The sequence below is a fragment of the Euprymna scolopes genome, chromosome 46 (genome assembly GCF_053919585.1).
Source record: "Euprymna scolopes isolate OS-2025 chromosome 46, ASM5391958v1, whole genome shotgun sequence".
NCBI lineage: Eukaryota > Metazoa > Mollusca > Cephalopoda > Sepiida > Sepiolidae > Euprymna > Euprymna scolopes.
The window spans coordinates 68,815,730-68,887,818 of record NC_136527.1 but is presented as its reverse complement, the minus strand read 5'-3'; the positions used below and the strand labels follow the sequence as shown (position 1 = coordinate 68,887,818).

General features: G+C 32.4%; 2 long non-coding RNA genes across 2 annotated transcripts; both read right to left on the bottom strand.

Annotated features, from left to right (window-relative positions):
* Positions 1-11,953: 11,953 nt before the first annotated feature.
* LOC145270523 (uncharacterized) lies at positions 11,954-27,531 on the bottom strand. The gene is made up of 2 exons (XR_013865417.1): positions 27,383-27,531; positions 11,954-16,563 (listed from the first exon to the last, which is right to left on the bottom strand). It is a non-coding gene; the product is annotated as an uncharacterized LOC145270523 (long non-coding RNA).
* A 12,550-nt stretch (positions 27,532-40,081) lies between these two features.
* On the bottom strand, positions 40,082-48,765 carry LOC145270798 (uncharacterized). The gene is made up of 3 exons (XR_013865568.1): positions 48,615-48,765; positions 48,025-48,318; positions 40,082-42,420 (listed from the first exon to the last, which is right to left on the bottom strand). It is a non-coding gene; the product is annotated as an uncharacterized LOC145270798 (long non-coding RNA).
* Positions 48,766-72,089: the final 23,324 nt, after the last annotated feature.

The following is a 72,089-nucleotide window of genomic DNA, read 5'->3' as shown; positions in this document are numbered from 1 at the left end:
TAGCAAAGAAAAAAGAAACCGACAGTAATTTCTATGATAAACAATGAACAATTTTAAAATGTACAAAAATATGTAAAATATTAATTTAGCAAAGAAAAAAGAAACCGAAAGTAATTTATTTGATAAACAATAAACAATTTAAAAATGTACAAAAATATGCAAAATAATATCTTTAAAAAAAGAAACTAAAAGCAATTTATTTGATAAATTATTTGACAAATTTAAATATACTTTTAAAACGTACAAAATATGCAAAATATTTATTAAGCAAAGAATAAAGAAACAAAAATTAATCTATTTAATAAATAAAATACACTTTTAGAGTGTATAAAATATACAAAATAATATCTTACAAAGCCATATTCCTGTGAAGTATGTGACTCTAGGTGTATCAGAAATTTCGTGAAAATAGTGAATAATTCCACCCCATCTTTCCAAGCTTATAACTCCTTGAAAAATGTAATTCAAGCCCTAATTTTTTTTCAATTAAAGGAGCAAGGACCAAGGTTTCATTAAAAAAAAAAAAACAATGTGTTTTTTTAAAAGGTTTTAAACTTCGGACTTTACAGGTAAATTTCTAAAATACGGGTTTTTTTTTTGTTTTAAATTTGAATATATTATTTATTGACCTTTTCTCTTCATTTTGTGATAATAAGACTTTGAAACAAATTATTTACTTTTTAATAGAAACTTGAAAATGGGGGGAAGCGTGAATTTAAAAATAAACGTTTGTCTAAAATATTATATTCGGTTTATTGGAAAGAACATAAAATTTCACATTGACCCTGAAAATATCGTAAAAATAGAATCAATAGAAAAATTTTGATAGATTTTTAAAGTTTAAAAATTGAAAAATATTGAGTTCGGAAAATTCATTACTGTTTTAAAAAAATATTTCTATTACTTTTAAAACAATTTTAATAGTTTATTTTGGAAGTAAAATCAATAAAGAAAATAAATAACCCACTTTTAACAGAGAAATTACGAGATTTTTATATTGTATTCGCAGTTTCGTGTTAGGGGTGTCAAAAATTCCTACAAAAATTCTGATACTGCTAATCATGCGATTATATTTTAATTTAAACTATACACATTGTTTAACAAATAAAATTATGAAAAAATGCAAGATGAAGTCTGTAACTTTTGGGTACTTATCCATTTTTTTGTTCCGTGCTGAAATAATAATATTATTTTAAAAGCCATTTTTTACATAACTATTCTCTATTCAGCCTTACAATTACAATCTTTTTATAATAATAATAATAATAACAATAATAATAATAATAACAATAATAATAATAAAAATAATAATATAATAATAACAATAATAATAATAATAATAATAAAATAATAATAAAAATAATAATAATAATATAACAATAATAATAATAATAATAATAAAAATAATAATAATATAATAATAATAATAAAAAAAATAATAATACTAAAACCCTGAAATCTTAGAGAGATATAAATCATACCAGTCGTTATAGGTGTCACGGGGCTTATGAAGAAGAACCTGGAGTCCTATATAACTAATGACTCTACTGAACCAAGTACAAAAGAGATCCAGACAATTGCACTTAAAGGAACAACGAGGATACTAAAAAGAACTCTCGGTTGGTTTCAATAAAAAGCAGGACAATGTTGGCAGCAGATTTGGCTGCTCCGTTCCCAGCGTTACAATCTTCAAAGGAAGAAAATTTTTAAAAAAGCAAAAACGAGAGAGAAGCCATATTGTGGAGTATGTGGCTTTTTTTACAGCTGCGAGGATTGTTGAGAAATGAATTGAAAATTGGTTGGTGTGTGCTGGCATAAAAGTGACCGTGGGAGACAACTAGACAGATCGTTTGTAGTGAACTACGAGGCGGTGTTGTTATCGCGTGCAAAGTTTAGGTAAGTTTAGAGGTGATTGGTTCTGTAACGAACCAACAAAGTTGTGCAGAGTGGGGTTTGCTTCGTCTTCGACTTTGAGCTGTTTTTGTCCTCACTAAACACTGTGCTTGTTACCGAGAACTGAGACTTTTCAGAATGTCGGTCATAAAGTTATTTTAATCGAACTGTTCAGCAATTAAATTGTGAGGAGTGGGTTTCCTTTTTTCTTCCTTTACGAAAGCCCGGACTTTTATGTCCTGTTGCCTTCACTAGAAACTGTCCATACCGAAAATTGAGACATTGCAGAATGTCTACCTTAAAGTTATTTTATCGAATTGTTCAGCAACTGAATTGTTTTGACCAACCAGTTTTGGAGCTGAGAAGTCTATCTCTTCTGGTGTTGGGTGGTGCTAAGCCGTTACTTTCCTATTGTTTGTTCCTGATTTTAACGTCTATCCTGCATGTTTAAATTCTTTAAAAAATATACATTAGATGTTATTTAAAAATATTAATTTCTACCGATCGTAAAAAATAAAAATAAAATTATTGTATTAGACGTATATTCGTTTTCTGTTTAAACCTTAGAATGTCGTTTTTTTACATTTATTAATCTTGATGAAACAATAATCTTTCTATTCGTATTAGTAGTAGTATTATTATTAGTAGTAGTAATAATAATAATTTCGAAATTTATAATTTAATAATCATAATCTTTTATTGAATTAACCGGAAATTGATTTTTTGTAAATTCTTGCTTTTCGCATGAAACATGATTTTAAAAACAATCATTATGAAACAAACACAAAAACAAATGAAATTAAAATACAATTATATAGGCAGATGTGCCGTTTATAGTTGTATAAATATCTTTGAAGTAAACAGAAGTTTGTTTGTATTAGAAAGGTTTCACAAACTTTAAATGGGTAAAATTTAATCACAATATTATTTCACATGTGAGGATGTGATTAAAATATTAAATTAATTAGGTTGTTTTACAAATAAATAAGAAATAATGAAAGATGAAGTTTTCAAAGAATAAAATGTTTTATTTTATAATTTATTATTTAAAAAAATTGAACAATACAAAGTAAAATTTTTGGTACTTTAGTATTTTTGATATTGTGCTGAAATTATAATGTTATTATTCTGAAAGCCATTCTTAACCTAGGGAGAGGAGTGTTTCTAAGTATTCTATGCTTCCACCTTACAAGTGAATAAAATAAATATCGTGAAACTTGAATTTAACCTGAAAAAACTATTTACAAATAGTATGGTATCGAGAATTCATAAGTACTAAAGTTTGGTTGAATGTAATCTACTTATTAAACTTTAAATGGGTAAAATTTATTCGCGTTATTATTGAAAATGTAATCATGCGTCATTTTAATTTAAACTATACACGTTGTTTAACAAATAAAATAATAAAAAAAAATGCGAGATGAAGTTCGTAATTTTTGGGTACTTATGTATTTTTTTGTTCCGTGCTGAAATAATAATATTATTTTAAAAGCCATTTTTTACATAGGTGGGTGTTTTGTAACTATTCTGTATTCAGCCTTACAATTACAATCTTTTAATAATAATGATAATAATAATAATGATAATGATAATAATAATAATGATGATAATAATGATAATAATGATGATAATACTACTACTGCTATTAATAATGATAATAATAATGATAATAATAATAAAAATAATAATGATAATAATGATAATAAAAATACTACTAATAATAATAATACTAATAATAATAATGATAATTATAATAATAATACTAATAATAATGATAATAATAATACTACTAATAATAATAATGACAATAATAATAACAATAATGATAATAATAATAATGATATTAATAATAAAAAAATAATAATGATAATAATAATAATGATAATAATAATAATAATAATAATATCCTAAAAGAGAATGTTCGATGTTTACGAGAAAAAGAAAAGAGCACAGAGTGAGATAACTCATCGTTTATATATTTTTCAATCGGCTCCGATGTTTTGCACGTGTAATTGGGTTTTTGTTTATTTTAAACTAGAAATGAATGCATTTTTAAGTGTGTTTACCCACACACACTGTATTCAGACAACCTCGTAGTGGCCTCGTTGTGACATGGTTAAAGAATAAGAGACAACGAAATAAAGGTTCATTTTATATTCAAAAGCAACTTTGTCATCCACGTTAGTAGCGTGTACAGCAGAGAAACGGATTAGTAGATACCCCCTTGTTGGATTGGTTTTTGGAAGAAAACCAAAAAAGCTTAGCGAAATAAAATAAAGGTTATTTTATGTGTGTCAGTTGTAATTCAGAAAATTCAAAGTAGTGACGATTTTGTAACATGTCCGTCCGTGACAGCTGCTTATAAAATCCGGTTTTTTTGTGTCAACACGAGACTTGATGCTGTGTTATCATTTGTTTTGAAGAATTGTAAAACATTCCTTTAAATTTGAACAATTTCTGTGGAAACTGAAGTTGTTAAGTTTCTCGTTACTGAACACTGTATTCAGACAACATCGTAGTGGCATCTTGTGACATGGTTAAAGAATAAGAGACAACGAAATAAAGGTTCATTCTATATTCAAAAGCAACTTTATGAAAAACAAATAAAAGTCAAGTGTTAAGAGTTTTCATACACAAAGAAAATTTTTTATATGGAGCTGTTGCGAAAGAAACGTTTTCCTTTGTTTTGTTTGCTTCAAGGAAACGTATCCGATTGAAACGTGTTATCATTTTCCATGATACTATGGGAAGGATTTCTAGTGAAATATGTTTCCGCTAAAATGTTTTCAGCTTTGTTTATGCAACACGTGTCTTTGAACATATTTCAGCTTTTTAGTTTCAAGTGTCTAGCTATGATATTTTGTTTTTTTTTTGGGGGGGGGGGGAAACGTCCTGTGTAAGAATAGTGTTCTACAGAATTCTCAAGTGATGAATAAGCGACATCGGATGATTGCTTTTGCCTTTAATAAACTGTAGAAGGTTTCATATTCCGAAATATAGAATAGGTTTCATATTCCGAAATACAGAATAGGTTTTGTATTCCGAAACATAGAAAAGGTTTCGTATTCCGAAATATAGAATAGGTTTCATATTCCGAAATATAGAATAGGTTTCATATTCCGAAATATAGAATAGGTTTCGTATTCCGAAATATAGAATATGTGACAACAAAATGGAGTTTCATTTTATATTCAAAAGCAACTTTATTTGTTATCTTCACTAGTAGCGTGTTCAAGAGAGAAACTGGTTAATAGGTGGAAGTGTTCTTGTGTACAGATATATTTAATATTTTGCTGGCTTGTTGAGGAGACAATAATTCCGTTTGCATTTGTTTATAGCTAGTAGTCGTCGGGATGAAGGCGGTTGGTTAAAGGAGAAAGAAAGAGCAAAGTAACATTACAAGCGTATGCTGTATTTTCAAAGCACTAGCAATATTACATACCTAATGTGCTACAACAAGTCATATCTTTTTTTTATTTTGGGGCCAATTTTTAAAAGAATTAGAATCATGGAAAAAGTATAAAATAAGCAATCAAATGATGTTACTTTATATTTCTTTTATGCGTTCGATGTTTTTGTGCTCCAAGTTAAAAATGAAAAAAAAACGGTAAAAATGACGACAGCAAAAAGGGAAACTGGTTTTTCAATGTTCACATTTCATACGTTACGTTTGGATACATATACGCAGGGTCAAATTTGATTCGATATTGCTAACATTATACAGGCTATATAAGCATAGAAGTCTCTTACTATTGGAATTTGATTTATATTTCTACAACCACAAGAAACAAAGTTACGATCGAGCAAATTTGCTGAAGAATATTTATGGTGAGCTACGGTGTTCACTCTTTCGCTGGCGGAAGTTCAAGTGCCCCGAGACGTTTTCTGCGCAAGCGGCTAGAGACGCCTTTTTTTTTTTTTACTGAATTGCTTTGGAGGTTCAATGTTTTGATTTTCTGACCAATCAGAGAGTTTTCCGGGCTGTCGGAAATTCGGTATCTGGGAGCCGATGAGAATCTTTAAAAGAGCTCTGTATTTTCCAAAAAAGACCAGTTAACAAAAATTCAGAGATAGTGTTGGAAGGCATATATCACTACTGTCTGCAACTCAAGTCAACTAATCAGACAATGTAGGCGAACACACAGACACAGAAACAGTAACTAACTTTTGCATTCCCCTTTTTTTATCGTATGCTCACTTGAAATTAAATTTATGAAAATAATTATTTTAAAACTTCTCACATTTTTAATGAACCTTCCAGAGTGATTAATTAACTCTACTCACAAACTTTCAGTGAAAATTATTTTATATAGTTGAGTGAGGAAGTTTTCTTTACGATTTACAGACCCGTGAACTAATCACGGCTCTTGAATTATCAACTCAAACTTCCTCGAAATCTCAAACTAATTTCCCCCTTTTGTGCACTCATAAACGAACTATTATTTTCAATGAAAATATTTCTTAAAATGTAACAAATCTTTTTTCTTTTATAAATTGAGAAAAAAAACGGAAAAGGCCAAATATTTCAAAATTGATTCGATAAATCGGTACATATCATCCATTTGCATGTAGATAATAGTTTCATAATTATTTTTATGTATAATATGTAAACATTTGATAATTATTAATTGTGCGGAAATTTATTTAGAATGTTATCTTTTATAGAAATTCAAACCCGCTTAACGGGGTAAAAAGCCTTGCTATGCGCTCAGCTGACTAAAGTAAGCGCATTAACGAGTTTCATTGTATTCTCTTGAAAATAAAAAATAAACTTTTTTTCTGCTTTCAAAACGAAAGCACTAAAATCAGTTTCATTTTATTCTGAGTTTGTCAATTAAAAAAATATGTTCAAGTTTTTCAAATTTGATTTCCAAAACAATACGATTTTGTTGTTTTTACGCTTTTAGTACACATGTACTTAAGGTAGATTTTTTTTAGTGATAAACAAAACAGAAAAACACAAAAAACAAATAAAAGGTACTTGTGCACCTATGCTATAATGCTGAAATAATAACGTTATTATTTAGAAATCCATTCTTAACATGAGAAAGGAAGGGTGTTTTGTTAATTTTATTTTTATTTCGGACTATTAGTCTCATCTTTATTGGTTGTTGTTTGTTTGTTTTTATTGGTTCACAACGTTTCGGCCAACTTCCTCTGGCCTTCGTCAGGTGGTAACCGCGACGGATAGGAACTTCGAATCTCCTAACTGCATTCTCAGCCATCACTGCCATCCGTAGTTGTCGTAGTCTCACCACATTTTTGACCAATTACCTCTGGCATGCAGTTGATAGAGACGTTGAATCTCTACGGTTCCAGATGAACATTGTCTGAAGATAGCGGTTTCAATCCCACCCAAAGCGTGCCAGAGGTAATTGGTCAAAAATGTGGTGAGACTACGACAACTACGGATGGCAGTGATGGCTGAGAATGCAGTTAGGAGATTCGAAGTTCCTATCCGTCGCGGTTACCACCTGACGAAGGCCAGAGGAAGTTGGCCGAAACGTTGTGAACCAATAAAAAGAAGGGTGTTTTGTTAACTATTCTGTACTTTCACCTAACAATTAAATAAAAAATATCATGAAACTTGATTCTATTTTTAACTCATCATCAAGACCATTTCTTGGAATCTGTAAAACAACCCCGTTTTTTAACTGAGGATATCTAAATAATAATAATAATAATAATAATAATGATAATTATTATTATTATTATTATTATTATTATTATTATTATTAAGCGGTTCGATAAAGAATTTATTGTGATGCATTTTGTAAATTTTTACCTTGTTTCCACTTTAACATTTTTCTTTAAAATGACTACCTTTTACTGTTTTCAAGTATGCTGAAAACAAATATTGCATTTAAATTTTCCGCAAATAAGTAGCTTTCCAGATATTAAGCAATGTAATTTCTTATGTTATTGCTGGTGGCCATCTTGTTACATGCATTTGCACATAGTTTTTCTGAGTTATGTTTGCATGCTCCTGCGTACCAAGATGGCCACCAGCGATAACATAATAAATGGCATTGCTTAATATCCGGAAACTACTAATTTGCAGAAAATTTAAATGTGATATTCGTTTACAGTATACCCTAAAACCTATAAAAGCAATAATTTTAAATGTTAAGGAGGAAATAAGGTTAAAAAATTACCGCTTTATTTCTTTGTTTACATTGTTGAATTTTCAGTAAAACAACAGAATATATATTACGAAAATTACCATCAACTGGTTAATATACAGTTGTTGCTTATCAGGATTCCTGGTATCCTGGTACTTTGAAAGCTACATCGAGGATTCGTGTAGAGTACGATTTATGGTTGTATCTCAGAAAATAAAGGTATATTGTGGGCCAGATAGAGAGGGTTTACAAAATTGAAAATTGGACTGGTCCCAAAATGCATAAAATCTGGTAGACTATGGAAATTTTTATCTTTTACAGAAATTCAAAATCTATATGAAAATTTTTCTTTGATTTATTTCTGAGATTAATTCATATCTACTCTATATTTTTTCGTTGAGGGGAGTAGTAAATATCGGCCATGAATACTCTTTAGGCATTCAATGGCTACACCCAAGATTAAGCTCTTCTTTGATGAGGAGGCAGGAAAATTCCTGCTCTCAAAGAGCTATATTTAAATACCACTATAATACTTATTTTTGTTCATGAATAGACACCCACCGTATAATACCATGCACCAGTCTAAAAAAAAGAAATGTGTACATCTGAATTCATAATTCATGACTTATGGTAAATAGATACATCATATTTGACTGCATAATCAGAAAAAGCACACAATGTTACATAAGAGTGCCAAGTTTCATGAGAATAGCTCGAAAAATAAAATAAATACCGAATTTCTTAAAATGTTGAGGCCCGTAAATTAGCCCACTTTTTCTAAAGAAAAATGTCCATGGAAAGGCATAAATGTTGGCACTTAAAATTCTCATAACTTTTAAACTACTGATGGTATTTGCATAATTCAAACGGTTTTAAGCATCTTGTACATAACTGTTTTCATGCAAGTTGATAAAATAACAATTATCTAATAAGAAAAAAATCAACTCGTAATGCTAAGTCTTCAGTGTATTTACATGTTGTAGTAGGTGTGTGCGTGTGTGTGTAGGTGTATCGATGAGAGCAGTTCTGCAGCATGATAAAGAAAGTTCGTGTAGGCACCGCACATGGAAATAAGTGTTGTAGTAGGTGTATTTCAAATCTCGAGCCGCAATAATTTACTCCTGCCTGTGATTGTAGTAAGTTTCGGCTGCTACAGTACTTTCATTTCCAGGTAACAAATTCTGGAGGTGAAAAACATAAAAGAATCCCTGATGGATGTTTCAAATTGTTCAAACAAATTCTACGGAAAAATATTTTACAAGGTTTTATATTTCAAAATGGCAACGCCTAGAAAGAAGACCAACATGTACCAAAGTATTGATAGCTTGGAATGTAAATTTATCAGTTTTTGTCAACATCTACTTGGAATATTTGAAAATGAAATATACTATTACTATATTGTCCAATTTCTACCGTACACTCTTTAACCCTTATCCTCGAGTGGCCTCTTGATCTTGATAAGTGGTGATGTCTATGTAAAAAAAGTATGTGTTAAAATCGATGAGAATAACGTAAATAAAGTGTAAATGGTGGAATTTAGAGTCGGTGTCAATTTCGAAAACGTCTGCCATATTTGCATCTCATAAGTTTTGACTGTTGATCGAACAATATTTTTTATTAATTCAAAACATGGTTCTCCTTACCCTTTTGTCTCCTAATTTTTCGTCTACTAAAATTGTAGCCACGTGGAGCGACAATAAAATAAACCATTCATTCAAGTGCCGTTTGTTATGGATTTTGCTGAATACGATATTAAAAATCACTTTCTCGATACTTATGCACTTATGTTACCGGATGATTTAAATTTGTAATTTATAATAAAGAAAATAATGTTATTTTCAGTTGCGTGCACTCATGTTACCGAACAGGCAGTAACTAATCTGTACTTTCACCTAACGATTTGATAAAAAAGATATTATTTGTTTGTGTTTGTTTTTATTTTTATCTGTGACTTCTCTGCAATATATCCCCATGAGTTTTCTTAATAAAGTAATCCATACGGTTTTAACAACAGAAAATTCAAGTTTTATAATTTCTGAATTGCTAGGTGAAAGTACAGAATAGTTACGGCGCAACTGAAAATATTAGTTTCTGATTCCAAATTTAAACCATTGTGAATTTAATCAGACGGTCCTTATTATGCATACGCTTCTTTTTTATTACATTCTTAGGGGAGAGCACAGCATATTTACAAGAAACCATCCCCATGTTATGAATGGCTTGCAAAATAATGTTAATAATTAAGCACGTTAACCAAAATTATTTTTATTTATAATTGTAAACGTTAAATAATGAGTTTTGTTTATGTTTAACAAAACAATATATACGTAAGTTCGAAAACAGGAGCATATTTTGTTTTTAAAATTTTGAAAGAGATATTGTTTACATAATACAGTGAAGAAAGAAAGCAACTTCCTAAGTTCAAATAGGTTCTAGGACCGTGTTGAGCAAACGAAAAAAGTATGCTTAAGGGTGTGGCCAATGAATTGAAAAAAAATTCCCCAAAATAAAGTTACCAGCAGTTCCAAGACTAGAACACAGAACGATAAGTTGTAGACGACGCCAATCAAAAATAAACAATCGTATGACACTTTGTAACGCGTGAATGAACTAAATAGCACTGTAACATGACTGATCTCTTCCTCCCTCCCACTCTCTGTATCTCTTTATCTCTACCTGACCCTCTCTCATAGTGAGTGGAATTAGAAGTAGTTTCACGGGTGTCCGTTGATGTTGAATAAATGTAATAGCATCGTTAATGATTCGATTTAATATCGGAATAGTACAGAAATAAAAAAAGTTAATGTATTAATCAGTAAATATTGAATGTAGTGTGGAAGGTTCGTATATGAGTGAATATGATATGGAGGAAAATGGCGGCGTCTTTTTAGTTGTTGAACTGTTCGTTTAATAGCATAATTTGAGAATGGCTACTGATCAACCAATAAGATGGGCCGGATTTAGGTATGGGAGAAAACTGACAGCGAGAGTTAGTTTGAGTGGATGTCTTGCAGTAATATATGTTTTTTAAAATTATTTTTAAGGCATTTTCAAAACGAAATATTTACATGTCAAATCGCGCCTATATTTTTGTTCTCGCATAACGCTCAGCATTAAATTGTTTTTGAACCGAAATAACGATGGAAACTGAGTACAACAACCAATCACTTTTCCATATGAGTAGAAGAGTAAATTCTTTTGCCTTTGATAATGTTTGTCATGTACTTGCATTTTTTTTTACTGTTTTTCGAATCCAAGTTCATTGTAAAACAAACCCGTTATTCTTTATATTCTATCTCTTTTATAAAATAAAACAGTATTTTGTATATATATATATATATATATATATATATATATATATTTTTATTTTTAAGTTATTTTCAAACTTTAAATAATGAGATTTCAAATCGCGGCCATTTTTCTTATTTTCACGTTGCGCTTGATACTATATATTTTTGGAACCGAATAAACGTTTTAGAGGGATTAAACAACTAAAAGCTTTTCTAGATAATTAGAAGAGTAAATCATTTTGATTTGATAACATTTGCTATATATTTGGATTTTCCACCACTTTTTCCTGTGGATTGTAAAACAAACATGTGATGCTTTTTATTGTATTTTTTGTCATAAAATAAAATTCTAATTTACTTTGAAATTTGAAAATTTTATTGAAATTCAATGTTTCAATTGCTGGTAGCCATGTTGCCTGAAAAATAGATTAAAAAAAAACTTTATTACTTTTTGCAAGTGTTTTTAGATTATGTTAATAAAAACGTTGGAAAGAAGCATTTTTAAAAATTATATCTTCCCCAATTACGTTCATAAAAATCTATTTTCAATCAATAATTCTTGGAGTATTTTTTACAATAGAAAAGAGAACAAGAAAACTGGTAAATAAAACCGGAATATATAACTAATAAATCTGGCGGTAATATTTATTTTATGTTTCTAACAATATATTGTTCAATGTTCTATTTTTGAGTTGTTATTGAGACTTCAAAGATTTGATCGTTACATGGTCATGATTCTTGTATACTCGACATTACTCGTTTTCCGAACTGAATAAACGCTTTAAAAGATGTTAAAACACTTAAAACTCATCAAAATATTTTGCCTTTCGTAAAAGATGTGTTATATATTTGTTTCTTTTCCACTTTTTCGGTTTATTGTCCATAGTAATAAATGATCCGTCTTTGTATTATTCTATTAATAAAAAATTATTATATATATTTGGCAGGGGATAGTCTCTTTTAAAAACTCTGGAACGGTCATAAAATTCATTTTCAATCGATATTCAATAATGGCCATTTCTCCTACACAACAAGACATGCTTTTTTTCCTGTGGCCGTTTTTCCATGGAGCTTTCTTTTTTTTAAAACTTAATTTAATTCTCTATAACAGACACATGCAATCTTTTTTCTTTATGTTTCAATGAGTATTTTTATCTGTAAATTTGTGAAACTTAAATTTAACCTGAAAAAATATTTACAAATAGCATTGTATCAAAAATGCGTAAACACCAATTTTACAATATTGTTCTCAGTTATATGATGGCAGAGCACGATACTATCTGCCATTGTATGCAGCTGAGAACTATATCTACTGTACAATTAAACCAAAACTTTTAAAATGTATCAATTTATATTCTTATTTTTCTAAATTAATATTTAGTATATTTCGTACTTTGGAAAAGTGTATTTTAATTTACCAAATGAATTGGTTTTTGTTTCTATTTTCTTGGAAAGTTATTATTTATCAAATAAATTGGTTTTTTTTCTTTTTTCTTTGGAAAGTTATTATTTGTCAAATACATTGCTTTCGGTTTCTTTTTTTCCTAAAATATTATTTTGCATATTGTTGTACGTTTTACAACTGTTTCTTGTTTCTTTGCTAAATTAAAAAGTGTATTTTAATTTATCAAATTTGTTTTTCCTTTCTTTTTCTTTGCTAAATTAATATTTTCCACATTTAGTACTTTTTAGAAGTGTATTTTACTTTATCAAATAATTTATCAAATAGTTCTTTGCATTTTATTTGCTAAGTAAATATTTTGCATATTTTGTACATTTTAAAAATGTATTGTTATTTATCAAATAATTTGTTTCTTGTTTCTTTGCTAAATTAATATTTTGAAAATTTTGTACTTTTAAAAGTATTTTACTTTATGAAATAATTTATATTTTTTGTTTCTTTTTCTTTGTTAAGGTATTATTTTGCATATTTTTGTAATTTTAAACAGTGTATTTTTATTTATAAAATACATTTCTTTGCTAAGTTTATATATTTCATATTTTTGTACGTTTTAAAATTGTATTTTAATTTAGTAAATAGAGGATAAACTGAGCAAATTAAAGAAAAAGGAACCAAAAATAGACATTCTTCTTCGAGGTTCTCTCCTTTTGATATCTTCTGTTACTACGTTGTTTTGGGTGAGCTGGTCTTCAACTGTATTCCGGTCGATCATATCAGAAATCTGTAATACTCTTGTTGTAATAACGTTAATAAAATGTTCTACTACATTCCCAATATTCTGCGTCTGAGTTGGGTTATTGATGCTCAGCAGTCACTCAAGCAAAGGACCTGGATGTTGAATGGTCCTGTCTGTTGAAAAACCACTTCTTCCTAGGTTGTTAAATAATTTTTGTTTTGTAGTCAAGTAAATTCATTTATATAATTTTAGAATTTTTTTCTATCAGTAAATAATGATCTGATGTCATATCAGAAAGAGTTTTAAAGGTTATGTTAATTTCCTATTATAAAAAAGTTTTTAAAATAGTTTTCATTTTTATATTATTTTCAAATGATTAAAGTTTTTAATTAATATCGTAAAATTGTTACTGGTCTGGTATGTCAACTCAAATCTTTTTCTCTTAAATAGGTTTTTCCATCATGAATCAACATTTTTTTATTGCAATTGCAGCATACTTCAAGACATTTTTCTTTCTATGCAACACATTTCATATGAACTACAAGATATTATATACCAGTTGAATTAAATAAATCAAATTAGTATAAGATTTTTTAAATACACACCACAAAAATAAATTGATTTTCATGCAACACATTTCATATGAACTACAAGATATTATATAGCAGTTGAATTAAATAAATCAAATTAGTATAAGATTTTTTAAATACACACCACAAAAATAAATTGATTTTCATGCAACACATTTCATATGAACTACAAGATATTATATAGCAGTTGAATTAAATAAATCAAATTAGTATAAGATTTTTTAAATACACACCACAAAAATAAATTGATTTTCATGTGATGCCAATTCATTTCTGTGTTCACATGTGTTGCAAGATTTTCTGTGAAATTGTAAATGAACGAAATACTGTATGAGAATATAGTTATTCATTAGCACAATCTGCCAACATTGCCCTGCGTTTTATTGAAACCAACCGAGGGCTCTTTTTCATATCCTCCCAGTTTCCTTGAGTGCAATTGTCTGGAAATCTATTGAACTTGGTTCACCAGGAATATTAGTAAGGTAGGAATAACGGCTCTTGTTCATAAGCCCTGTGCCACCTAAAATAACTGGTATGATTGATATCTCCTTAAGATTCCAGTTTCTTTTCATATCATACATGAGACCTTATGATTTGGGTCTGTTTCTCTCTTTTAGCTCTGTTCAGATCGCCATCATTAGGGTCATTCACTTGAACCGAGGTTGCCAGTCTTTCTGACTTATTCCATATAAATATGTCCAGTTTCACAGCAGCATTTTTAAAGTAGGTGACTGTATGAATTACATGGCCGTAATGTATGGTATATAAGTCAATTCCAACTGTTCTTTCAGGTTGATGTTCCCAGGAATTGCTGCTACACTGGATGTTTTATTTTTTACAGATGGTCAAATGGGGGTACTTACATACCCCATCAAGCCTCGCTGTATAATAGCATTCCCCTAAAAGAACGTTGCAACTTGATATCAGATGACTCACACTATCTAATTCTGTATGGCAGAACCTGCATTTGTTGTCATTACTGATAACTGCCATCTTCTTGAATGCATTGGTCCTTTGTCTATGTACTCCTGAGAGAGTTCTGCCAAAAATACTTTGAACGCTAATGTTGGTCCCATTCTTTAAGGTTCATCCCTATCATTCTCCAGTGTGCTTTTTCATATGTTGCAACATATTGTGTTTAACTGTAAAAGAAGTACCACATACTTCACAAGAGTAAGGTTTTTCTCCAGTATGCATTCGGAAATGTTGCACCATATGTTGCTTCCTTGTAAATGAAGAACCACATATCTCACAAAAATGAGGTCGCTCTCCAGTATGTGTTCGCACATGCAGCAACAAACTAGATTTTTGTGTAAATGAGAATCCACATATTTCACAAGAATATGGTTTCTCTCCAGTATGTGTCCGCATATGTCGAATCCTACCTTGTTTACTTGTAAAAGAGGAGCCACATACTACACAAGAATATGGTTTCTCTCCAGTATGTGTTTGCGTATGTCGCAATAGATGTTCCTTCCGTGTAAAAGAAGAGCCACATATTTCACAAGAATATGGTTTCTCTCCAGTATGTTTTCTCACATGTTTTATCCTTTCTTGTTTACTTGCAAAAGAAGAGCCACATACTTCACAAGAATATGGTTTCTCTCCAGTATGTGTTCGCATATGTCGCAATAGATATGCCTTCTGTGTAAAACAAGAGCTACATACTTTACAAGAATATGGCTTCTCTCCAGTATGTGTTTGCATATGTCGCAACAGATGTGCCTTCCTTGTAAAACAATAGCCACATACTTCACAAGAATATGGCTTCTCTCCAGTATGTATTCGCATATGTTGCAACATATGTGCCTTCTGTGTAAAACAAGAGCCACATACTACACAAGAATATGGCTTTTCTCCAGTATGTGTTCGCATATGTTGCAACACATGTGCCTTCTGTGTAAAACAAGAGCCACATACTACACAAGAATATGGTTTCTCTCTAGTATGTGTTCGCATATGTTGCACCATATGGTCTTTCAGTGTAAAACAAGAGCCACATACTTTACAACAATATGATATGTCTCTAGTATGTGTTTGCATGTTGCAGCATACGTTGCTTCTCTATATTTTACTTCAGTGTGCATTTGTATGGGCTGGAACATATGTGATTTCCATATAAACGACTAACTGCATATACTACAAGAGTATAAATATCACTTTGGCTTAGTATGAGGGTTATATTTCAGTTTATGTAACTCAATAAACATAATAACAAATAAACAATCAGTAGTATTTTTTTTCAAAAAGTTTGCATGCCTCATATTTTGTATTCATTAAATGGTACATAACTGTATTAGTCATATGCACATGTGTAAATTTGCACACATACCTACATTAATCATATGAAGTTAAAAAGTATTCAATCTAGGTTGTGATAGAATAAGATTATGAATAGAAGAAATACTTTACTAGTAAACATGAAATTGTTTTTTCAATATATTATCAGAAAATGTTCAAATTTCTCTCATTTCCGGTTTTTAACTTTAATCCATTGTCGTTTGTTTTCTTGTGTTGTTTACTTGATATTCTGCAAAATTAAAAACAAAAGATAAATTTCAAAAAGATATATTAATTTTATACATTTTTGCAAACAGAATTATTTTTATGGCGTTAAGGTACAGACAGTTATTCATAAAAGATAAATTAGAAATAAGTTTCACTATAGTATGCTAAAAGCAAACATTGGAATTTTCATAATACACCGATATTTGTCTATTTGTAATTTAATCCCGTTGAGTTAAAAAGAAACTGATTTAAATATGAATATAAATATGGTCCCATGGAAGCTTTCGGAGTTTTATTTTTCACTTAATAAATGTTTCCTCAAGAAAATAATCAACAATATAATCTCCAAATCAGTTTTTATTTTGAACATTTTTCATCTTACCCTGTAAGGCCCAATGGGTATACTAGTACTATTTAAAAAACCACGCAGGTAGTTAAATGCAAAAACAACCCTTAAAAGTTGTAAATTAATTAATATTAAATAATGAAATGGGGATAGACCGAATTTTCTAAAAGGGAAAAGTCGCAAAAAAGGAAACAAAATTATATTAATGGCGGGGGGATTGGGTGAAAGAGTCAATGTCAACTCAGGGCTGTAACTCGGTTCTGAAAATGCGGGATCGATTTACATGAATGCTGTATGTAAAACTAGACCCGCCTCCAAATATCTAAATATTGATTCTTTTTTCAATTTATTTTATAATCTGGTAGCTTAGTCTTTAATAATTAGCAGAAATAGTTGATAAGAGACGAAAACGAAAACAATTTAAATGTGGTGGCAATTGTCCAGGTGCACCTACATATTTTTTTTAAAAGATTTTCTGTACCCAAGTTGTGTTTGATTCGAACTAGATTTTTAAAAAAGTAAATCTTTTGTATCCACAATTATTTATTCACGATTATTTTAATTTGTATTATTCATTGCAAGTTGGAATAATTTTCAGACCAAAATCAAAAGCAAAGCAAATGTTTTTCTAATGCAAAAATACCTGATCACTTTACATAGTAAAAACATATTTAGGTTTTTTATGACTAATCAAATGTAGTTTACCTCCTAAAAAACATAAAAATCTAGATTTTGCTTCAACAGTCTTTAAAGATAATATCAGAAAGGCATTGTTTTCCAAATAATTAAATTTTAACATTTTAGTGTAAAGGATCACATTCCTATATAAATTCCATGTGACTGTAGACCCCACTTCTTGGGGACGTAGCGAGACATGTATTCATTAGCATTTTTAACGTTTGGGAGTGTAGCTGGGGGCAGAAGTGGGAATAGGTTTCTGAAATGTTTTTGACTCCTGATGGAAGGTATGAGACAAATGATTTCGACGATCGTTTTTATAACCACAAGTCATGGTGAGCAAACAATGAAAAGCTTCTAAAGTTACTATAAAAATTGTCGAATTTTGGATAGAATCAGTTCGCCACCATCTTTGTTACTGGCAATTATTCTTAGGATCTGATCAGAACTACACTACTTCTATGGTCGCCATCTTTGTTACTGACAATTACACTCAGGATCTGAACTACACTGCTTCTACGCCACCATCTTTGTTACTGGCAATTACACTCAGGATCTGACCTACACTGCTTCTACGCCACCATCTTTGTTACTGGCAATTACACTCAGGATCTGAACTACACTGCTTCTACACCACCATCTTTGTTACTGGCAATTACACTCAGGATCTGACCTACACTGCTTCTACGCCACCATCTTTGTTACTGGCAATTACACTCAGGATCTAAACTACACTGCTTCCACACCACCATCTTTGTTACTGGCAATTATACTCAGGATCGTACTACACTCTGTTCAACATAATGTCTCAACACTAAACAGTAGGGTAAAGTCATACATAGAACCACTTCAAAACGTATGTTACGAGGACTTTTAATTATTTTTAAGATTTGCTTTTAAAATGTTTCATCATTAAATAATAATTATTATTTCCTGGTACTTTTAAGGCTGTTGACACACAAAAAAATAGGGTGAACCTGTATAATTCACACTGCCTCTTTGTATTTTGTGTGAAAATGTTTCATCATTAAATATTAATTATTATTTCCTGTTATTTTAAGGTATTTAACACACAAAAAAACTAGGGTGGACCTGTATAATGCACAATCCCTCTTTGTATTTTGTGTAAAAATGTTTCATCATTAAATATTAATTATTATTTTCTTGTATTTTAAGGTATTTAACACACAAAAAAACTAGGCTGGATCTGTATAATGCACAATCCCTCTTTGTATTTTTTTATTCGTTTTTTTCTTTTTATATAAAGGATTTTTGATTTAATCTAAAGGCAATGATGTTAAGACCTTTATTATCCAATGTATTCTGTATTGTTTTTACTGATCACCATCTTTGTTTTCATGTGCGCATTCATTCAACTTTTTGTGTGCACATGGAAAACTGTCTATTGTTTTCACTCGTCGCTCTGTTTGTTCTTGCATGCATGTGAATTGATTTTTGCACTTTTATACATTAATTCTGTATACTCGCACTTATTATTATTATTATTATTATTATTATAATCTCGTGACATTTGCAACACATTGACAAATCCTTTCCAATGCATTCAATACATCTGTTAATTATTTACCATTGCTCTTAGTTCAACAAATAAACTGTCTATTGTTTTCACTGGTCTCAACATTTGTTCTTGCATGCATATGAATTGATTTTTGCACGTTTATACATTAATTCTGTATACTCACTTGCACTTTTATACAGTTATTTTGTATACTCATGATTCCATAACTATCTATAAAATATACTGACTCAACAGGTCCCAATGCATTCAATAAATCTGTCAATTACTTACCATTGCTTTTAGTTCAACACATAAATGTATATATAAATGTATAAATGTATATGTAAATATTTGAAATCACGTAAAATTGGAGATACTGCTTATCGGGTTATTAAGGAGTACATATGCTAAATGGGCACAAGAGCTATGAGTTCATCAGAGCACATTCATCTAACATATAACATAGGCACAGAGATAAAATATGGCAACGATACGACAGACATTGGAGCTTGGTTGAGTGCAAGACTGTGCTGTTGGGCCTTGTTAAAGAGGGTAAGACTAGTAGTAGATACACCAACACAGACATCATGGGTAAGTGTTGTGGCATGCACTGCAGGTTAGTTGGGCCAGCTGTTGCACCATGAAAATTGGCCATAGTGTTCAATGTCATCCAGTCGATTGTGTATAAGTGAAGAGCGTAGGAAAGAGAATACATCTTTGTCGATCGTCAGAATGTATGTCAAAAAAGCATGACTCCTGACCCTACATACAAACTTTAGTGCATGTGGAGAGATATTAGGCTTTGATTAGGTTGAGCAGTTTGAAAGCATGCCATCAACATGTATGACCTTCCAAATGGTTCCACAGTCTACAGAGTCAAGTGCAACAATGAAAATGAAGCGGACAATAGTTTTTTTACTTGTTGCTCCAGTTATTCTCAGTTTTTTTTGGAGAGTGAAAATTTGGTCAGTATATCTTAAGCCTTTTTCGAAATATGCATTGGTTTTGACTTATATGTGCGCCCGTTTGTCTATGAAACCGGTCTAACAGAACAGTAGAAAGGATTTTTTCACTGATATCAATAAGGTTAACACGGTGATAATTACAGCAACAGCGTTTATCACCTTCCTTGTAAAAGGAAAGCTCGTCATAGCTTTTCAGTTTTCCAGACAAGGGTGAAATTTTAGTGGAGGGTTGGGACTAATACTTCTGAAAGTTTCAGATTAAAAAACATTTTCCCCAGTTACCTTATTGTTTGTAAGATTTTTATGGTGTCAAGGATTTCATCAGAAATTGGAGTCAAGACACAAATGTTGAAACAATATGCTATTCAAATGTGAATGATGTGGAAACAATACTCTATGCGAAGGTGAATGATGGCTTTGTAGAAATATACGATACTCTCAAATGTAATTTTTATCATGGTAGAATGATCCCAACTATTTTCCAGCAGTCTTTGCAATATCCTACATATATTTGCTCGATTTTATGTTGCTTCTGACTCTAAAGCCAATGATTTTAAATGAGGAGGCTTCAGGCAGGGTGTTATTTTCCATGACAATCAGTTGTTGAGAAAGTTTCTTGTAATTGCTTACGGAAAGAAGCCTCGGTAGCATTAACTATTACCAGTGTCAAAATTTACTAAAACGTCCTTTGCTAAATTTTCTTTTAATTGTAATTGTAATTAATACCTCTCCAATAAAATTGTGTCCAAAAGCAATTGCTTTTGGACACAATTTTATTGGAGAGGTATTTCATGAATATCAGGAACAATAAAGGTCAACAGATCGACCCTTGAGGCACACACACATTGCTATCATGTTTTTTAGACATACTACCATCGAGAACAACTTTGATTCTTCTCTTTCCTAAAACATATCTGACTACATAAAATATACATCCAGTAATGCCGTATAATTTAATTTATATTAGAAGCCATTTAAACCAGACTTTGTCAAAGGCTTTGCCTTCATCAAGGGTAATGCCATAGTTTCCCTGCCTTATCCAGTGCATGGTATGTTGGTTTAGTAATGACAATTAAAATATCCGCAGTACAACAGGCTAAGCTAAATCCATATTATTAAGTAGCAAGGAGTTTATCATTTATAAAGTTGTAAACTAGTCCTTAATTTGTTAAGAAAGATTGAAAGGAGAATCATTTGTTAACAATGCAAACATGGAAAGGAGAATGATGAAACGATTATTTAGTAGGTCAGTTCTTTTGCCAGAAATCTTGAATACTGGCATCATTGAAGAAATTTTCCAATCCTCAGGACATGATTGTTGATTAGGATTCAATTATCAGGGAAGAAGAAGTTTTAAAGAGTTTGAAGAATATGATTAATCTTAACTAAGCATTTCTTTACTAGTGTAGTAGGGATTAGATCAGGTCCACGAACCTGTGAGTTGTCTAATTTGTTTTGATATCACATGCATAAGAAGGAGTGATTCTAAGATCAACAAATGTTGTTTCTATTAGAAATTATTACTATTTAGGAGAAAATGGTTTGTGGGATTGGTATTTTCTGAACATGGTGCAAAATACAATTACATTTTTTGATGATGATGTAGAAAAACATGTCTTCATTTTAATGTTAAATAAACAATAAGAAAAAGATGTTGACTGGGAATTAAAAAATCTGCGTCAAAACCCTTATTTTACATCAACTCATAATTTAGAGATTGCAATCAACCTCTTAAACAATCATTAAATTCAATTAATAAAATGTTTATGAGTTTTAATTTCAAAACACATTTCTTTCTTTGTACATGAGTTGGAAATTATATTTTATAAACAGAACATTAGATTTAAATAAAAGAGGATGATTAGAGTTATCACTCATTTTCAGCTAACCTGTTTTTTTCTACACATCGGTATGAGGTTTTTCTTTACAGTAACATATAACATCAAACTGAATTCACTTTGTAAAAACTAAAATGAATTTTTATCTAAAAAATAAACAGGTTTGAAAGCCAAGTTAAATAACGGTAAAAGGTAAATAAAACAATATTTGTGTTAAATTGATATTTTGGCTTTTCTTTGCGAATGCAAAGGAAAGGAAAATAGAATGATAAAAATGGTTTCTAAGTAAAATAATATTTGCCAGGGATATGTGCTGCATCGTTTTTAATATCAAAATCGTTTTCAAAAGACTTGCAAAGAAAATAAATAAAAAAAAATTCCTGATAAGAAAGAATCCTATAAGTATGTACGTGCAAAATGAATGGTAAATACCCTAAAATGTATAAACCTCTCCCTTCAGTTAAAAATACAACAAAATTCTGGAAATCAACTGATTTTAATGAAATTTACAGTATTTAATAGTTATCACAAAATATAACGAACCCAATATTTTTATTATAACCTTAATGAAAACGTATTATTTTATGTAAACAAAAATGCCCTAATTAATTTTTTTAATTTAAAGTAAAAAAATCAAATAAATTTATTTTTCCTTTTATAAAAACAAAGCATCATAGATGTTAACAATAAAAATAAAAAAATATACACATTTCAACTACATTACAAAAAACCGTTAATGAAATGAATATAACCCGAAAAAATATAATGTCTAAAACTAATGATATTATTATTGCTTTCAGCATTGTTTATTCAATATTTACAGCAAAAATATAATAAAAATCGCAAAAAATGTATTTCTTCTAATCTTAATAGTGATAGTTTCCGGGAAAATTGAAAAATTTGGTATTATAATATTCATTTTTTTAAAAAATGAACGTATAAACATCAGCAATTTATTTTAATATATAATTTTTAAAATAAAAATAAATTAAAAAAATTGAGATCGTGTTCCGGGTCATTTTTAAAAAATCATTTTAAAAATTCTATAAATTCCACTGACGATTGATTTTAAGAAGTTCGGGTGGACAGAACGGCGAAGAAGTAAAGATTTATGATTTAATTATTAAATAATCATTATATTTCAAATTTGAATCATATTTAATCATTAATAAATAATTTTTTTCGTTTATTTTTAATAAATAATAAATTTAAAATAAATCGGGTATTGTAATTGCTAAAATTGACTATTTGAACATTTTACAAACGTTTTATTTCAAAATCTAAGGAAAAACATTAGTAAACAAACGTCCTTAATAATCATTAAACCACGTTTTTTGAGAAAAATAAAGAATTGTTTTCTTGTGTACATTCAAAAATATTCTAATTAAAGAAATCAATTAACTGTAATTATTGCATCCGTACTTTAGTGAAAATTAGCGTTATTTGCATTTATAAATGGTAAATATCAAGATATGCTACAACAGAACACCGACCACTCTAATTTGTTTTTTTATAGGTAATTTAGGTCGTTGACAACGAATCTGATAGTCAAACTTGGGGCAAATTTACCGTTTGCATGGTATTAACCCCTGAACCCTCGAACACGTGACCAGTGTTACAATTTAGCGGTTTTCCTGCTAGATCTGGAGATTTTGTTTACAATCTAACGGGAAATTCTAGAAAATCTGGAGGTATTTGGCACCCAGACACCCGCATTAGATTGCTTGAAAATACTTTAAAACATAAAATAAACTCATTCATGTAAGTAAAAAAAAAGTAGCATTTATTGCCTTTGGTAACAATTATTTATTGATTATTTGTTTTGTTTTTCACCTTTTTTTCGACTAACCATTCTTAAATCTCACTATAAAATCGATTTTTCCAAATACATTTTAGGTGGGGGGGGCATTCCAATCTCCCCGAAGGGGTTTGTATTACTGTACACGGGTTTGTATTACTGTACACATAGATTCGAAAAAGTTGTCAAAAAACAAATATATAACAAATAAATGTTATCAAAGGCAAGATAAGTTACTTTTCTGCCAAACTGGCTAGCGATTTTCTGGACATTTCTTTCTCCTGATCTCGCGTTTTTTTTTTAAATCTCAGTTGACAACATTGCATCACTAAAAGAACACCACAGGCTTAATATAAACAGAATGTGTTTACAATATCGGTAAATTTTCAATGGGTTTATTGATAATGTAACCATGTGATTGAACTTAAATTAACCACACCTGGTCGCAAAATGAATGCCGACGCTCAAAGTGTATACATTTTGATTCCTCTCTTTACTTAAAAATTCACCAAAAATCAGGAAATTAACGAATTTTAATGAAAATTGCAGTATTTTTCAAATAATGATCGCAGAATATAATGAACTAATTATTTTTACTTAACTCTTGGTGAAAATGTTTTATTTTGTTTAAACAAAAAATACCTTTACTAAAGTTAGGGTTTTCAGTAGTAAATAAAAAACGCAAGAATTTATTTTTGCTTTTTTTAAAGCATTGTAATTTGTAACAATAAAAAATAATTTTTACAGTAACATTACGAAAAAAGCCCCTAAAGTCCGTATTAATATATTCGATATAACTCGAAGAAAAATGAATTATCGGATACTATTCAGGAAATTAAAGATTCAATTAGATTCCTATTTCAGTCACCTAAATTATTTAGGGTGAAGAGTTTAGGAATTTATAGCCAAACCTAAATATTTTTTTTTGGTAAATATCCAGATACGCTACTACAGAACACCGACCACTCTAATTTGTTTGGGAGGGGATGTGATGTTGGGGCGGGCGCACGCCAACATCACATCCGCCCCCCCCCCCCCGGTCGCGCCCCCAATGTACAAAGTAAAATCTTCGGAAGATGTTAAATGGTGTTCCAATTGGTAAATGTTGGTGCGTTACTTACGGAAAATTTGAAAATTCGATGTTCCAGGTAAAAAAAAACCCAGATAAATTAACCCCCCCCCTACTCCAACTTGGTGTGCTTTCCTTTTCTCATTTTATTTCTTTTTCAGCTAATTTTAAATTTTCCACCCAAAAAGTGCTATAATGTATTTTAAAAAATTAGAAAATTCTATGTCCTCGAAAAAAAAATCCCCTCCCCCAACATAGTTTGCTTGGTGAAGCCGTCGTTTATGCTACAGCGTGCATGTGCGTAGCATAAACGGATGCTGCAAAATGGTGGAAAGAAGTGCGTGGGTCCAGGGGTAAATACCATGCAAACGGTAAATTTTCCCCAAGTTTGACTATCAGATTCGTTGTCAGCGACCTCAATTACCTATAAAAAAACAAATTAGAGTGGTCGGTGTTCTGTAGTAGCGTATCTGGATATTTACCTTTTTTTTTCTTGCTTAAAAAATAGCATAAATACAGTAAGTTAGGTAAACTGACTTTTTCGTTTAAAAATGGAATTATTTCCCTTTCGTTATTAACTTTAAAAAAAAATTTTTTTTTGTTTTTAATAAATATTTTGTGGGGTTTGTATTACTGTACACATAGATTCGAAAAAGTTGTCCAAAAAGAAATATATAACAAATAAATGTTATCAAAGGCAAGATAAGTTACTTTTCTACCAAACTGGATATATTTTTCGTGTTTTTATTCAATGTAACATGTTTATTCAGCTCGAAAACCATACAGTGTTTACCGATGTATTGGAACATTCAAGATGGCGTCTTATTCTCTCTTTAACACAGTAAGTGTGGGAAAAAATGTTATAAATAAAAAACCGGATAAAATACTGTTAAAAACTCGCTCAATATATGTTACCGTGACATAGGTTGACATATATTCGGTGGGTTTTTAATAGTATTTTGTCTAGTTTATTATTTATAACACCTTTTTCCATACTTACGATGTTAAAGAGGGTGTGAGACGCCATCTTGAATTTTCGAATACATCGGTAAACACTGTATGTTTTTCGAGCTGAATAAATATGTTACATTGAATAAAAACATAAAAAATATATCCAGTTTGGCAGAAAAGTAACTTATCTTGCCTTTGATAACATTTATTTGTTATATATTTGTTTTTTTGACAGCTTTTTCGAATCTATGTGTACAGTAATACAAACACCCATTTTGTGTTTTATATACATAAAGTACAATTGTTTAATGTTACTGTTTTGATTATATTCGTTTGGGGGGGCACAATTAAAAAATTAAGAAAGATTAAAATGAAGCGAAATTTAAGTTTCCGTTCCATTTTTACAACAACCGTAAAACAGTGCATACTCAGCAAGTTTTATCGTAATTTATAAGCATATTGAAACACTAAATCAACATTTTATTTATTTTTTTGCATAATTAATGATGGAAGTATTTTTCTGTTTATTTTCTTAACATCTGTTAAAAAAATAAATAATTTGTACATTCTCTTGAAAAAAAGAATCAAATTTTTCTCTACTTTCACATGTGTTCCATTTTAACAAACTGAGCCACAGCAACGTGTGGCCGGGTACAGCTAGTATATATATATAGACAAAAAAAAGGTTCCCCAATTTGTTGTACTTTTTTTAAATTTTAAGTCATTAAAAAATATCAGTCCATAATTTTTTGATTGGTATGCCATGTGAGAAGGCAGTTTGCTTGGTGAAGCAAGCTGCCGTTTATGCTACAGTGTGCGCACGTAGCGTAAACGGAAGCTGCAAAATGGTGGAAAGTAGTTCGTGGGTTCAGGGGTTAATACCATGCAAATGGTAATTTGCCCCAAGTTTGACTATCAGATTCGTTGTCAGCGACCTCAATTACCTATATAAAAAAAAAAATTAGAGTGGTCGGTGTTCTGAGCGTATCTGGATATTTACTTTATACATTATTGTCGGCATTTTTTAATGGAATTTTTATTTAAAAAAGGTGGTGCTTATGCAATTATGTTACCACGCCATTAAAAAAAAATAGAATTTTCAATCTAAATTCAAGTTTTATTTTTTTTTTTTATTTATTTAATTGCAAGGAGAAAGTCCAGAATTACTACAAAACATCCTCTTTAATCCATGTTAAGAATGGATTTCTAAATAATTTCAGCACGGCATGTTCATAAGTGCCAAAAAGGTACATTTTCTTTATTTCGGGATCTTATGAGTTTAATTTACGAATTATTGTGGAAATAATTTCTTTCCAAAGATTCTTTTAATTAAACTTAATCGGAATTGAAATTAAAAAAAAAAAAAAAAATTTCAATATTTTTTATTGTTTTTATTGTTTACACGTAAAGAGATTTTAGAGATTAACTTCGATCTGATTTTTTTTTTAAACAAAAACTATTTTTGAAAAATGTAGACATAAACTAAAAAATAAGTCATCATGCACCTAAAAAATTCAGACGTAAACTAAAAAAACATATCATAAGCCTCATTTAAGAAGCATTTTCTTTGTCCATTTTGTCCATACCTATCTATAATATTATCAATCTTTGTTTATATGCAAACATTTCTATGTTAAAACCATTATTAAAATCAAACGAAAACATTTCAATACTTACTTTTTGTTTGGCAATCTGCTTTCAACAAAGAAATGATTATAAGATGTGTTAATTAAAACGAGACGAGTTTGACGGATGGAGGTTGGTATTTCAAATGACGACCGGAAAAGCAAGTTCGCAGAAAATTAAAATAAGTTCGCAGAAAAAAAAATTTTCATTTATTGTAATTTCAAGTCTTGTTTTTTTTTTAATAACAAATTTATTAAATATAAAGAATATTTTTCTATTGTTAAAAATGCATTAATATTTTTTTCCAAATAATAATAAATCTCCTTATTTTTAATGTACCAAAAATACAACCTTTTGTAATATGAGTGAGGGGGAAAAAAAAGAAAAGATTTGCTGTGAGTTTGGGTGAGAAGAAAAAAAAATCGGTATTATTATACGTGACAGCGTTAGGGTTAGGGTTAGGGTTAGGGTTAGGGTTAATTCGCTGTCACGGTGTTTGTATAATAATACCAAAAAATCAAGAAGGTAAATATTGCATCAATGTTAAATACTGTTTTTAATGTAAGAAGAAAATCAATGAATGATAATTTATATTAAAAAAGGAAATTGTTGGCAAGGTCAATGGGGATAAAATGTAAATAGAAATGAAATGAACAAAACAATGAAATTAATGCCCGTTTTTTAAATTTACATTAGGAAATTAAAAATGGGGCAAAACAGAAGAATAGGTGACTCGAACCTGTGCCACGTGAAATTCTCGCTTCGATGTAAAAATGTTCCGCTTACAAAACTGGACTTCCTGTTTTAATTTAAAATAAATAAACATAAAATAATAAATAAAATGCTACTGTTTTACTGTTTATTTTTTTGTTGTAATAATACGGTGTTTTTTAGGTAATCTGGAAGAAAGAGAAAGCCTGCACCTCCGTTTACTGTCCACCCAGTTATGGAAGCACAAATGTATATTCTGCACTTTCACCAAAGAATTCAATAAATAAAAGATAAGAAAGAATTTAACTTGAAAATCTGATCTAATGGTGCTTATGCACTTATTGTATCGCGCTATTTTTTAATTGTAGTTTAAAGTAAGTTTTTTCAAATATTTTTTTTCAAATATATATATATATATATATATATATATATATATATGTATATGTATACTCGCGGAAAAGGTAAAATAATTGCAGAAAAATTACGAAAAAGGTGGGGCATAAAAAAGATAAAAGAAAAAAACGCTGATTTTTTTTTTATTATAATAGCGTAAAAAATATTCGCGAAAAAACAGTTGTACCCATAAATATGTCTAAAAGAAAAATATAGCAAAAACATTTAGTTTATGCTTGCAAAAAAAAAAAAAAAAACGTAAAAAAAAATGCAAATGTTTGAAAATAAACAAGCAACAAAACGTAAATGTTTGCAAAAAAATAAAACTTAAATATGTTTGCAAAAAAAAAACTTAAATATGGGTGAAAAAAAAAATAAAACTTAAATATGTTTGCAAAAAAAAACCCGTAAATATGGGTGAAAAAAATAAAACTTAAATATGTTTGCAAAAAAAAAACGTAAATATGGGTGAAAAAAAAATAAAACTTAAATATGTTTGCAAAAAAAAACGTAAATATGGGTGAAAAAAAAAACTTAAATATGTTTGCAAAAAAAAAACGTAAATATGGGTGAAAAAAAAATAAAACTTAAATATGTTTGCAAAAAAAACGTAAATATGGGTGAAAAAAAAATAAAACTTAAATATGTTTGCAAAAAAAAAACGTAACTATGGGTGAAAAAAAAAAAAAACTTAAATATGCTTGCAAAAAAAAAAAACGTAAATATGGGTGAAAAAAAAATTAAAACTTAAGTATGTTTGCAAAAAAACCCCAAAAAGAACATGTTTAAAATTAAAATATGACAAACACAAACACATTTATTTTTATTTCAAGGGTGTCATTATATACATTTTGTGCTTCCGTAACTGGGGGGGGGGACAGACAGTAACGCCACCTATACTCAAACGGAGGAAACAGGCTCTCTCTTTCTTCCAGATTACCGGTTTTTAAATAGTTTGAATATGTTTTTAGTATTATAAAAATATATTACTTTATTAAATATTTATTGATTTTTTATATATTTTTAGAGAATGCATTTTTTCTATTACTGGCTCACAAGGTGTAAGGTTTTGAAGGGTTTAGTATAAGAACAGAACAAAAAGAGAAATATGAAATACGACAGGATTTATTGACTCACTCTTACAGCCCGCGTGGGGCTCGATTACATTACATTTTTTTGTCTCTCGTTCCAAAAGAGTTCAATAAGAGGAAAGAGGGTTAACAGTCCAAGGGACGTAATTCCGATTATTCCACACAAGGAGCTTTCACACAAGTCATCAAAGATCTCTCCTTAAAAACAACCTGTGATCTACCCTGGAAGCTTAGTGGCAACGAATCTCCTCAGATATCAAATACTCTCCACCTCTTTCAAACTTTACAAATAAATTTGCGTTATCACAACAACTGCTTACCATTGATTTCTTGCTGGTAGTGGCCATTGGTCTCCACTTAAATATGAGCGGCAATAAGCCTCCCCAAGGTCCCAGTGTAATGTGCATCCAGTAGACAAGCGCCCGCGTGTTTGTGTGTTGTGTGGGTGTTTAAGAGAGACGGACGAAAAGGAAAGACTTACCTCGGGGCCGGCTCGGCGTCGCCGACCGAAAATAGAGAAAGAAAGATCAAGATGGTGACCGCCGTCTTTTGTAAAGGATGATATCTCGCAAAGTCACATGAATTCTCGCAATATGCAAATTTAGCCAGCCTGCAATGGCCATAAAAGCGGGTGATTGAAAGACGTTGGGAGAGCGATGATTGACTTGGTCGGGAATCGTGTTGCTGTTGCTTCTCATGCCGTGTGGGTGTGAGCATATCTTACCGTTGTTGGGACCGTTCTGAGTAACCGATTGTTGGGTCCGTTCTGAGTAACCGTTTGTGTCTGTCTAGGTACCTTGCTAGTTGGATTCTGTGAAGAACTGGTGTTTACTGGTTATTGAATTGCTTTACGTTGCTGCAACATTATACATCTACAGAGGGCGCAGTACTTTTAAAGGATTTTCCTTAAACATCTACAGAGGGCACAGTAATTTTAAAGGACTTTCCTTACACATTTTCTACACCCAGTTCTCTTGGTACTTGTCCATCGGAGGTCTGGCATTGGCCTTTCCATCCTCCTTCACCCTTCTCGACTAATTGTCACCACTCCTTTCGGGAGAGCAATGGATGGGATGGGTGAGGAGATACAGATATGCAGTTTCAATGTTCTTGGTTCCATGTAATGCTTCTTTGTGTTTTGCCTCTGCAGCAGTTTGTCTGGCCCACACATGTGGTTCATGTGTATTAGTTTCCGCATTCAAGGATTTTCCGTAATATTTCAGTTGTTTTCAGTATCATTATTTGTTGCATCTTTGCAGCCAGTCCTCTGATTCCAATTTCTCCCATTCTTTTTTCAAAGTTTTTCATAATTCTTCCTAGTGCTACTAATGTTATAATTATTATCTTGATTTTCTTCATCATCCATATCCGTTTCAGCTCCCTGGCTAGCTCTGTGTATTTTCACTCTTTCTCTTTTTCTTTGATATTCACCCTGCGGTCAGTCTACGATTTGATACGACTCTTCTTTTTTTTTTAATTATTACGACATCCAGTCTTCTTGCTTGGATGGGTTTATCCGTTTGTATGTTCATGCCCCATAGGATATTGTGGTTCTTGTTTTCAAGTACTGTTGCAAGCTTATGATTTTACCATTTCTCTGTATGTTTGAGATGCAGTTATTTGCATAATTCTCAGTGTACTGCCTTCCTCACTTGGTCATGCCTTTTCTTGTATTTCTTTTGGGTCAGTTTGCTGCATTCACTTACTATATGGTTTATCATTCCGTCTCTTTGTCCACAGAGTCTGCATTAGCTGTTTTATTGTGTTTTGTCGATCTTTGCTTTGATGTGGTTTGTTCATATCGAAATATCTTGTGCTGCAGTTGTCATGGATTCAGTTTCTTGGTTTATGTGCCCTTTTCACATCCATGTCCAGGTTTTTGTCATTATTCTCATCTTTTCTCCTTCTCATAAAACTTCGATGTAGTTGTTTTTCTTCCCATTTTTCTTTTCTAGTTTTATCCTTTGTCTCTGTTTTCTGTTTTGTTGATTTTTCAGTGTCTGTTACTGCCATAATTATCCTTTCATTATTTTGCATTTTGTATTTTTCTAGTTCTTTTTTGTGTCATTAACACAGTCTTCTATACAAACCAGTCCTCTCCTGCCGTCTGCCTTTTCACATATTATTATTATTATTATTATTATTATTATTATTATTATTATTATTATTATTATTTCACTTACTAGAAGTTATCACCAAAGATTGCTCACTGAGAAAGAACGGTGGTTTTCCCTTGAACCTAGGTGACAGCAAGTCTCTTCAGATCTCCAGTAATCATCACCTCTTTCCACAGTCTTTCTGCATTCTAGCTCAAGTAATTTTCCAAATCTTTTATGTATGTGTGTGTCTGTGTGTGTGCTTTCTCCACAATCTTCTACATTTATTAGTCCTCTTACCCCTTCGTTTCTTTTTAAATAGAGTCAGTCGGTATCATCTTTTGGACGTAATGCATTGTTCATTGTCTTTAGTTTCCTGGTCCTTTAATCAAGATGTCTTAGTTCCTCTTTAGGTCCAGCCTATGAATGGTCTAAAGTATTTTATTAGCGATACTGCCCTGGTGTTTATTCCTAAAATTTGATTCTTACTGTATAGTTTTGTTCCTCTTTAGGTCCAGCCTTTCTCCTTCATTCCTGAAGATTTGATAGTGTCTGCTTTCAGGACACCCAAATATTTGCAAGTGTCATCTTCTCCAAGCACCCCCGTCTCCTTTTAGTTAGGCAGTTCAATACCTCTGATGTTTCTAGTTTTCTCTTTTTCTTCTCCGGTAGCGCACATATTTCCTCCCAAATTTCATTCCAATATCCCGACCAAATATTCTGGCTGCGTTTATCAGCGTTTATAGATTCTTTTTGGTTTTTATTTTGCAAACAGCTTCAGGTCATCCATATACATGAGGTAGTTTATTCGTTGTTCTGTGCCTGTAAACTTATAACCGGCATTATATTTTCTAAGTATCTAGTAAGGTGGTATCATAGTTAAGCCAAACAGAAATTTTGATAGCGAATCTCCTTGGAAAATGTTTGTATTCTTATTTCATTCAGTTGTTTTCCTGCAGCTGTCAATTCCAATTTCCATTTTTTTTTACATGGGTGTAACCACTTATCAAGGCCCAGGGGCCACTCGAGGATAAGGGTTGATAGGTTGATGTTATTTTTCCTGCTTTTAGCATCTTTCAAAATATTTTGTTCTATGTATAATAAGTCGTGTGTCCCTCTTTTTCTTTTCGGCATTCTTTTTATTCTTCGGGCAGTAGTCCATGAGTGCTAAGAGAGGAGTATATCTGTTCACTCAGTTGTGCTGTTAAAATTTTCCACATTATCGGTAAGCATGTTATTGGCCTGTAATTGCTTGGTGTCATCCCATTTACAGCGTATTCTCCTTATTTTTTTATTACTATTATCATTATTATTATCGGTATTCCATTTACAGCGTATTCTTCTTTTATTACTATTATCATTATTAAAATTATTATTATTGTCATTATTACTTTCATTATTATTATTATTATTATCGGTATTATTACTATTACTAATGTCATTATTACTTTCATTGTTATTATTATTATTATTATTATTGGTATTATAATTATTATTATTATTGTTATTATAATGAAGACACTAATTAGGAAGGACCCTGCAAAGCATGTTATTGGACTGTAATTGCTTGGTGTCATTCCATTTACAGTGTATTATTATGATTATTATTATTATTATTATTATTATTATTATTATTATTATTATTATAACGATTATTGGTGTCATTATTACTTACATTATTATTATCATTACTTTCATTCTTATCGGCATTATTATGATTATTATTATCATTATTACCGGTATTATTATTATTATTATTATTATTATTATTATTATTATTATTATCATTATTATTATTATTATAACGATGACACTAATCCTGCAAAAGGGAACAGATGCCAGCAATTATAGGTCAATTACATGTCTACCAGTAATAATGAAACTGTTAACTGGAATCTTTGCAGAAAAAAATTTTATGGACATCTCGTGAGTAATAGTGTTTTCTCTGATGAGCAGAAAGGGTGTCGGAAAGGCTCGAGGGGTTCCAAGAAGCAATTACTGATTGATAAGGCAGTAATGCAGAATGCAAAGAAAAAGAAGAGGAATCTGAGTGCAGCATGGATCGATTACAGAAAGGCTTACGACATGGTTCCTCATTTATGGATCCGTGAAACACTATTGATGATGAATGTTGCTAGGAATGTGGTAGGGCTTTTGGAGACAAGTATGGCTCAATGGAAAACGGTGCTGAAAGCAAACAGAGAGGTGCAGGGGCAGGTTGGCATTAAACGTGGAATATTCTCAGTATTTCTCAGTACCCTGGGACAGGAATGTGAGAGAGAATGAGAACGAGAATGCAAATGGGGCAATTATGTTCCATTTTCCTTGGAGATAACATAAATTTACTTCATAAAGTCTTGAAAATGTGATTGTGATTTTAATGTTTCAATTGCTGGTTGTTCAGTGGAAGCATGCCCCCCCTCCCATAAAAAATTAAACTACTGTTGTTGTTGGTGGTGGTTTCAGAAGACACCCCATCTTATGGGGGGTGGAGCTGTCCAAGTATTTGCCCCAAGTTCGATCTTGATATATGTTGTCAGCAAAGACTATTAAAAAATGAGGGTGGCAGTGCCTGCAGAGAAGTACACTTTTTTTTATTGCATGTACGTACGACATTGAATTGCAGTGCATAATGCTTGTCATTATATCTTGAAAACTATTTGTAGCTAATGTAATAAAGGGACTATTTGTATTTTAGCGGCGTAAATTATTTGACAGAAAAGGAACATAAAAGAAATAGTGTAAATGTAGTCAGATACAAACTGACTGAACAGTAATGAAAATCACAATTTATTTGGAGGTACATCAGGCAAATGTGTTTAATATAAAAATATACAGTTTTTATGATTTGGAAAGTGATATATATATATATATATATATATATATATATATATATATATATATATATATATATATATATATATATATATCATCCGAATCTAGGTTTGGTGCCACAATGATATATGGGGCTACTACAACTCTCTTTTATTAAGAGATTTGGTGGACGTTTATGAACCCCCCCCCCGTAAAATATAAAAATATACAGTTTTTATAATTTGGAAAGTGATATTATATAAAGTGATATTATATAAAGAAATATATATATATATATATATTTCTTTATATATATTGCTTAAACACCCCAATATCGTACATATATATATATATATATATATATATACATATATATATATATATATATATATATATATATATATATATATATATATATATATATATATATACGATATTGGGGTGTTTAAGCAATATATATAAAGAAAGGAAAAGATAAAAATGATTAAAAAAATGTATTTTATGACTTTTATCATTGTGGATCATTTTTCACTTATAACGTATTACTAAATTGAACACGTACTTTGTGACCATCACTGAGAAAAATATTGCAGCTAAATTTTTGTCGGTGATGGTCACAAAGTATGTGTTAAAATCGATGAGAATAACGTGAATAAAGTGTAAATTGTGGAATTTAGAGTCGGTGTCAATTTCGAAAACGTCTGCCATATTTGCATCTCATAAGTTTTGACTTTCGATCGAACAATATTTTTTATTAATTCAAATCATCGTTCTCCTTACTCTTTTGTCTCCCAATTTTTCGTCTGTTAAAATTGTAATCACCTGATTACGGTTTAGCGACAATAAAATAAATCATTCATTCAAGTGCCGTCTTTTATGGATTTATTTAACTGAATACGATATTAAAAATCACTTTCTGGGTACTTATGCACTTATGTTACCGGATGAGTTATATTTGTAATTTATAATAAAGAAAATACTGTTATTTTCAGTTGCGTGCACTCATGTTACCGAACAGGCAGTAATTAATTTGTACTTTCACCTAACGATTTGATAAAAAAGATATTATTTTTTTGTGTTTGTTTTTATGTTTATCTGTGACTTCTCTGCAATATATCCCCAGGAGTTTTCTTAATAAACTAATCCATACGGTTTTAACAACAGAAAATTCAAGTTTCATAATTTCTTTGTGTTTACTGAATTGTTAGGTGAAATTACAGATTAGTTACGACGCAACTGAAAATATTTATTTTCTGATTACAAATTTAAATCCTTGTGAATTTGATCAAACGGTCCTTATTATGCATAAGTTTCTTTTTTATTACATTCTTAGGCGAGAGCACAGAATACTTACAAGATACCCTCCCCATGTTATGAATCGCTTGCGAAATAATGTTAATAGTCAAGCACGGTAACCATAATGATTTTTAAACGTTAAATAATAAACAGTTTTTTATGTTTAACAAAACAATATATACGTAAGTTTGAAAACAGGAGTATATTTTGTTTTTTATAATTCTGAAAGAAATATTGTTTATATAGTGAAGAAAGAAAGCAACTCCCTAAGTTACAAATAGCATCTAGGACCGTGTCGAGCAAACGATAAAAGTAAACAGAAAAAAAAAAAGTTACCGGCAGCTTGAAGAGTCAAATACAGAAAGATAAGTTGTAGACGGTGGGAATCAAAAATAAACAATCGTACTGAATGCGCCACAATAAATTATTGCATTAATCAGTCTGGAAACAAACCTTATAACGCGTGAATGACCTAAATAGCATTGTAACATGGCTGATCTCTCCCCCCCCACTCTCTGTATCTCTTCATCTCTAACTGTCCCTCCCTCACAGTGGGTGGAATTAGAAGTAGTTTCACATAGCTGTTTATGATTTCGGCTGTCCGTTGATGTTGAATAAATGTAATAACATCCTTAATGATTCGATTTAATATTGGAATAGTACAGAAATAAAAAGTTAATGTATATAACTAGTAAATATTGAATGTAGTGTGGAAGTGAATAGATATGGAGGAAAATTGCGGTGTCTTTTAATTGTCGAACTGTTTATTTTAATAGTGGAATAGCGAATAGCATAATTTTAGAATGGTCACTGGTCAACCAACAATCTGGGCCGGGTGTAGGGAAGGGAGAAACAGACAATGTGAGATATTCTGAGTGGTTGTCTTACAGTATTTTGTTATTTTAAAAATTATTTTTAAGGTATTTTGAAAACTAAATATTTACATGTCAAATTGCGGCTATATTTTTGTTCTCATGTAACGGCATTACATGAGAACAAAAATATAGCCGCAATTTGTACATTGTAACGCTCGACATTATATTGTTTTCGAACCGAAAAAACGTAGGGGAGTGAGTAAAACAACCACACACTTTTCAATATAAGTAGAAGAGTAACTTTTCTTGCCTTTGGTAACATTTATTTGTTATATAGGTGGAAGTGTTGCGTTGTCTATCATAAAAGGTGACGAATCATAAAGGGAATCGTGTGTGATCGTCTATTCAGAGTTAATGTCATGTGATCGTCTAGTGGTTCTGTCTAGTTGTTCATATGCCGTTGTGTGTGCGTGTGTGTGTGGTACATGTATTTTTCTGCGTCTTGGATGTTGGTCCATCTGGAAATCTCTCGTCTTGGAGGGGAGACTGGTACTTGTTTTAGACGAATATTTATTCACTCCAAAACGATGAATTCGTTTTATAGTTTATTTTACTTTCCAGATGTCTCGCAGAAGAAGGAAAGTGAATCTCTGGCTTGTGTTGTTCTGTTCTACACACATCAGCGTTCCATCCCTCCAGTGAAGAAGAGGAGACAACGGTGAGGCCGCTCGTCCTCTCTAAGTCTAAACCAAATCTCTATGATTCAGCTAACCTGATCACATGACTCACACACAATTCGATCAGCTGATCATGACTTCCGGTCAATGTGTCTCAATATATATTCTCTAACAGAAGAGTAACTTTTCTTGCCTTTGATAGCATTTGTCATATACTTAAATTTTGGACTATACTTTTCGAATCTCAGTTGATTGTAAAACAAACCCGTTATTCTTTATGTTGTATTTCTTTCATAAAATAAAACGGTATTTTGTATTTTTTTTATTTTTAAGTTATTTTTAAACTTTAAATAATTAGATGTCAAATCGCGGCTATTTTTCTTATTTTCACGTTACGCTTGATACTATATATTTTTGGAACCGAATAAACGTTTTAGAGTGATTAAAACCACTAAAAACTTTTCTAGATAATTAGAAGAGTACATTATCTTGATTTGATAACATTTATTTGTTATATATTTGGATTTCCAAGCACTTTTTCCTAGAGATTGTAAAACAAACTCGTTATTTTTTTATATTATATTTTGTGTAATAAAATAAAATTCTAATTTACTTTATGAAATTTGAAAATTTTATTAAAAATCAATGTTTCAATTGCTGGTAGTCATGTTTCCTGAAAAATAGATTTAAATAAAACTTTATTACTTTTTGTAAGTCAAGTGTTCTAACAACACTCTTGTTTTATCTCTCTAATCATTATATTAATAAAAATGTTGGAAAGTAGCATCTATTTACAATTATATCTTCCCTCTAATAGCGTTCATAAAAATCTGTTTTGAATCGATACATTCTTCGAGTATTTTTTACAATGGAAATGAGAACAAGTAAACTGGTATATAAAACCGGAATATATAACTAATAAATCTGGCGGTAATATTTATTTGATGTGTTTCTTACAATATATTGTTCAATGTTCTATTTTTGAGTTGTTATTGAGACTTCAAAAGGTGTGATCGTTACGTGTTCACGATTTTTCTCTAACGTAACACTCGGTATTACTTGCTTTCCGAACTGAATAAACGCTTAAAAAGATGTTAAAACACTTAAAACTCATCAAAATATTTTGCTTTTCGTAACAGATATTTGTTATATATTTGTTTCTTTACACTTTTTCGTTTATTGTCTATAGTAATAAATACTCTGTCCTTGTACTATTCTATTAATGAAGAATAATTATTTCTATATATTCTACCAACAAAAAATCCTTTTTTGTTTGGCTGTTTTTCTTCTGGGCAATACTTTTGTTTTACTTAATTTAATTCTCTCTAACAAACACATGGAATATTCTTTTTTTCTCTCTTTTATTTTTGGAGTGAGTGTTTTTATCTGTAAATTAATCGTGAAACTTAAATTTAACCTGAAAAAAATATTTAGAAATAGCATGGTATCAAAAATGCGCAAACACCAAATTTTACGATATTGTTCTCATCTGCCATTGTATGCATCTGAGAACAAAATCTACTTTTAAAAAAGTTGGTGCTTATGCATCGTTAAATAGTTTTTTCGAGTTTTTTAAAATTCAATTTTCATCACAAAACAAGGTACCACGCCACTTTGAAGCAGGGGGCTACTATCATGGACATAAGTTTCAGGGATATCATGAAGGGAGATCGGCAGAAAGATGTTTGTTCACATTACACATGGAATTGTGCGTATCAGTACAGTTGGGAATCAAAGTCCCGCAAGGGAGTTCCAAATCTAGCAGTTCTGGGGGGAAAAATATTGGGGACGAAGGCTTTCTTACACCTAAAGATCTTTACTGTGTAGGTATGGGATTTGGCTGCTTGACAGGTTTATAAGGGGTATTTACCTCAAAGTGGTACAAGTGCTTGTAGTTCGTCAGAGCATTCACCATAAAATACTTGTAGAACAGGCAGAAGGACATAACATCTCGTCGATGGGCAGCAGCTGAAGCTTTGATGACAGTTCAGGATCTATCCGGTTGGCGATTCTCTTTTGAACCCTGTCTTGGAGTGAGAGACTAGTAGATGCACCAGCTCAAATGTGACAACAGTACTCCATACATAGGCGAATGGTGGCCTTATAGAGGTACATGATACTTTCCGGCATAAGTAGTTTTCTAGCACAATAGGGAGAGCCCACCTTCTTATCAGCAGTCATAGCAATGCTCTCAATGTATCTGTTCCAACTTATGTTCCCTGTGAACGTTAGATCGAGGAGGAGTTTTAAATAAGTACTTTCAGGTAATGTGTTTTGGGCCATTACTATTGATAAGAGAGAAGGTTTTTTTGTAATTATTGAAGGAAACAAGGTTAATCTTGGCAGCATTGAATGTAACCATCCAAAGGAACGATATCTTTATTATTATTATTATTATTATTATTATTAAATTGTAAGGCTTGAGCACAGAAAAGCTGCAAAATACCCGCCCCATGTAAAGAATGGCTTTAAAAATAATTAAAAGTTTAATATGCATATTAAATTAAATCTGACTTTAGTGCTTATCAATTCTTGATAGCGTGCTATTTTTAAATAGTTATTTCAGGTTAAATTCGATTTTCGCGATATTTGTTTTATTCAATTGTAAGGGGGAAGCATATAATCCTTACAAAAAACTCTCCTCTCCCAATGTTAAGAACGGCTTTCAGAATAATAACATCATTATTCCACCACAATATCAAAAATACTAAAGTACTAAAAATTTTACTTTGTATAGTTCAATGTTTTTAATTATAAATTATAAAATAAAACACATTTAAAACACATTTAATCATTTTAAAACTTCATCTTTCATTATTTATTTATTTGTTAAACAACGTTATTAATTTAAATTACATTTTAATCACATCCTCACATGTGAAATAATAGTATGATTAAATTTTACCCATTTAAAGTTTGTGAAATATTTCTAATATAAACAAACTTTTGTGCGAAGATATTTATACAACTAAACGGCAAATCTGCCTATATAATTGTATTTTAATTTCATTTCTTTTTGTGATTGTTTCATAATGATTGTTTTTAAAATCATGTTTCATGCGAAAAGCAAGAACTCTAATAAATTCCATTTCCGGTTACTTCAATACTAGATTATAATTTTTAATTATAAATTTCGAAATTTTTGTTGTTGTTGATATTATTATTATAATTAATACTACATACTTAAAAAAAATATAGTTTTTCTCCATTATGCCTTCACATATGCTCCAACATATATTTTCTTGTGAAGGAGGCACATATTTCAACATATTGTATCTCACAGGAATGCGGCTTCTCTCCAGTATGTCATCATATGTTGCAACATAGTCTTTAAATATAAAACAAGAGCCGCATGGGAATGTGGTTTCTCTCCACTATATATTTGCTTATGTTTACCTAGGTCTGATTTATTTGCAAAAGAGCCACATAATTCATGTGAATATGGTTTCTCTCCAGTCTGTATTCGCATATGTTTATCCATGTCTGATTTATTCGCAATAGGATAGCCACATACTTCACAAGAATATGACATCTCACCAGTATGTGTTTGCATATGTTGCAACATATGTGCCTTCCATGTAAAAGAGCCACATATTTAACAAGAACATGGTTTCTGTCCAGTATGTGTTCGCATATGTGTAATCATGGTTAATTTATTTGCAAAAGAATAGCCACATACTTCACAATAATACGGCTTCACTCCATTGTGTGTTCGCATGTGTTGCAAAAGATTTGCCTTCTGTGTAAAAGAGCCACATATTTTACAAGAATATGGTTTCTCTCCAGTATGTGTTCGCATATGTGTAACCATGGTTGATTTTCTTGCAAAAGAACAGACACATATTTCACATGAATATGGCTTCTCTCCAGTATGTTTTTTCATATGTTGCAACAAATTGTATTTCACAGAAAAAGAAGAGCCACATACTTCACAAGAATATGGTTTATCTCCAGTATGTGTTCGCATATGTGTAACCATGTTTGATTTATTTGCAAAAGAAGAGCCACATACTTCACAAGAATATGGCTTCTCACCAGTGTGTGTTCGCATATGTCGCAACATACTGTGTTTCACAGAAAAACAAGAGCCACATACTTCACAAGAATATGGTTTCTCTCCAGTATGTTTTTGTATATGTTGCAACATATATGCCTTCAATGTAAAAGAAGAGCCACATATTTCACAAGAATATGGTTTCTCTCCAGTATGTATTCGCATGTGTTTACCCATGTTTGATTTATTTGCAAAAGAAGAGCCACATACTTCACAAGAATATGGTTTCTCTCCAGTATGTGTTCGCATATGTTGCAACATATGCTCCTTCTGTGTAAAACAAGAGCCACATACTTCACAATAATACGGCTTCTCTCCAGTATGTGTTCGCATATGTTGCAACATATGTGCCTTTTGTGTAAAACAAGAGCCACATACTTCACAAGAATATGGTTTTCCTCCAGTATGTGTTTGCGTATGTGTTAACATATCTGATTTATTTGAATAAGAATAGCCACATACTTCACAAGAATATGGTTCTTTTTTTATGTGTTTGTATATGTTACAACATATGTTGCTTCTCTATAAAGGAAGAGCTACATATTCACAAGTATGTATTTGCATATGTATCAATATCTTTCTGCATAAAAGAGCAAGACGCTTCGCAAGAATATGGTTTTCCTTTAATGTGTGTTATCATATGCTTGAGCATATGTGATTTCCTTGTAAGGAATAACCGCATATACTACAAGAGTATTGTTCCACTTTGCGTTATTATATTTCAGAGATGATTATACAGTACTCTTTTTATAACCCATAATAAAGCTAAAATTTCAAATTTAACAATAAAGTGTTTTTCAAATAAATTTAAGTTCAACAATAAATGTTTTTTCAAATAAATTGGATGTTTCATATTTTGTACACATGTAAAGACTAATCATATTAACTTATAATTATGCGAGTCATATGCACCCATAACTACAATCATGTGATGTTAAAAAAGTATTCAATCTAAGTTATGATTGAATAAGATTATCAATAGAAGAAATGCGTTACTAGTAAACGTGAAATTGTTTTTTCAGCATAATCTCAGAAAATGTGATTTGGTGTAAGAAAAAAATGTATAGTTGACATTTCTCTCATTTCCGGCTTTTAACTTTAATCCATTTCCATTTGTTTTCTTGTGTTGTGTACTTGATATTCTGCAAAATTAAAAACAAAAGATAAATTTCATGAAAATATATTAATTTTACACATGTTTTACAAACATAATTATTTTTATGACGTTAAGCTATAGACACAGTTAATTATAAAACATAAATCAGAAACAAGTTTCAGTATATTTTGTTAAAAGCAAACATTAGAATTATCATATTTAATTTTATTTAAAAGTCTTAATTCAATATCATTTAATTTAAAAATTGAATGGGGATATTTTTACGATACTTATCTATTAATTAAATAAATGAATACATGTTTTACAGATAATCTATATAAAACTCAGATCAGCATGTTTGTTTGGGCGGTTAAACTGTCCATCTTGTTTTTGACTTTTAGGTTTCAAAAACTTCATTTACTTATCAATTTCATGGCTGCCCTGTCTTAAGTCCGATATTAAAACCACTGCTCTTATTCAAAGCATACACAAGGTCAACAATATTTTTTGTGTTGACTTATTTTAATGTATTTTCCTCCTTGAGTTAAAAAACTGATTTAAATATAAATATAGTTATAGTTATATTTTCCAAATTAAAAAAAATTTTTTTAACCTGGTAGCTTAGTATCCAATAATTCACATATTTTTTTATATGTTTCCTGTACCCAAGTTGTGTGTAATTAAAACTAGAACTTGATTTTTACAAAAAACAGTTACGTTTGCATACATATGCACAGGGTCAAATTTGATTGAATATAGCTGAAATTTTACAGGCTATATTAGCGTAGAAGTACATCTCTACTGGACTTTGATTTGACCACAGGAAGCAAAGTTACGACCAAGCAAAATTGATGAAGAATATTTCAAAATTGATGAAATAAATCGGTATATATCATCCATTTTCATATAGATAATAGTTTCAGAATTATTTCATAATCATCAATTGTGCGGAAATTTCTTTAAAATGTTATCTTTTATAGAAGTTTAAATCCGCTTTGGGAAAATTGCTTGCTATGCATGCAGCTGACTAAAGAATAACAAAAACTGTTTTTTTCTGCTTTCAAAACGAAAGCAGAAAATCAGTTTCATTTTTATTCTGAGTTTCTCAATTTATAAAAAATTATTTTCAATTTTTAAAAATTTGATTTCCAAACAATACTATTTTGTTTTTTTAACGCTTTTAGTATAGTTTATGCGTTTCTGTTATTGTACTTATATCTTCTTACTTATACTTAAGGTAGAATTGTTTTTTAGTTGTCACAAAGAAAACAAAACAAACAAAAACAAATATATAACAAAATGTACTTGTTTGCATACATATGCACAGGGTCAAATTTGAACGAACGATGGAACTAATATAGCTGAAATTTTACAGGTTATATTAGCGTAGAAGTACATCTCTACTGGACTTTGATTTGACCACAGGAATCAAAGTTACGACCAAGCAAAATTGATTAAGAATATTTCAAAATTAATGAGTAATATCGGTATATATCATCCATTTTCATATGGATAATAGTTTCAGAATTATTTTAATGTATAATATGTAAATATTTGATAATTATTAATTGTGCGGAAATTTCTTTAAAATGTTATATTTTATAGAAGTTCAAATCCACTTCGGGAAAATTGCTTGCTATGCGCTCAGCTGACTAAAGAATAACAAAAAACTGTTTTTTTCTGCTTTTAAAATGAAAGCAGAAATCAGTTTCATTTTTTATTCTGAGTTTCTCAATTTATAAAAAAAAATTTGATTTCCAAACAAACAAAGAAAACAAAACAAACAAAAACAAATATATAACAAAGGGTACTTGTCCACTTATGCTACCCTGTGTAAATAATATTATTATTTAGAAATCCATTCTAAACATGGGGAAGGGTGTTTTGTTAACTAATCTGTACTTTCACCTATCAATTGAATAAAACATATTGTGAAACTTGAAATTGTCAAGACCATTATTCGAATCTGTAAGACAAACCTGTTTTTAACTAAGGATATCTAAATAATAATAGTAATAATAATAATAATAATTAAGCGGTTTGATAAAGAATTTCATTGTGATGCATTTTTTAAATTTTTACCTTGTTTCCACGTTAACATTTTTCATTAAAATGACTCTTCATGTATGCTGAAAACGAATATCGCATTTAAATTTTCCACAAATAAGTAGTTTTCTGGATATTAAGCAATGTAATTTCTTATGTTATTGCTGGTGGCCATCTTGTTACATGCATTATCACATAGTTTTTCTGGGTTATGTTTGCATGCTCCTGCATACCAAGATGGCCACCAGCGATAACATAATAAATGACATTGCTTAATATCTGAAAAACTACTTATTTGCAGAAAATTTAAATGCGATATTCGTTTTCAACATACCCTAAAACCTAGAAAAATAATCCTTTTAAATGTTAAGCTGGAAACAAGGTTAAAAAATACCGTTTTATTTCTGTGTTTACATAGTTGAATTTTCAGTAAAACAACAGAATAGAAATTACGAAAATTACCATTAACTGGTGAATATATAGTTGTTGCTTGTCAGGATTCCTGGTATCCTGGTACTGTGAAAGCTACATCAAGGATTAATGTAGAGTACGATTTATGGTTGCATCTCAGAAAATAGGGGTATATTTTGGGCCAGATAGAGAGGATTTAAAAATTGAAAATTGGACTGGTTCCGAAATACACAAGTTCTGGTAGACTATGGGAATTTCCATTTTTTACAGAAATAAAAAATCTATATGAAGAATATTCTTTGATTTATTTCTGAGATTAATTCGTATCTAGCCATTTTTTTGTTTTTTGAGGGGAGTAGTAAATACCGGCCATGAATGCTCTTTAGGCATTTAATGGCTACACACCAGACTAAGTTCTTCTTTGATGAGGAGGCAGGACAATGACTATTCTCAATAAAGCTATATTTAAATACCACTATAATACTTAGTGTTGTTCATGAATATACACCCACTGTATGATACCATGCGTCATTTAAAAAAAAAAATGAAATTTGTACATCTGAATTTATGATTCATGGCTTATGGTAAGGAAATACATGAAATTTGATTGCATAATCAGAAGTAGTGAGAAAAATTAAGGTTTTTCCTTTCTTGCGTTTTTTAACCATTAAAAAAAGTTAAATGGAATCCTACTAATTGGGACAATGTATACAGGAGATGATGCAATAAATTGAGCAACCAGGTGTATGTCTGTGTTACATTTTAACTTCTGCATTCGAGTACAGTCATAGACGCTGGAACCTGTAAGACAAACCTGTTTTTAACTTAGGATATCTAAATAATAATAATAATAATAATAAAAATAATAATAATAATAATAATTATAATAATAATTATAATAATTATAATAATAATAATAATTATAATAATAATAATAATAATATAAAAAATAATAATAATAATTATAAAAATAATAATAATAATAATATTAATAATAATAATAATAATAATTATAATAATAATAATTATAATAATAATTATAATAATAATAATAATAATAATAATAATAATTAGGTAGTGAAAAAAATTGAGATTTTGTCTCGTTTCACTCTTAACAGAAAGCTTTTCTACATTTGAACACTGAACAACGTTGCTTGTTGGGTTATTCAGGAGTAAATATGCTAAATGGTCACAAGTACTATGAGTTCATCAGAGCACATTCATTTAACATACTTATAAAATAGGCCCAAAGATTAAACATTGCAACGATGGGACAGAGGTTGGAGCTTGGTCGAGTGCAAGACTGTGCTTTTACACCTTGTTAAAGAGGGTAAGACTAGTAGTAGATACACCAACACAGACACAGACACAGGGTGAGTGTTGTGGCATGCACTCCAGGTTAGTTAAGAGAGCTGTAACACCATGAAAGTTGGCCATAGTATTCAATGTCATGCAATCGATTGTGTATAAGTTAAGAACGTAGGTAAGAGAATGCAGCTTTGTCGATCACCAGAAGTCTACTTTGATATACATTCTGGCAAACTTTAGTGCATGTGGAAAGATATTAGGTTTTGATTAGGTTGAGCCGTTTGAATGCATACCATAGGCATGTATGACCTTCCAAATAATTCCACAGTCAATAGAGTCAAATGCAGCAATGAAAATGTCTCTTTCTATTGCGTGCTGTAACCCAAAATTAGTATTTTAGGGCCACGTTAGTGTAAAAATGAACACATTCATTTATTTTTACCTTAAAAAAACAGTCTGCCGATTTTTTTTATTCTCTTAATGAAATACATGAGTTTTTGATTAATATATTTTATTCCTTCTTCATCAAGTGATTTTTTTTAAATATCTAAAAAAGAAAACATTGAATGAAATAGAAAAAAATTGTCGTCAGCATCCGATATTTACTTGAAAATCTAAGCATAACATGAGCTTTCAACGTGTTTTTAAAAAAAGGGTGTTACACTTTTGACTTTACAGAAAAATTTCCAAAAAAAATATCTTTTTTTTTTGTTTTAAATTAGAATATTTTATTTATTCATCTTTTAGCTTCAATTTGTGATATATAAAAATTTGGTGAGTAAATTAATTATTTAAATTTTAATAAACATTTCAAAATGAGGGGGAGGTGAATTAAAAAAAATGTTTGTCTAAAATATTATATTCGGTTTATTGGAAAGAGCATAAAATTTCACACTGAACCTGAAAATATCGTAAAAATTGAACCAATAGAAAAAGTTTGATAGATTTTTAATGTTTAAAAATCGAAAAAAAATTAGCTCATAAAATTCAATTGATTTCATTACATAAAAAAATGGCTGCATGAACGCCCGCAGGCACTTTGTAAACACTGTGTTTTTAAATAAAAAATAATATTTCTAGTTTATTTTGGAAGTATATTCCTTACAGAAAATAACCAACCCACTTTTTAAAAAAAATTCCATTTTTTTTTATTTTATTCGCAGTTTTTTGTTAGGGGTGTCAAAAATTCCCCCCAAATTCTGATACACCTAGGGCAGCACGGGGCGGTCAGCTAGTTTATAATTAAATAGTGTTTTTACAACTAGAAATGAAATAGATTAAAAATTTGCTTAACCTTACTCGTTTGCCTATTTTTGTTGTTGTGCCGAAAAAGCTTGCGGGTTAAATACGTTGGTATTATTAAAAAGTAAAGTTCAAAGAAAGAATTTATAACCATTACATACTCCTCCTCACAATGAGAACCCCCAGCGCACACCTGTCAGAACTTACTTTTGCCAAAGAGACACCTCATCCTCTCCCCTCTCTCTCCCTCTCTCTCTCTCTCTCTCTCTCTGACACACAGGCTTTTTATTTGAAAAACCGGTTGTATCTCATTTGCATATTTCCTCCAAATCTTGTTACATCATGTTGACCACCAGTTCATAAATAGCAGGAGCAGCCATTTTTTTTCCTTAATCCCTTTTCTAAAAGAGAGGCACGTTGTACAAGATCAGGTTTGTACTATTTTAAATCACACAGTGTATTTTAATAAGAACATTATCGTCTCCAAATCGTTTGCTTTTCTTACTTTCTTTATGTATTCATGGGCCGTTAAAGTTAGGTCAGCGTACATTAATAAGAAAACAACGAATTTTCAACGTTTTCAATATCTGTGAAGAAAAGAATTAATGATTACTTGAGAAGAGAAGGATCGGCGTGCACTTACCTTGAATACTAACCAAGAATTGTTGCTGTTGTTATTCACCCTTTTAAAGTTTTTTAGTGCTCCAGATCATGTGATAGTTAATCATCTGATCCTTCCATTATATAAGAGGGGAGATTCCCTTTTTTTCTCTTTCTTTCACCACAAGTTGATTCGGTTGCTGGCGATTGAACGTAAATCTTTTTCACTTTCGTTTGGTGAATATACTACAACACGGTTTCGTCGCGGAAGGGGGCAATTCTTGTGCAACTTAAGGTAAGTGCATTGCTCCCTTCTCGATCTGGAAATTTATTTTTTCTGAGAGCAAAAAAAAACAAAAAAACTTTAAAACAACAGCTAATAATAGCAAAAGAACGAATTTGCAACGGTTTCAATATCAAAAACATTTCCTGAGATAAAAATGAAAACAAACTTTGAAACAACAGCAACAAAAATTATTCGGTCGGAAAGAAATCTATAAAATTATATCATTCTTCGTTTATATGCGAACATGGATTGTTGAGTTATTTATATCTCAAAAGCAAATGGAAACATAATGGGTTGGAGGCAACCATGTAGTAAAAAAAAAGCAATTAAATTCAAGTTATACTTACCTTTTGTTTGGCAATCTTTGACAAAGAAACGATTATAAAATCTATTAATCAAAACGAGGTGCGTTTGACGCGTGGAAGTCGACATTCAAGATGGCGACCGGAAAAACTAGTTCGCAGAAAATAGACATAATATTTTTTGTAAATTTATTGTAATGTAAAGGTTTGTTTTTATTTTTTGTTATTACGTATTGGGTTAAATTAAAAATTATTTTATTGTAAAATATTAATGAATAATATTTTCACAATAAAAAAAAAACATTTTTAATGTGAAAAAATAACGTGTAATATGAGTGGCGATAAAAACGATTCATCTCAAAGTCAAATTCAACAAAAATGAAATTAAAAAAATAAAACATAAAAGTAAATATTGTATCACTTAATGTTAAATATTGTTTTTAATGTAAGAACAAAAATCAATGAATGATGGTTGTATTAAAATTAAGTTATGTTTGAAAGGCCAATTAGATAATATCAGAATAGTAGGTATGGGGCATGGGCAATGCCGATGTTCAAAATCTATAAGCATTTTGACATCTCTCTTTTCTTAAAAAATCACCAAAACTCAGGAAATAAACCAATTTTAATGAAATTTTTAGTATTTATCAAATATTGATCGCGGAATATAATGAACTAATTATTTTTATTTAAATCTTAGAGTAAATGTATGTTTTTGTTTAAACAAAAAATACCTTTACTAAAGTTATAATTTTTAGTAGTAAATAAAAAACGCAACCATTTATTTTTGCGTTTTTTATATAAACGAAGCATCGTAATTTGTAACAATAAAAATAAAATAATTTTTACATGAACATTACAAAAAAAACCCTAAATCCCTATTAATGAATTCTATATAACTCGATATTACCATTCCTTATTTAATATTTTCACACCAAAAAAGTATAATTGCAAAAAATATTTCTACTTTTTTTTTAATTTTTATAAGCAAGATTTTAATAATTTCCTTGCTCGCAAGAATGTGAAACTGTACGGATGATGCGCTACTGGTGGGGGGGGGGGCTTCCTCCCTTTTAATTACATGACGTCATTTTCACATTCTTTCGACTGGCTAAAATTTTGGGCCTTCGTAATTTTCGTGTTTACAAAATTTTAGTTTGTTGCGTTTTGCGAACGCCAGAATCACTCGGTTTTGGGGCTAATTAATCTAAGAAATTCTCTTGCTCGTTTTTGCCTTTGGCAGAATGAAAGAGACACAGAAAAGCAACAAAGGCTCAGCTTAAATCCAAGAATAATTTTATTTACAAAAGGGTACAAAGGAGTCCGTATTGCAAAAGAGTGCCCTCTTTAGCTTCTGCCAAATGGCGGGTAGTTCATGCCTTGAAAGGCGAAGGCAGTTTTCTTCTTGTGGAAGAAGCTGGTAGAATCGGCCGCTCGTAAAAATGGTTGAGGGTTCTCGAAATTCTTCCAGACTGTCGAACAACGCACATAGCGATCGATGTTCATAAAATCGTATGCCCCCCTGCGGGCAATGATAATGAAGTAATTAATCCGTATAACATTTTAGCCTCCTTTTAAATGAGCGTAGAATTAAATGGGTTAGAACCCTGCCTTAGTTCATTAGGCACGGAGCGAGCTCGTCGCCGAATTGAAATCTGTTTTTCGAAACATAATATTTCCGCCACTCCTGAATCCTCCGCAGCAACTGAACAACGCAAATAATGGTCGAAATAATCGCGTGATTGGAACGATCTCTGAAATTTCTAACATTAATTTATTTTTTGTACAAACAAGTTTTTTTTTTTTAATTCAATATCTTAGGACTTTACTAATTATCTTTGAAATAGACCCAGAAAACTAATATTTATATTTTAAAGGATTTTTACAATGAAATTATTTAACTTAAAAATTTAGCTGAATAGGGTAGCTCGCCGTGAAAACATTTTCATAATTTTTTTTTTTTTCACGTGGACAAATATTTTTTCCTTTTTGGAAATTAAGTTTAGTCCTTAATCTTTCAAATACAATCAAAACTAGTCGGAAACCTACAAAAAATTATGATAAATCGGCTTTCAAAACTATGTCCCCCATTTTTGTCCGCCTATTTTGCCCGTACCTACAGAAGAGGAAGTAAATGACTCCCATATGTTTTATTGTGCCTGAAGTTTTGTTCACGGAAAATTCGTCCATTTTATTAGGTAGGGAAATGGGTTCATTATTGAATAAATATCGATTGAAAACACCTTTTATACCCGTTATAGTATGGTTTAAAAAATAGACTACACCTCTATAATATGTTTTTTTTAAAAATATATTTACTTTTTTACTGTTGTTTCAAAACAGATGAAATAAATTTTTGTAAGTCATTAATTCGTACTTAGCTGGATAAGTTTTAAGTCTTTAAAGTGAATTTACGCCGTTTATTCAGTTAAAAAACAAGTAGTGTCGAGTGTTATATGAGAAACCCAAAAAATGTCCGACATAAGAGGATCACATTTTAGAAGTCTCCATAAATATGCTTAGTTTCTATATGGGAAATTGTGGAAAACAAGAAAATGGCTTACGATTAAAGCATCCGGGCATGTGTGTATCATATGGAATCAAGCTGTCAGGAGGCAGGGAGGTGGGGATCAGGCCGCCAGGAGGGAGAGGAGTAGAAAGAATTAAGATGGCAGCACCCACAGCTTTTAACCTTAGCAGTCTCATAAATTGTACAAAATCTTACTGTTTGTGTACAAAATCTCGCTGCTCATATGCAAAATCTCGCTATTTGTGTTCAAAATCTCGCTGCTCGTGTTCAAAATATCGCTAATAGTATGTAGAAGTATGCAAAATTTCGCTGTTCATATGCAAAATCTTGCTGTTCGTGAGAAAAATTTCACTGTTCTTGTGTTCAAAATCTTGCTGCTCGTATATATATAATATCGCTGCTTGTATGCAAAATCTCACTGCTCATATGCAAAATATCGCAACTCGTATGCAAAATCTCACGGCACCTGTGCAAAATTTCACTGCTTGTGTGCAAAATCTTGCTGCTTGTGTGCAAAATCTTACTGCTCGGGTGCAAAATTTCACTGCTTGTGTGCAAAATCTCGCTAGTCAAATACAAAATCTCATTACTCGTATGCTAAATCTTACTACTCGTATGCAAAAAATTGCTGCCAGTTTTCAAAATCTCATGCAGATATAAAAAATATTGCTGATCGTTCAAAAAATTCTCGCTGCTCATATGCAAAATCTCACTGCTCGCATGCAAAATATCGCTGTTCGTATGCAAAATCTAGCTGCTCGTATGCAAAATCTCACTGCTCATGTGCAAAATTGTGCTGATCGTGTGCAAAATCTTACTGCTTGTGTGCAAAATTTCATTGCTGGCGTGAATAATCTCAATGCTCATGTGCAAAATCTCGTTGCTTCTATGCAAAGTCTCACTGCTCGTGTGCAAAATCTCACTACTTGTGTGCAAAATCTTGCTACCTGTGTACAAAATCTCACTGCTCATATGCAAAATCGTGTTGCTTGTGTGCAAAATCTAACGGCTCCTATGCAAAATCTCACTGGTTGTGTGCAAAATCTCGCTACCTGTGTGCAAAATCTCACTGCCCCTATGAAAAATTTCACTGGTTGTGTAGTCTTGTCTGTATTTTTAAGGTGCTGCATAGTAACTTATAGAAATTGTGGTTGGGTTTCTGTGGCGAAAGCTGTGAAAATGAGGGCTTACCGTTCAAACGACCAAGGTGTGCATGTGTGCTTTGTCATCGCTGCGAAGATTTCAAGAAAAAATTTCAAGATGGTGCCGACGGCATTTTGTAATGGTATGATCTCGGAAACTCTCGCAAAATCTCGTGCATATATGCAAATCAGTTGGTGTTCGACAACTATAAATTCAGGTCGTTTTGGAAGGCAAGGAGTAAGGAAAGAACGGCCGGTTGGTAATTGTGTATGCTGGTTCGTGTTGATGGCGTGTGACCGTGTCTCTGTGTTTGTACTGATCGAACCGCTTTCCTGTCTCTTGGATTTTGAATTTGTTTAAATTGAACTTCAACTTCAAGCTATTTCAACGGATATCTCCGGTATGGACAAGTTCGACCTGAAATTGATCCCAGAATTTGACGATTCCCCGAATGGACCATCGGTGGTCAAATGGCTAGAGAAAGCCAAACATGTTTGCCGTTTGTTCAAGATAAAGGACCCAGCTATAGTCATCCCGCTTAGGCCCACTAAGGGGGGCTATGCCATGTATCAGCAGCTCGGGGATGACGCGACTATGGAACAAATTAAAGAGGCGTTGTATGGAGCATTTGGAACGGACCCTTTTGTTGCCTGGTGGCAATTTTCTGGACAACGGCCTGGGCCAGGGGAGACAGTGGATGTCTATCTGGCCGACCTGAAGAAGCTTGCCACCCCCTTCAGGGATGCAAGCGACTGTATATTGGCGTGCGCCTTCCTGTCTGGGCTCCCAGAAAGCGCCAGTCGACTGCTGCGGGCGTCATCAAGGCTCAATGAGCTTGGATTAGAGGAGCTATTGGCTTGAGCCTGAAACATCATGAAGGACGACGAGGAACCAGTCTTGGTGGAAGTTGAGGCATTGGAATCGCCTGTAGAGGGCCGACGATGCTATAAATGTGGCTGCCCCAACCACTTTCCCAGGGATTGTAGGAGTGACGCGAAGCACGCCCCGGATTATGGAGCATGGAAGCAGGTGCATTGTTACTGGGGTACGACCTTCTTCTTGGAATAGATTCCATTACACGGCTGGCCGGAATCACCATAAACAGCGCCAGTTATGTAAGGTTCTCCCAACTTGAGACACTGGTCTGTGCAGCACCAGTCTTGATGAACCCGACTTCAATGCAAAATACTACAGGGGTACGAACGCCTGGACCGTGTCATGGAAGTGGTCGGGTGACCAGCCACCAGTGTCCCTGCAGAATCGGCTGGCGGAGTATCTTCCTCCTGCACATCTTAGGGGGAAGAACGAGGCAGAGCTCCAGGTTTGGAAGGACAATGGCTGGCTGGTCCCATACCCGAAAGACGAACTTGGGCCCCCAAAGGGGTTGATTCCCCTGATGGCTATCAGGCAGGAGAACAAACAAAAAGTCCGACCTGTCATGGACTACCGGGAACTCAACGAGCACGTTGACCCACACACGATGGGTGCAGACGTCTGTGCACACAAACTGAGAGAGTAACGGCAACAAGGGGCGGACGCAGTAATATTGGATTTGCGAAGAGCTTACTTGCAGATACGCGTCGAAAAATCGCTGTGGCCGTACCAGACGGTCAAGATAAAAGTGACACATTATTGCTTGATGAGGCTAGGGTTCGGCCTGAACGTGGCCCCAAACATCATGACAGCAATCATGCAGGTGATCCGCCATCAGGACGAAGCCGTGCAACAAGGACATCATCATATATCGATGACATCTACGTGAACAAGAGCCTCATGCCTGCACAGAAGGTTAAAGAACACTTCGAAAGCTTCGGGCTAACGTGCAAGGAGCCAGAGCGACTGTGAGATGGGACGAAGGTGCTTGGCCTGCGCATGAGTGGCAGCAGATGGGCTCCGCTGGCGAAGAGGTGGTGACGTCCCGGAAGTCCCAACTAGCGTCTTGCGTCGGTGCATCTTCTCCACCTGTGGAAAACTGGTGGGCCACTTCCCCGTATGTGGGTGGCTCCGGGTGGCGGTCATAAAGCGACGAGCGACTTCCATGTCAATCGGGTGGGACGATGAGCTGAGCGACCCCGCCCTGTGGAAAATGCTAGAGGAGACTTTGGCCAGAGACTCCGAGGATGATCTGGTGCGAGGGAAATGGTGCGTCGATGGGAGCATGTTTACGGTTTGGGTGGATGCCAGCTCGCTAGCCCTTGGTGTTGCGCTGGCAGTCAACGGATCTATCGTGGAAGATGCCTGCTGGCTTCGGTCAGAAAATGACGCCAGGCACATCAACCTGGCTGAATCTGATGCCACAGTGATGGGGGTCAACCTGGCGCTACAGTGGCAGGCCAGAGTCCTGCATATCGTTACAGACTTCACATGTGTGTATCGGTGGACGACCGATGCCTTGAGTGGAAAGGCACGATTGGCGACGAAGGCATCACGTGAAATGCTCATACGGAGGCGGCTTGCTACCCTAACCGAAACCATCAAGGAATACAACCTGGTCGTGGATGTGACGTTAGTACAGTCCTGTCAGAATCGCGCGGATCGGCTGACCAGAGTACCATGCCGTTGGACGTGACCCACAACAACAGCGGGGATTTTTTGACAATTATTGACTGTGGACCGTCTAGGTTTGTGTTGTGGCAGCTACTTTGCCGACAAGACGCGGCCGCCATTGTCCAGGAACTGGAAAGTGTCTTCCTTGAGTGTGGCCCTCCTTCTGAAATACTGACTGACAACGGCACCGCTTTTGCTAGCGGGCAGTTCAAGCTGTTCACAGACGGCTGGGGTGTACGACTACGATTTTGTGCGCCCATGTGCCTAGCGGGAACGGGATCGTGGAACGGAACCACCAGGCCATCAAGACCATTGCAGCTAGGAAGGGGTGTACAGTGCCTGAAGTGCTATACTGATACAATGTCACCCCGAAGGACGATGTCTCGCCCTCACCCATGGCGGCTGAGGCGCTGCACTGGTACCATGTCAGGGTGATAGGGTTAGAGGCCAGCCCTTTACCCGAGCCAGAGGCGACACGAGATAGTATCAAAGTGGGAGATGTCGTCCGGGTTAAGAACCCTCGTGGCAGATGCACCACACGTCATGGAACCAGGCGTGTTACAGAGGTAATCAGCAAGCCATGTGGATTGATGGGGTGCCCGACACGTCAGGGACCTGCCAGCGGCATCACAGGCGCAGCCGCCACTTGGTGACGAAAGTGAAACGAGTTCCACGAACAGTGAACCAGCATTCTGGTATACGCCGGCTTCGTCGGACGATGACAGCACTGAAATTGGCAGCCTCCGGTTCACTGATCCCCAGACCACCGACGGGAGCTCAACTGAAAACGAGGCTCCCTATCTGCCCCTCGGTAGAAGGACCCGAAGAAGGAGGTCGCCGCCTCCCTTCCCCCTCTGTGATAATGATATCAAAGGGGAGTGTGGCGAAAGCTGTGAAAATGAGGGCTTACCGTTCAAGCGACTTAGGTGTGCGTGTGTGCTTTGTCATCGCTGCGAAGCTAGGATAGGAAAAGAATTCTAAGATGGCGCCGACGGCGTTTTGTAATGGTATGATCTCAGAAACTCTCGCAAAATCCCGTGCATATATGCAAATCAGTTGGTCTTCGACAACTATAAATTCAGGTCGTTTCGGAAGGCAAGGAGTAAGGAAAGAACGGCCGGTTAGTAATTGTGTACGCTGGTTCGTGTTGATGGCGTGTCACCGTGTCTCTGTGTGTGTACTGATCAAACCGTTTTCCTGTCCCTTGGACTTTGAATTTGTTTAGATTGGACTTCAACTTCAGTTTCCATTGGATTCTGTTTATTCTTTCATATATTCTATCCCAGCAGAATTAAAATAAACTTTCAGACTCTTGTGTCGCTGACAGTTTATGTTTTTGGGGTTGAACATTTTTTGTCTGGAAAACTATTTTCCTCAAGGTGCCCTTTTTGTTTGGATATATTCCATAGCCTATAACTTCTCATTCCTTTTCACACCTTGACTCCATATAGTCCATAGTATTTGAATTTTCTGCCTTTTTTGAATTTACTTAGTTTTCTTTAGTATGCACGGAGAAAATCGATAAGTTGCAAGTCTTAGTATGCTGATCTGACCATTGGTTCAACTAAATATTTAAGGGATATAACTCTTAGCCAACTTACTCGAGTGTTAGAACCCTGCTGGCCGGGTAGGAAGACAAATCAACACGCAAATGGCTCATCCATACCATGGCTATTGTGTTGCATTAATTCCACAATTTTGTTTCAGATATCTTACTTTTAGCTTTTAGGTCTTTGAATTCATCCTGGTGAGCCAGCTTATAAAGGCGCTGGTAACTCGCTCTTTGTCATATGTAAAAAAACAGATAACACCACATGAAAAGAGTCGGCAAATTGAAGAGAGGTTCTGTATTCTTCAGAATTTCTTATGTGCACTTCAAATGTGTGCTTACTCGCTCGGCCATTTCTACGCTAATTGTAGACACTTTAGTGAGGAAAAAAAGTTGAAAATAAGGCAAATTCATAAACTGCAACATGCGAATTACATTTCAAATAAGCTACATCACATTTTATTCATCAATCCAACAAATTTAGTTTCATAGAAATAAGTGTCCATATGATAATTATCAAGTTGATTTTTAAACGATTAACTTCCTCATATCGCAAATGTAATGTTCGTTGCCATGTATATAAGACAAAAAACTTCCCTGGTTTTATAACTTTTGTTTTTTGCCTTTTTAACTTCTACTTGTACAGAAATTTCTCGGTTAGGTATCGAAAATCGAAAAAAATCTGAGCATTAAAATTCTTTCCTTTTTACAGAAAAAAACTATTTTTACAGGCTAATATTTAAGGTTGCACCGGCAAGATATAGTTGAGAAAATCTCCACAAATAACTTATTCTTAGCAAAAAACAGACTTGTTAAAATCTTGAAATATTGCTCAGTGGTAGAGCATTTGACTACAGATCAAATGATCTTGTGTTCAAGCTCAAGTGTGCCTCACCATTTTATATTACTTTATTCTTATAAATGAAGTCAACCAACGATAAACAATAGGTACTATTTTAAATCGCTGCACATAATTTCTTTGCATATTTTATAACTAATCATTAATCAGAAGTGTGTTTCCAGGCATTCATCATCTAGCCCAAATATCAGCTGACATGATATTTTAAACAAACACGGGCGAAATTTAATGAACCACATTATCATTATTATTTATTTTATTTTTTTTTGAAAATTTAATGAACCACATTATCATTATTTATTTTATTTTTTTGAAAATTAGTCCACAAGGAAAATTATTCCTTGTCATTAGGAGTGTCAGAAAACGCCATTAAAAATGCGTGATAAAAATCGAATAATTTGACCTCTTATATTTCGAAGTTTATAACTACTTGAAAAATGTAATTAAAACCCTAATTTTTGTAATTAAATGAGCAACGACCAAATTATAACAAAACATATAACAGGTTTAATAGAAAATTATGCAACATTTGTTTTTTTAAATCGGATTTCTTTAAAAAAGATTTTAAGAAAATCAACGAATTTTAACTTACTTCGATAAAATATATTTATATATAAATTCCAAAAAATCACTTACATAAAAAATACTAATCAATGGGTACTTCCGTTCTTCAATGTTATATATATATATATATATATATATATATATATATATATATATATATATATATATATATATTCCATGCTTTAAGGTTAAGAATTTATTTATATTTCATATTTCATGTCCTTTTTAAATAAAACAATTTTTAAGCAAGGATTCCACAAAACGCGACATCAGATTTTTTCAGTTAAAATAAAGGGAGATACATGCCTGCTTTTCTTGCAGTTGAATTCTCCGATGGCTATAAGTGTCTCTTTCTATTGTGTGCTCTAAACAAATAAGTAAACATGGGCCACCATAGGTAAAAATGAATCACATTTTGCCGATAAAAAAACAGTCGACTGATTTTGTATTTTTTTAAAAATTTTCTTAAATACATAAGTTTTGATTTAATATATTTTATTTCATCTTTATAGTGTGAATTTTTTTTTAATATGTAAAAAAAAAATAAATGAAAAAGAAAAAAAAAATTGTCGTAATTCTACGGAATATTTTGAACAATATAACAGGATTATAAGGTTTCACTTAAAAGAAACAACAAAAATTAATGTGGTTTTAAAGAAAGGTTTTAAACTTTGGACTTTACATGTAAATTCGCAAATAACTGTTCTTTTTGTTTTAAATTACCTTATTTTATTTATTGATCTTTTATCTTCAATTTGTGATATATAAATTTGAGGTGAGAAAAGTAATTATTTTCATTTAAATAGACACTTCAAAATGGGGTGGGGTGAATTTATAAAAAAAACGCCTTCTAGAATATTATATTCAGTTTATTGGAAAGAGCATAAAATTCCACATTGAACCTGAATATATGGCAAAAATCGAACCATTACACAAATTTTGATAGATTTTAAAATTAAAAAAATTGAAAAATATTTAACTCGTAAAATTCAATTGATTTCATTACGTGATAAAATTGTTGCATGAACGCTTGCAGGCACTTTGTAAACACTGTTTTTTACAAAATAAAAAGTGATGTTTCTATTATTTTTTAAACAACTTTAATAGTTTATTTTGGAAGTATATTCCATAAAGAAAATAAACAACCCGCTTTAAAAAGAGAAATTACGAGTTTTTAAAAATATTTTATTCGCAGTTTCGTGTAAGGTATGTCAAAAATCCCTCAAAATTCTGATACACTTACCTCGTCATATGTAATATTCAATAGAGGATTGATTCTATAATAATTCATACACAATTTGCATAAATTAAAATATCATGTTTAAGCATATTGTACGACCGGGAAACGCCGGCCATCCAGCTAGTCATCCAATAAAGACAAAAGAAATAATAAAAATATGTTTCATCAATACAAATTATGCACACAGTTCTTTACAAAAAATGATTGACTTTTCTGAGTACAAAAATTAAATTTTACTAAAAAAAAGGCGTGTTACATTTCAGTAACGAGACAAATATATAAAAGATTCATTTACAGAAACAGAAAATAAAACTGCTATTTTGCTATGGTATTAGGTGTGATTATTTTATTTTGTTGTAGATATGATGTCAGGAATTTTCATTTATTCTTAGTATATAAATATTGATCTGTTGATATATTTAAAATGTTGTTGAAGGATGTATTTATTTCCTGCTAAAAATAAAATGATTTTCTTCCCAATTTTTATTTCATTTTTAAGTTATAAGAATTTTATTGATTAAATATTACCCATCTTTCAATAAATCTTGTATGTTAGCACATTTTTTATATCTTACATTTTTATTAACATATGAATCAACACATTTATCTGAGTTGTTTCCGACTGTTCTTTTGGGTATATGCTACCAAGACTTGCTGTTGTATTTGATATTCAACTTCTTACAGATCGTCAAGTGTAGATATTTACAAACTTTAATGTGTCGACTTTCATAGTAGCCGTCCCCTAGCAGAACCTTACAGCTGGACGTCAGGTGACCCACACTCTCTACTTCTGTATGGAAGAACATTTGTTGTCATTGCTGATAAGCATGTCTTACTTTCCTTTATGTATTCGCATATGTTGCATCATATGTCATTTCTGTGGAAAAGTTGAGGCATATAATTCACAAGAATATGATTTTTTCCAGTGTGAGTTGACACATGTCACAACATATTTTGTTTGATGGCAAAACATCCAGACTTCACAGTAATATGTTTTCTTTCCAGTATGAGTTCGCATATATTGCAATACACGCTGTTTCCTTGCAAAAATGTCCACATACTTTACAAGAATAGGGTTTCACTCCACTATCAGTTCGCAGATTAGTTAGGTAAGACTTCAGGTTCTTCTTCATAAGCACTGTGGCACCTCTAACTGGAATGATTGATCTCTAAGATTCCAGTGTCTTTTCATATCAGAGATGAGACCTTAATATTTGGTCTGTTTCTCCCTTTCAGCCCTGTTCAGATTTCCATCATTACGAACACATACTTCAACCAAGGTTGCAACACTCTTTGACTTATTCCATATAACTATGTCAAATTTCACAGCAGCATTTTCAAGCTAGGTGGCTGTAGGGATTACATGGTCGTAATGTATGGTATATAAGTCATTGACAACTGTTCTTTCAGGTTGATGATCCCAGGATTTGTTACTACATTTGATGTTTATATTTTTACAGATGGTCCGGTGGATGTACTTACATACTCCATCATGTCTCGTGTAGTAGCCATCCCCCCCCAAAAAAAAACTTTCAACTTCATACTAGATGACTCACGTTTTCCAATTCTGGCAGAATCTACATTTATTGTCATTAGTGAGACCTGTCATCTTGTTGAATGCATTGTTCATCAATCCATGGTCTTGAGCACCCTTTCCTGATCATGATGGAGGGATCCCCTTTTGAGCTAGTCCAACCAAATGCCAAACATACACCTGCTATTTTAGACACTCCAACCGAGAGATCTTTTTAAGATTCTAACCGTCCCTTAAAGTGCAATTGTTTGAATCTCCTTTGCACTTGGTTTACCTGGTATATTTGTAAGATAGTTTGTAAAATTATTTTTCATAAGTCCGGTTGCTCCTATAATTACTGGAATGATAGAGATCTTCTTAAGGTTCCAGTTTCTTTTCATGTCATACATAAGACCCTGGTATTTAGTAATCTTTTCCCTCTCAGCTCTATTTAACCCAGCATCATTCGGGACACTAACTTCCACCAAGGTTGCTTCCTTCTCCTTCTTGTCCCATATTACAATGTCGGGATTTATAGCTCCGTTTTCTAGGTATGTGGCTGTAGGGATTGCATAGTCATAGTGGATGGTATATGACTTGTTTCCGACTGTTCTTTCGGGTATATGTTCCCATGACTTCTTACTGCATTCGATATTTAACTTATTGCAGATCGTCAAGTGGAGATATTTTCATACTTCATTGTGTCGCATTGTATAGTAGTCGTCCCCTAGCAGAACCTTACAGCTAGAAATCAGGTGGCTCACACTCCCTACTTCTGTGTGGCAGAACCTGCATTTGTTGTCTTTGCTGAGACCACTCATTTTTTTAAACGCATTGGTCATCAAGCCTTGATCTTGGGCAGCTATTATAAACTTCTCCTGGTCATAGTGGAGCGATCCATCCTTTAGCCAGCTTATAGACCCTTCCTTATCAATATAGTCTTGGTTATATTCGTCCAGAAAATACTTGGCCCGTTGTTGGTTGGCCCATTCTTCAACTTTCTTGTCATGGAAAGCTTTAGTGTATTTCTGGCGACTTTTTCTGGCTATTTCAGTCGCAGGTATCTTTTCTGTTTCTGTCTCACTTGTAAGACAGTCTTCCCCAAAATGTTTGGCCAGTTTTGTGATGGATGTTGTTCTACTGGCTCTTGATTCCTGATGTTGGTGTACCATCTTGAGAGTTGGGTTTTTAGAGCTCATCAGATATTGTCCGGTGCTCACAATAGTTGCACGATGTTGATGGTCAATCTTTGAGAGCCCCATACCTCCTTTCCATCTGGGCAGATACATTCTAGACAGACACTGGTTTCTGTATATTACTTTATACATTGTCAGCATTTTACGTGTCTTAGTGTATAGTCTATTTATGTCTTTTTGTGGCCAGTCGACAATACCAAAACTGTATGTTACCACTGGCATGGCTAGTTGGTTAATGGCAGTTATTTTGTTTCTGGCTGTGAGTTCTGTTTTGCATATCTTCTTGACTCGGCGTGTGTACTCACTTCCAATTTTGTTTCTCATCTTGGCATGTTGGATGGTATCATTCTCTTCTATGCCAAGGTATTTGTATCCTTCCTGCCCTTCTAGCTCCTTGATGGTGGTATATTCATCAAGCTGTATATTTTCAGTTTCGATCTTCTTCCCAGATTTGATGGAGCACTTGGCACATTTGTCCAGTCCAAATTTCATGCCAATATCTCTGGAGAAGTTATGTACGACTTGCAAGAGTTCATTTAAGTCGGCATCAGAACTGGCATACAGTTTGAGGTCATCCATGAAGATCAGGTGGTTAATTCGTTTGTTTGGGTCTTGTCGGCGGTCCTGGCTTAGATTGTAAGCACATTTGTTTTTGTTTAAAAGTTTGCTTAACGGATCTATTGCCAAGCAGAAGAGTAAAGGGGATAAATTATCTCCTTGGAAGATTCCTCGCCTGATGTTTACGCCCGTGACTTTTATATTTCCTTTTGTGTGGCTTAATGTCATGTTTGTTTGCCACATTTTCATTTGTGTAGCTATGGCCTGTTTGATTATCGGGTCTATCTCATATAGCTCTAGACAGCGTAGAAGCCACGTGTGTGGTACACTGTCATAAGCCTTCTGATAATCAATCCAAGCCATACTTAAATTTTGCTGTCTCTTCCTACAGTCTTCCAAGATAGTTTTATTTGTTAAGAGCTGGTCTTTGGTACCTAGACAGTCCCTCCTACAGCCTGCTTGTTCTTTTTCAAGATATATGGTACAGGAGAGGTGTTGGTATATACTGTCCGCAACAAGGCCAGTGAAGAGTTTGTAGGTGATAGTGAGACAGCAAATGGGCCTGTATTTATTAGGGCGTCGCGTTTCTTTTGTCTTTGCTATGAGGGTTGTATCTCCTCTTAATAACCATTCTGGTGTGGTTTCTTCACCGCTCAATATTCTGTTGAAACAACTGCTATAATGCCCATGTAATGATGCTAGTTGTTTCAGCCAGAAATTGGGGAGATTGTCTATGCCAGGCTTTTTGTAATTTGAGACGCCATTTAGCTTCGTTTTTATAGTGCCAGCTGTTATTTTTGGCTCCGGCGTCTCTGGCTTATTTTCTAGGCTCCTCTCTATGGTATGGATCAATTAAGCCTCTTTGTTACGGGTGATCTCGTTCTCAAAGAGAGGCCTCCAATAATCCTCCAGCTCTTGCATTTTGGGAGGGTTATTCACCGTTATAGTGTCCCTTATTAGGTTACAGTAAAATAACCGAGCATTCTGCTTAAATGTTTTGTTTTCATGTTTTGCCCTATTCTTGCTTTCTCTTTTCTTAATGCGTTTGGAAAGTGCTGGGATTTTTCCTTCTAATTCTCTAGCTACGTTTTGTAGCTGTCCTGCTTTTGTACCATATTTCCTGCTGAGTTTGCCGATGATGTTCTTCAGTCGTCCCTGTACAGCAGGGGCGGCTAGGAATTGTTTAATCTGGGACAATTCCCTTCGGCACAGGTTTAGCTGGTTTTGGATCTTTTGTTTCCAGCGTGGTATTTTGTCTTTTGCCTCTGGTTCCCGTTGTTTTTGGAATTTTGGCATTACTTTCCTTACAATGTAGAGTCCTGATCTCCTTATCCTTATCTCCAGTATGTATTATCACATGTGCTATCATATTTTCCTTGGTTGCAAATGAAGTACCACATACTTAACATTAATATACTTTTTCTCCAGTATGCGTTTGCATATGTCGCAATACATGCTGTTTCCTTAAAAAAGTACCACATACTTCACATGAATAGGCTTCTTTCTTTTTTTTTGTTTTATTTTACTTCAGTCGAAGTTCTCAGAAATCAAGCTTCTCTCTTTTTTTCATTTTTCTTAAACCTTTTCTTCTAGGGGGTGGGACATCCAACCAGATGTCTGACATTTACCACTATTTTAGTGAATCCAACCAAGAGATCTCTCCAGTATGTGTCCGCATATGTACTCTCATATTTTGCTTGCTTACAAAAGAAGAACCACATACTTCACAAGAATATGGCTTCTATTATGTATTCGCATATGTTCCATCATATGTTGTTTCTGTGTAAAAGAGGAGTGACAGATTTTAAGGTCTTTATCTCTCAAACACTGAGTTAGTAAAGAAATTGAGAACATAATTTTCCTCTCCCCAATTAACCATTTTCATATATATATATATATATATATATATATATATGTGGATTTTTATACATTCAATTTTAATACCTTTTAAATGGTATTATATTGATTATTGTACCAATATTAACCTCGGTTTAGCTCGATGAGAATTCAGAGCAATATAATTTATACAATCAGAAAAAACAACACCGTTTTTTAGTAGTACACAATTTTTGTTTTATTATTTTTTATGACATGTTATTATATATTTTTTCTTAGTCTGACAGCTGTTTCGAAGGGTAAAAGGACAAACGGTTGTTTTAATTATAACATACCGAATTTTCATTATTTACCGTTCTCTTCGGAGACAATTAAAATCAATTAATTACAGTCAAAAAATTGTTTTTAAAACTCACATGGGGATGGAATTACTACTAAAAAAAGGTGTTGTTTTTTCTGATTGTATAAATTATATATATATATATATATATATATATATATATATATATATATATATATTGGTCTCTTGGTCTTACTGGATTCCAGGACAAGAAGTTATCTTGTCTGGTTATCCTCTTCAGTATGTGTTCGCATATGTACTCTAATATATTCCTTGGTTGCAAATGAAGTACCACATACTTCACAAGAGTATGGTTTCTCTCTCATATGTATTCGCATATGTTTAACCATAGTTACTTTCTTTGCAACAGAAAAACCACATACTTCACAACAGTATGGTTTCTCTCCAGTATGTGTTCGCATATGTACAATCATGTTTCCTTTTGTTGCAAATGAACTACCACATACGTCACAAGAGTATGGTTTCTCTCCCGTATGTATTCGCATATGTTGAACCATATTTGCTTTAAGTGCAACAGAAAAGCCACATACTTCACAGGAGTATGGTTTCTCTCCAGTATGTGTTCGCATATGTACAATCATGTTTCCTTTAATTGTAAACGTTGAGCCACATACTTCACAAGAGTATGGTTTCTCTCCAGTATGTGTTCGCATATGATTCTTCATACCAGCTCTGAATGTAAAAGAAGAGCCACATACATCACATGAATATGGTCTTTCTCCAGTATGAGTTCGCATATGTTGCAACATACTCCGTTTCCTTGTAAAAGAAGAGCCACATACTTCACAAGAATATGGCTTATCATCATTATGTGTTAGCATATGTTGCAACAAATGTCGTTTCTCTTTAAAAGAAGAGCTACATACTTCACAAGAATATGGTTTCTCTCCAGTATGCGTTAGAATATGTACTGACAAATGTTGTTTTCGTGTAAAAGAAGATCCACATATTTCACAAGAATATGGTTTTTCACCAGTATGTGTTCGCATATGTTGCACCATACTTCCTTTCTGTGCAAAAGAAAAACCACATACTTTACAAGAGTATGGTTTCTCTCCTGTATGTATTCGCATATGTTTAACCATATTTCCTTTCTGTGCAACAGAAAATCCACATACTTCACAGGAGTATGGTTTCTCTCCAGTATGCCTTCGCATATGTAGAATCATGTTTCCTTTTGTTGTAAACGTTGAGCCACATACTTCACAAGAGTATGGTTTCTCTCCCGTATGTATTCGCATATGTTTAACCATATTTGCTTTCTGTGCAACAGAAAAGCCACATACTTCACAGGAGTATGGTTTCTCTCCAGTATGTGTTCGCATATGATCAATCATGTTTCCTTTTGTTGTAAACGTTGAGCCACATACTTCACAAGAGTATGGTTTCTCTCCAGTATGTGTTCGCATATGTCGTAACATGCTTCCTTTTGTTGTAAAAGTAGAACCACATACTTTACAAGAATGTAGTTTCGTTTTAGAATTTCTTCCCATGTTTTCTGACATGTGATTTTCTAGTAAAAAATATATATTTACTCAGATTTTTGTTCCTCTTCGATATGAGATTCCTAGTTCATTTTTTATAGTCGAAATATTTAACAATTATATATCTCTGAATTGTGTTTGTGATTTTCTACATGAAACGAAGTGAAAGAATAAACATGTGTATTTTATTTGTAGTAGATCGTTGAATGACGTTTTGTACATATTGAAATTAGAAATATAGTTTATGGTAAGTGATGAGATATATATTTCTCGTATTTAGTGATACATTACTTCTTTTAACTGTAATTGATAAACATATATTAATATAAGATGTGTTTGTATCTCTGTATATTAGATAACATATATATCTTGATGTAGAATTTGGTAGGGCTAATTTTGTATATATGAAGAACATAAATGATATACTCACTCAATTTTTATACATATTTCATAGATGATATCCAAAACACTTCCCAAATAAAGATGTATAGTTTCTCATAATTCAATGGGTTTTTACATATTTAAAAGGATGGTTCAATAAAACTCTTTTTGCAATCCATAATGAAACTATAATATCAGTTTTAACAGTATTGTTTCTGCCTAGTTATTTAGTTGCTTGTAATTATGCATTTAAGGTTCAGAAGTGTATTTGTAATATGCACTAATAAGTACATTAGTAATATACAGTTGGAAAAAGCATTCCAACTTGGTGTCTATTGAGTAAAACTAACAACAGAAGAAATATATTCAAAGTTTGTTGATCATATTATCATAAAATGCCTTTGGATGAAAGAAAACAAATAAAAAGTTCAAAAGTTTTTCTCGTTTCCAACTTTTAGCTTTATTCAATGAACATTTGTATTCTTGTTATGATTTCTGGATATTCTGCAAAATTAAAACAAAACATGTAAATTTTATACATGTTCTTTATAAACAAAATTATTTTTACAACATTAATATGTCAACATTATTTTAGAAATAAGATTCAGCATTTTATGCTAAAATCAAACTTATAGTAATAATGTGCAAGTTTAATTCGCCCGAAATTTATGGATTTTATAAAATATATGATAAGAGTATGTGACAAATAAAACATTTCAATTTATAAATAATATTGAATTTATTTTCATAGAAACTTCAATAATGAGATCTGAAGTACATAAAATGAAATGGTTTTAACACAACACATTTTATACAGGTCAGCAAAATGAAATTCTTAAAAGATATTTGAGAAACAAAAATACTTTGTTGAGTACAAATATGAGAGGCGTGCAATAAGTAATGCCCATGACCCACTTCCAGTTGTCTGATCGATCTGAAATTTTGCATGTGCGATGATTTATATCTCTATGGGTTATGTGGCAAATTACAGCTCTGAATTAATTGTGGTTTCTGTTTTACAGGTGTTTAAACTGAGACAGGCGTGAAATGTAGCCTGTTGAATGTCGAGCAGTGATCTGGTTTTTGTATTTGAAAGGACGCACACCACAGGCGCCTTTTGATGGAGTGAAAGAAACTTATGGTGATAATGCCCCATCATATGACCTTGTAAAACGCTGGCATCGTGAATTCAAACATGTCCGGAAGACTGTGGAAAACAGTTCCCAGACCTAATTGTCCCCCTTTCTTCCATTGATGAGGCATCTGTCCGTCAAGTTGAGGCTGCCATTTTGGAAGATCGGCACATTACTATTCACCAAATAGCCCAAAATGTAAAGATTTGGACAGGGTCTGTGGAAACTATCATTCATGACCATTTGCATATGGATAAGGTGTCTGCCAAATGAATTCCCAGGTTGCTCACACCATTCCAGAAGCGAGAACGCGTTGAGTGCTCGAGGTTGAATATGAAGATGTGCCAAGGAGATGAGTCAAAGTTTTTCAAAAGACTGATTACACAGGATGAAACCTGGGTCGATCACTATGATCCAGAGACCAAAGCCAAGTCAATGCAGTAGAAGCACTTGGACTCACCACCTCAAAAGAAGGCAAGGGTGCAGCCCTCCTCTGGCAAGGTCATGCTCACAGTCTTCTGGGATCAGGACGGGTAATGATGACAGATTTCCTGGTAAAGGGTATCACAATTACAGGAGCTATTATGCTTCACTTTTGAGGAAATTAAAGGAAGCTATCAAAATCAAGAGGCGGGGCAAGATCAGCAAAGGTACTCTCCTCCTGTCCTATGAATACCACTGGTTTCAGAGACTAAATGGAGATATTTATACAATGTTTAACCGCATGCTACGAACACGTTCCTTTCATACCACTTTAGTGGCTCCTGTATCCTTTATGATAAATACATATTATATATTATACACTTTACACTACTTGTAATGCCTTTCATTTGTGACCCCTTGCACGGGTCTACAACAACTGGCCGATGAGGATGATTCAAGCACTTCTCGGATCAATCTACAATAATTGCTAACTACAACAAAATGATGAATATTCAGCAATGAATTCACTCTAAAAAACAGCCATTTGAAAACATTTTTTGACCAAAAGGATTCAAGAAAAAAGAAAACACGTAGATATTCAAAATAAGTTTTTCCTACACTCGGTACAAATTCGAAAATTCAAAAGAATTTATTTTTCAAAGAAGTCGTCAAAAGGCCTTATCTTGCTGTTAAAAAGCAATTAAAACTAAATTACGAGCTGAAACAGAACTCATAAGACGAATTGCGGGGAGAATTATTACTACTGAATTAACGAGACCAAGTTTTCAGTAAGTACAAAAAAACTTTGGCATTCTAAAAAGCATGTCTCGTTAATACGTCCTATGGTTAAAAGGCATTTGCGTTGAAAAAAAAGCTCTTGCAAAGGTAAATGATATATTTTATTTTATTGGCTGAAGCAAGTATTCACACAAATTAAAATAAAAGTTTGATTTTAATCTGATTAAAATAAACGTTTCACTGGTCGACGGGACTGCATCTCGAAGAAGAAAAAGAAAAAAAAACAATGTTGCTAAGCACAACAAGATAAGTAACTTTTTCTTTGTAAAGAAAAAAGCATAAATAAAAATTTGTAGGATTAACAAGGAATTGAACTCAGTACCTACACGTTACTAAAATTGAATAATGACAAACGAAATCTACTGCTTTCTGTATAAATGCAAACGCTGACAAATTTTCTCAAATAAATTGCCACTATAGAAAAATATATGAAAGAAGTATTCGTTAAATAACCAGGTACGAATTTTGCAATGTTTTTTCTATAGATTTGGCAATATAGGAAACATGAATGAACGAATTGAGTTGCTTCTGAAAAAAACTCATTTTGTCATTAAGTAATTCCACGTTGCCCTCCAAAAAATGGACGATTTAGCAAAACAAATTTTGGAAATAGTGAAATTCCAACAAAGTCAACAATTAGAACTTGAAAAAAGGTTCCAAGAAGAGCATTTTGATATGGCCACCCTGGGGCTTCGCAAATGAAGAGCCTCATGAGGTCCTACATTTACTGGAAGAGTATGGACACTGATATAGAAGACACAGTAAAGTCATGTCAGAGTTGCGCATTTGCTGCAAAAACGCACCCAATACAATTTAGCCTGCGGCCTAAAGCAGACCACCATGGCAAAGAATACACGTAGATTACGCAGCCCCACTCGATGGAAACTATTATTTAATAGTGGTAGACAGTTTTTGAAAATGGCCTGAGTTCTTTCGAAGTAAAAGTCCAATGACGGATTTTACAATCAGTGCTGTTCACGAATTGTACACTAGGTTTGGTGTGGTTGATTGTCTAATGTAAGAAAAATGGCACATAATTCACTTCAGCAGATTTTAAAAGCTTCTGCAAGGATTTACAGATTAACCATATAACGAGGCCAAACTATCATCCCCGATCAAACAGTCAGGCAGAGAGATTCGTAGACATGCTGAAAAGACCCCTGAAGAAGGCTAAAGGAACCCCCCTCAGAAATGCAATTCAACAGTTTTTACAATTTACCGAATTATGCCAAATGAAAGCATTCCATTGAAGATGTCACCAGCAGAGTTAATATTTGCAAGGAAAATTAGGCCGGTCTTCGAGAAACTTTTGCCAAAACAGGTGATCCCCCAAATACTATAGTTCCTAAAAAAAGGTATTTACCTAGAGAAAAGGAAGCACGGGTCTACAACAGTTTTATATTAAAATTTTAAAATTAACATCCCTGTTAGATTGTTTAGCTTATAGAATATCTAGACTTTAAACAATCATAATAATAATCATCTAGTTAATTTTCCGGCATTTTCCGGGGCCAACAATGCAACATACCTTTAGGGTTTAAAAATAGGAGTATAATAAAATAGTGTTCAAGAAAATTGCAATATCTAAGGAGTATTATCCGCAACATATATAATATACAATAATAATAATAATAAATGATGAAACAACTATTGGAGTAAAAGGTTTTCTACAATCTAGTGAATATTTTGCGGCTTGTTGAGAGTATGTACTTTGATATGTAGTTTGAGAGAGAAGAGCTCTTATAAGTTCATTAAAGAAAAATGAGCGAAAATATGTAATTTGAGAGAGAACAAATGTATGCATAACATCATACATTTCACTCCCCTCTCTCCTCCACCATAGATGACAATATAACATTTATCAACAATATAGCATTTCAACATTACATTAACAATTTTCAACAATAATAATGACAAAGTATTTTAACACTTATACAACACAAGTATGTACTTTGAGAGAGAACAAGTGTTATAAGTTCATTAAAGAAACATAGGTGAAAATACGGTATTTGATTCAAAACTCTTGGGGGACCTTTCCAAAAGGGAGAGACTACTAGTATATCCATGCGTCAAAATCTTACATCAATATTCAAGGCATGGGAGAATCGTAATTTTGTAGAGAACTAGGATACTTTCAGGTGTAATTTTCTAATTTGTAGAGGAAGCCCACCTTCTTATGGCAACCTTGGCAATATCCTCAATGTATTTGTTGCAATTAGATGTTTGAACAATTATTTCATGGGTGGATGTTATTTGTCATGGCAATCGGTGATTGAGAAAGTTTGTTGTAATTTCTAAAGAAAAGAAACTTTGTCATAGTAGCATTAAATATTACCATTTATTCACGGCTCCATTCCATTACAGACTGAAAGTTGTTTCCTAAAATTTTTGTCATTGCTTTTGATATGAGTATATTTGGGTTTTTTTCGTCATGTCGATTATCGAACATTGTATCATTAGCAAACATACTTCACTCGCACACAATTTTATATGGGAGATACTTTATGAATATCAGGAATGATTAAGTTCCAAGGATGGAATATGAATATGATATTGTTTAGATGTACTACCATCGAGAACAATCTGGATTTTTATCTTTTCTAAGAAATATCTGATTATGTTTACGATTCATTCATTAATAGCATATGATTAAATTTTCATAAGAGGTTCTTTCCATACATTCAAAGTGTAACAGAACATCCAAATTCCATAATAAAAGAACTACAAAAAATTAAAAATTTTAAAACTAAAGGTCATCCCTTATTTTCTTTTGAACTAATAAGATATTCTTTATTATTGCACTATAATTATCCACAAGCAAATAAGCTATTGGTTGAGCAATTACCTTTTACATCATTTTCTTCATTAGAAAAATATAAAAAGGAGATGTAGAATCTTTCACTGCTACAAAATATCTCTTGGGAAAAAGTAATTTTTTTACAAGATTGTATCTTGATGTTGGATGAAATGTAACTTCAAAAGGAACTCAGTTTTATGGTAGAAAGTTTGTTGCTCTGATGAAAATGACAACATATAAAGTTATAATGGTATTTATGATTTCAGGGTTGAAGACGACAATACCAACTGTGGTTAACGTCGTTCCTGAAGTAACTGTAACTGGGGACTGGCTCTCGGGAAACAATTGCTTGCATTGCATAGATTTTAAATTAAGGATTTAATATAAGAGCCGCTAATGAACATGATTATCAAATTTTACTCAACAAATTTGAAGAAGATAAAATATTTTATTTCTTTTCCAAATTTTCCTACGCAAAATTGTCCTCTTCTTTGACACTGTTCATTTGCTGAACAATATTCGAAACAGTTTTTGTAAACCAAAGTTTGTGTTTCCTTCTTTTGCTTTTAATATTTCAGAGTTTCATCCATGTTCCCACTTAGGTATTT